At 28.0% G+C, this 72,089-nt stretch overlaps 3 protein-coding genes across 6 annotated transcripts in view; 1 reads left to right on the plus strand and 2 right to left on the minus strand.

The window, feature by feature from the left end:
• Nucleotides 1-2,229: 2,229 nt before the first annotated feature.
• PpV (Protein phosphatase V) lies at nucleotides 2,230-32,003 on the minus strand. 2 transcript variants are annotated; one of them, XM_087153624.1, is made up of 10 exons: nucleotides 31,676-32,003; nucleotides 30,921-31,016; nucleotides 29,958-30,023; nucleotides 27,766-27,833; nucleotides 22,213-22,286; nucleotides 20,878-20,957; nucleotides 13,027-13,144; nucleotides 11,233-11,324; nucleotides 4,529-4,586; nucleotides 2,230-2,510 (listed from the first exon to the last, which is right to left on the minus strand). In XM_087153624.1, the coding sequence occupies exons 1-10, from the start codon at nucleotides 31,742-31,744 to the stop codon at nucleotides 2,320-2,322; spliced, it is 912 nt and encodes a 303-aa protein (XP_087009750.1). In that variant the 5' UTR covers nucleotides 31,745-32,003; the 3' UTR covers nucleotides 2,230-2,319. The 2 variants fall into 2 exon arrangements, with proteins under 2 accessions (XP_087009750.1, XP_071040503.1); XM_071184402.2 differs by lacking the exon at nucleotides 30,921-31,016 and having other exon boundaries at nucleotides 11,233-11,322; nucleotides 13,025-13,144; nucleotides 31,676-31,872.
• A 237-nt stretch (nucleotides 32,004-32,240) lies between these two features.
• On the plus strand, nucleotides 32,241-53,826 carry LOC107449255 (RNA-binding protein Pasilla). 3 transcript variants are annotated; one of them, XM_016064742.5, is made up of 2 exons: nucleotides 32,241-32,379; nucleotides 44,594-53,826. In XM_016064742.5, exon 2 carries the CDS (start codon nucleotides 44,603-44,605, stop codon nucleotides 46,409-46,411), a length of 1,809 nt encoding a protein of 602 aa, XP_015920228.2. In that variant the 5' UTR covers nucleotides 32,241-32,379; nucleotides 44,594-44,602; the 3' UTR covers nucleotides 46,412-53,826. The 3 variants fall into 3 exon arrangements, with proteins under 3 accessions (XP_015920228.2, XP_015920227.2, XP_015920229.2); XM_016064741.5 differs by having other exon boundaries at nucleotides 32,263-32,491; XM_016064743.4 differs by lacking the exon at nucleotides 32,241-32,379 and adding an exon at nucleotides 32,567-32,825.
• Nucleotides 53,827-66,778: 12,952 nt separating this feature from the next.
• LOC107449262 (uncharacterized) overlaps nucleotides 66,779-72,089 on the minus strand; it is an 11,239-nt gene continuing 5,928 nt past the window's right edge. Inside the window, exons 3-5 of the mRNA XM_043052406.3 lie at nucleotides 71,458-71,591; nucleotides 68,135-68,324; nucleotides 66,779-67,085 (exon numbers count right to left, since the gene is read on the minus strand). Coding sequence (XP_042908340.2) covers nucleotides 66,917-67,085; nucleotides 68,135-68,324; nucleotides 71,458-71,591 — 493 coding nt within the window. The 3' untranslated portion in view covers nucleotides 66,779-66,916. The remainder of the gene's footprint in view (nucleotides 67,086-68,134; nucleotides 68,325-71,457; nucleotides 71,592-72,089) is intronic.

Genomic DNA, 72,089 nt, shown 5'->3' on the forward strand with positions numbered 1-72,089 from the left:
AGCTTCCCAATTTTTAAATTTACTATCAATCACGATTTTATCTTTAAATTAATGACTCAAAAAATTTTAGTTAGATAACAGTCATTAAGTAGGTGAAGTTTTCTTATTATTTATTATAAGAAAATATATTTCTTTTTTTCGTATTTACTCCCTCTATAAATATATATATATTTTTTATTTCACAATTTTATTCCGGGTAACAAATTTCAAGTTGTAGAAAATACTGCCAGTGAGAATGTTTTGCATTTTAGTGTAAGTATGCTGGTTAAACAAAAATTAAATATTGAAAAAGGTTGTCATAAACACTGAAGAAATTCCCTGATATTTCCTTAACTGATTTTATCAAATTTCCCTGATTATTGTAATTGATGAGGTTAACTTTATTAATTTTTTACTTCTAACTTATTCATGTACATTAAAAAGCATTTTTACTAAATATTAAAATTGAAAATAGACAATATTTCCAGGGTATCTGCTACATTTTAGATTTTCAAATTCATGACTAATTCCAAGAAGTTTTCATGACTTAACGAAGTTACTACTTTCTCCGTCAAAAACGGAATAATAAATTTAAAAAGCATTATAATAACATTAATTGAAATAATAGGTATAACCAAAATAGTTATACTCTGCATCTTCATATTTATTGATTTTAAATTTAAAAAAACAGAGTAAAGAAAGTGTTGAAGAAATAAAATAGCAGATCAAATATTTTTTTTTCTTTTTTTCTGCAGAATTATATTCTAAAGATACTTTTCTTGTTCATCAGAAAGGAAAGAAATACTCTTGATTTTTCTGGAATTTTAAAAAAATTGCCAATGACTGGTTTGCTTCAGCTAGAATTTTAAATTGAGAAAATTAAAAAAAATAATAATAATAATAGTTCTGAAATCACAGAAGTTTAAAAGATACTTCACTCTAGAAATGATGTTTTTTCTTTCATTTTTTGAAAGAACACCATAATTTTTAAAGAACATGATAAAAACATTTTATATTTTAATAAAATATGACTCAGTGGGAATTTTGTTACAAATTCAGACATTCGGAACAGCATGAAATTGGGTGGGGGAGATTCCATTTTAAAAATAAAAATTTTCAAATCCATGACTTTCCATGATTTTTTTAAGAAAATAGTTAAAATCATGACAAATTTTGTTCAATACCGAAATTCATGACTTTCCAGGTGTGCGGATAACCTGTATTTCTTATAAAAAGTTATTGCGAGAATAAATTAAACAGTTTCCAGTGACTGCCACTAATAAATCACTGAAATATAAAATTAGCCACTTTTTATAATCAAATCTGCAACAACAGAATCATTACAATATCAGAACTTGCTTATGTAAAATCACATTTCAATAAATCAAATTTTGTACAACTTATGTTTTAAATACTTAACAATTCTGCTTTTTCTTGTCAGAATAATTAGAATTTTCTTTTTTGAAAGCATATAAATAACAAATTTCATTCTGCTGTCTACGAAGAAAAATAAAGTACAGCTGTGGAATACACTGTAGGGAAATTGAAGGGTGATAGTTAAAAAATTTGTATATCAAGAAGCAAGAAGAAATTCAAATGAAAACTGTTTTAAAATGATAAGCATTATTTCATGTCAATGATCATTTCTTAATCAATAACATTAATTTTATCTTCAATAGATGTCAGAAAATAGCTTGAAATTTTACTATTTAAAAGGAAATATTGAAAGTAACAATAACTCATATAAACTTTCAAATCAGGTTGAATCTTTAATTTTACTAATCAAACAAATGATTTAATATATTAAATAACTTCTGTAAATTAAAAAAATGTACCTGACGTGTAGTTAGTTATGGCAAATGTAGATTCTGTAAATATAAATGTAGCAATTATGAAATTAAATATTCACAGAAAGGATGTGATTTTAATATTTAATTGCCAGTAGGCACTGTTTGTAAAAATAAAAAAATCAGGTAGATTAGCAAAGCAGTAGAGTTAAAATGTCCAACAAAAATATTTTATTTTATGTTACTGCTATTTATGTAAAATCATCAAAGGTAACTGTATTAGTAACTTTTACTCACTATGGGAAAGTACATTACAAAAAAATTTAATATGCATTTATTTATTTGACCAATATTTTTCTGATTGAATCCATTATTTTGTCAAATAAATAAATTGAAAAAAATATCAGGCTTTGTGATATTGAAAGTCAGCATAATGATTATATCAAAAAACATAGCTAAAACATAACTTTTATATAAAGCTTTATTATTTTCTATATTTACAGTAAATTGCGATTATAACAATTAAAAAAATTCAAAATAAATTAACATATCATTACAAAAAGTATGGCGTGGTGATTCTTGGAGGTATAACACGTTCTGAATCAGGCACGGCACTGAAGAGGAGAGGCGTGCGATTTTCAACATCAGTGAAAGCCAGTACAGCTGCTATATTTCCACAGCGATAGCAATAATTGGGAGCAGACCAAACAGTAACTAATTTCTCATCAAACATGTACTTGTAACCTAAATATATATACATAAAATCAGTTAAGTAAAAAAAAAAAATTCTAGTACTAGGCAGAGGCACATAACTATATTTTGGATAGTGGGCTACAAAAACTAAAGTAATGCAATGATAAGGGCCAACATCAGCATCTTTCGGTCATAGAAATACAGAGTATTTAGATAATATTTGTAATTGATGTTAATGCACTTACAAGATTACAGGGCAAATTATTACAAATTAATAAACATAAAAACAGAAAATTATAATTTTCATTCAATCTAAAAGTTTAACTATTATTTACTATCATTTATTAACTATTATTTACTATAAACTTAACTATTAAACTTTAAACTATTATTTAGAAACCTAAGTTGTTGTATCAAATTAACTTTATGGTTTTCATTTGAACTTATCTTTTTGATTCTTCTGTAGTCTTTTTAATCTACGAATTTGTAAAATATTACATTTCCAAAACTTCATGGCTTTAACAACAAAAAAAGAAACTATCACAAAACTTTAAAATTCATTTTTCTTTCACAATTTTATTAATATTTAAAACAGTTCAGGGGACAAGTTAAAAGATTTTATGGACAACTTTTAGCCTATGCCTATGATCTATAGGTTCTGTATTCATTACTGCATGAAAGCAATTTAACACAAATAAGTAGTTATGGCAAAATAAAAACAAAAAGCCAAATAGTAAAATACAGCATATAGATTTTGGATCATATTAGACTCTCTTGACTTACTGTCAAACATCATTGATTCTGCTAGACTGGAAATTACAGATTTTTAGGGCCCAGAATATTTAAATTTCTGCATTTTTCTGACAAAAAGCGGGTCCTAATTTAAAAAAAAAAAAATAGAACAAATTTTCTATTTATACTCGTCAATACAAACAGTCAGAATCACTGCAGTTGTTTTCAAATTGTCATCACATACTCTATTTCTTAGTAATGTTTTTTTTGTTTATATTTTTTTTCTTTCTAAAAGCAAAAATAGTTAATTGCATACATTCTTCCCTTTAAAGTTTAGTTTTGCATCATTAATCTGCTGATGTTTGCTTTTTTCCCTGTTATGATGAAATCAAAAAGTTATGAAGTGTCCTCGAAGACGCATAACTTTTCTCCCCCTCTCTTCAATGGCTATGTAACATGTTAAGCGGAATCGCTAATTTAAAACTTTACCAAGATTATTTAAGAAACATATCTTTTTAACTTAATCATTTTCTTTAACATAAATATTCTCAGTGGTAGATGGATTATGGATTAGAATCTTCCATCGGGCTAAACGTGAGAGGATTTTGTGGTTTTCCTCTCCATGAATGTAAATGCAGGTTGGTTCCTTTAAAAAGTTCTGTACAAAGACTAGTTTGTCCCAACGATGTTTGATCCAAGAGTTCCCTTGTCTTCTGGGATGAAATTAAAATAACAAAGCTGCGGAGTTGAACATTTTTAGTTCTAAATTCAGAATTGGGTTGGCTGTTCAATGCCGGCTATAAGATAAAATAAAGTAATACAAATTTTAAAATTTTGGAACTAAGAAAAAATTATTCGGTGACACTTACCAAAAGGTAACAGAAGATATGGGAGTAAAACTAAACATATAAAGTTACCCGATTAAAAATAAATTTAAAAAAAAAAACTGGACAGGGGGAAAATTTTAATACTTTTAAATGTGTTATTTTTGCACACATCCTTTTTTCAATAATGTAATAGGCATGAGAAAATTATGCAAAATTTATAAAGTTGAGACATTATAAGAATGTTTACAGACATTTTTGTAGTAAGGTCTGTCATTGCTTGTTTCATTTCATTGCAGCATTTAACAACCAACTTTGGTTCACAACTTAAAAGTAATCATGGACCTCAGTTTCTGTTAACATTTGAATATTAATATCTGAAAATAAATTACCTTAGGATATGATTATTAATGTAAATTATTGAAAATCAAAAAATAAATACCTTCATGAACAAGTTAATGAGGAAATGATGATAGCAAATTAATAAATAAATGAATAGCAAAAGATAAATACCTTCATGGACAAGTTGATGAGCTCTACAAATCAACTTTAAATCATTCAGGTGCATAAACTGAAATGAATAAACAAAATTGAATGAAATTAAACAATATAAACTTTATTAATGCCTTCACTTCTTTCTAATAAATAGATTTGAGCTTAATATAATATTTAGAAAGCAAACAATTGCTAAATAAAAAATACTAATTTCTTTGATAATAAGCCTTCATAGTGGGCCGGAAAAAAAGCAGGACATTTTTTGAAACAGTATACATAAACCCGACAAGTTTTAAAACAGGCAATTTGAAAATTATAATTTACTCTAATTAAGTATTAACAAAAAAAAAATTTTTTCACAAAAGAATAAAAAAAATAAACCATTTTTAATTTTAGAATAACTTTGTTTAAAACAGAAAGTTATAACAGTTTTCAGTGTAAATTTACAACTAAACAGCTCATAATAGTTTAGATGAATATATAGAAAATTTTTACAGAACTGTTGCATTAAAAAAATAACCACTACCAATTAGATAAAAGTCATTCATGCTAATATTTCATTAAAACTTGGTTTTGAGTTTAAGATTTCTTAAATAAAATAACTTTAAAGTAGAATTTTAATAATCTTGAAATGAAAACATAGTTAAACATTTCTGTAAAAAAGTAGTTGGATAATCTCTTTATTATTTAAAAATTCTATGTTATGATCACTGTATTGTTGACTTTAATTAAACATTTTTAAATTCAAAAGAAAGAGACAAATAATTGCACAGCAACAAAATCCCACCTGATAAATTTACTAATACATTTGCTTATTAAAATAATAAATAACTGTATCACCCCTTAACTCACCTATGGCTCTGAGACCTGGAACCTAACTCAAGCTGGTGAAAATAAAATTGCCACTTTTGAGAGAAAAGTTTTGAGGGCCATCCTTGGTGGGATAAAAATAAATAATTCCTGAAGAAGACGATATAATACTGAACTGTATAAAATCTACAGAGAGCCAGATATTGTGAAATTCATTAAAATAAATCGAATGAACTGGGCAGCTTACATTTTCAGAAGGAATGATGACTCAAATTTAAAGAAAATCCTATTACACAAACCCCTAACGAACAGGAAAAAAGGTAGGCTCAGGCTGAGATGGCTGGAAAAAGTTGAGACTGATTTCCTTACTATAAAGGAGAAAAACTGGCGATCAAGTGTCAAAAGTAGAGAGAAGTGGATTCGAATTCAAAGGAAGGCACTGGCCCACCCTGGGCTGTCTGGCCAGATATGATGATGATGATGTATCACCCCTTTAATCATTATTATAAAAATTTGAAAATATAAAATTGCTGATTGAGTTTTATTTTCCAGAAAAGTTCAAAATAATAAATCCTGTGAGCAGGGTTGGCAAGATTTTGCCGCAGGTGGAAAAAACCATGGTAAATACCGGTAAAAACCGTCCTGGCAAAAACAGGTTTTTGCCAAGCAAATTGGCAAAAAGTGGCAAAAACCTATATTTTCCAAGATGAGAGGACAAAAACACATTTTTGATACAAAATTATTCCTAAAATTGAAATATATACTATGAATATAAATAATTACAAAAAAATTAACAAAATTATTATTCCATAATTAAATGATAATGTAATAATATATCATTTTAGTAGTTTAAAACATTATTGATTGGAAAATTTGTGATTATTTTCTTTTTTCCAGTGAAATGAACTTATTTTAAATTAATATAACTATAATTTAAAGCATAAAATATCTATCAACATGTGTAGTTAATTATTGTACAAATAATAATTTTTTATAATAAATAATAATATTATACAAATAATAATATTTATTTATTTGTAAAAAAAACTTTTATTTTAGGATTCTGAAATGAAAAGAGATCAAAAACTTTCAATCTTTTAAAAATTATTACCCTTATATTAATTGTTAATATGTTAAAAATAATTTTTTCATGTAATGTATCAAAATTATTATTCCTTATGATTGATTTAAATTTGTTTCAAGTATTTTGTAATAATATTTAATCAGCAATTTAGATAATTTGGTTTTTGCCACTGTCCTGGCAAAAACCCCTTTTTGCCGGCAAAAACTCCAACCCTGCCTGTGAGTAAGGCTATATGCTTGTCGGCTATATGCTAAGTTAGAATTTTGCAATTTTTTACTAACATTATTAATTAAAATATTAAGATGTTGGGATCAAAATTTTTTGCTTTCTTTTGATTATTTCAAAATTTGTATTCGCATTGGTAGAAAATTAGTTGTTCTGAACATATGCAAAAAATCAAAAATATCAGGACTATAATGAAAAAGATGGTGCAGTTGGTGGTGAAGTTGATCTAATTAGCAGTTAAAGAAAACAGGATTAAAAAAAATTTTTTTTTTCTTTGCAGACCTTGAAGTGCAAAATAAAAGGAATATTACATCAAGTAAACTAATGAATTTTACGTAATATTAATAAGGACAGGCCATAAGAGATAAATCTCCCAGAACCAGCCAAATTAAAAGTTGTATTTAATCCCTGCTTTGATGTACAGGAAATGTCCATTATAGTCACATTATCAAAAAAGGACACTGGCCAATGGAAAAACCAATTCAGCCCACCACACAATATCTCATGTTAATATTTAAACAATTTGGCTGAAGATTTAAAGCCAAATAGTTAGTTGGAAATTAAAGTAAACCTAATAACATATATGTTTAAGTTTAATGTGGTAGTAGAAAGAAAGGTTAAAAAACAGATTTTAATGTTCAGTAGTAGTGACATTAAATACACACATATTATACATTTGTATCGAAATAAAAAGTTAGCCAATATATTTATTGAGAATAGAAATATTTACATTCACTCTCTTAATTAAAAATAATAAAAATTATTTATTTATCCAAAGAGAGATTAGGAATGATTAAACGTATGAAACAAAGGAGATTTTAAAGCGATGTAATATGCATTGCCTTATAGCGGCATCACAATAACAAACAAGGTAATATCAGGATAAATAAGGACAAAGTATTTCTTGTCAGTAAAATCAGGACAACTACATACCCTGCAGTTATGAAAATTTATTGATTAAACAGGCAATGACAGTAATTAAAAGTTAAAGCCAAAATTTTAATGAAAGAAGATACTTAATTCATTCCACAAAAAGAGTACATACTTGTAGATTTCTCAGTATGATATAGTTAAATGTTAACTACTCATTCTAGGGCAGTGGTTCCCAACCTGGGGGCGATAGAGCTTCTCAAGGGGGCGATCAGGGGGCGACGAGTATTCAAAAGATAAAAATTGCTAATAATATTAATATCAAAAGCTATTTGAGATTGAAATTGAAAATATATATGACACTTACGGTTCTGGTGTAGACAAAGAATTATGATAGTTAAAAATTCAAGTGCAAGATCATTTTCTTCATACGTTTTGGTATCGGTGGCAGAAATCTGATAAGTCACTCTATTCCTCTGAGCAATAATACTTTTTCCAGGCGTATTGATGAGATGGCCGTCGACGTTGAATCAAAACTCATCAGATTTTTGAAAGAAGGTAAATTTGCGTTGCAGATTGATGAATCAACTGTGATAGATAACAAAGCTGTTTAAGCTTACGTGAGACTCATAAATGAGAGTAAGGAGATTAACGAGGAAACGTTGTTTCCAAGAACTTTGAACACAGATACAAAAGGATCGCTGATTTTTAAATTGGTCAAAGATTATTTTGAGGAAAAAGAAATTCCCCTTACAAATGTAAGTGCTTGTGCAACAGATGGTGCTCGAACCATGTCTGGTTGTCATACTGGGTTTCTGGGTCACCTTAAAAAAGAAGTACCGAAGTTATCTCACCATTCATTATGTCATTCATCGTCAACTTTTGGCTGCGAAAAATTGGTTATTTCTGGCATCAATAAAATAAAAGCTAATTCTCCTAATAACCGTTTGTTCCGAGAACTTTGCCGTGAAAATGATGAAGCCTTCGAATTCCTGCTCCTACATACAGCTATGAGATGGCTTTCAAAAGGAAACTGAGCCGTTTCTTCGAATTGCTGGATTCGGTTACTAAGTTTCTCGACACCACTGATCCTACTTTAAGTGAGAGTTTGAAGCAACGAAAGTTGGAAACTGCGTACCTCACTGATAGTTTTGAAAAAATGAAGGAAATCAACGTAAAACTTCAAGGAAACAAAATGAACGTTATCAAAGCTAAGGGAATCATATCTTCATTCATTGCCAAGTTTGATATCTACAAGTCAAACATTGGTCGCAAAGAGCGAATGCAATTTCCCACTCTTAGAAAGTGTTCAATGGCAGATATCCAGATTCTCGAAAATAAAATCTTAATTTTTATTGATCACCTTGATTAGTTATGGAATCAAGATTTAAAGATTGGATGAAATTAGAAATTCCGGATTGGATTTTCGATCCTTTCTCTTTTGAAGTTGTGGATAAGCTCGCTTCCGCTTTGTAGACTGAGTTTTTAGATTTGAAGTATGACTGAGGCTAAAGTCGTCTTTAAAAAATACGGTTATGAGTTAGCTTGGGTAAAGCTTATGGACACTTATCCACAATTGTGGAAACAAACTGAGCCAATTCTCATCTCGTTCCCGTCAACATATATAGTGGAGAGAGGATTTAGTTCTGTCTTCCAGCTGCTCACAAAGCAAAGAGATAGGTTGGACATTTGCTTCAAAGGAAACCCGTGTTTAAATCTGACGAGCATAAAACCTGACATTCAAGCTTTAACTTGAAATACATCGAGCACAGGGCAATCATTGAAGTGGTAAAAATGTACTTTCTCACTCTTCATTTTTTTTCTCAAATTTTAGTTGTTAACGTTTTAACTTTTTCTTGATTACATTAAAATATGAGTTTAAAAAAATTTACTTTTGTTTTGATTATTCCGTTTTAAATGTCATTTCTTTTTGAAAAAAAAAAGATGCACAATTTTTTTTAATTTATAAAAATGACAGGATAAATGTGCCTCTTTATTTGCATAACAATTTAAATTAAAATCAAATAACTTAGCATATTTTCAGTGTTTGATTATTCACAAGCAACAATGAATGGTTTTTTGATCAAAAAGAGAAAGGGGCGATATGTGTCAGCCAATCCCAAGAGGGGGAAGATGGTCCACAAAAGGTTGGGAACCACTGTTCTAGTGTGACATCATTTCTCTATACAGGGTATCTGATACATTACAGATTTTAAAATTCATGACTTTTCATGACTTAAAGAAGTTACTATTTTCTCCGAACAAAAACATAATAATAAATTTAAAAAGCATTATAATAGCATTAATTAAAATGATAGGTATAACCAAAATTGTTATACTCTACATCTTCATATTTATTGATTTTAAACTTAAAAAAAAACAGAGTAAATAAAGAGTTGAAGCAATAAAATAGCTGAGTAAATAATTTTTTTTTCTTCTGCAGAATTATATTCTATATATACTTTTCCTGTTCATCAGAAAGGAAAGAAATACTCCTGATTTTTCTGTTCGCATTTCGGAGTTAAAAAAATTTGCCCCTGACTGGCCTGCTTCAGCTAGAATTTTAAATTGATAAAATAAAAATAATAATAATTCTGAATCACAGAAATTTAAGATACTTCATTCTAGAAATTACGTTTTTTCCTTCATTTTTTTTGAAAGAACACCATAGTTTTTAAAGAACATGATAAAAGCTTTTTATATTTTAATAAAATATGACTTTGAGTGTTGATTTTGTTACAAATTCAGATATTCGGAACACCGTAAAATTGGGGAGAGGGAATTAAATTCCATTTTAAAAATTAGATTTTTCAGTGACCTAAATCCATGACTTTTCATGATTTTCTTTTAAAAAAATAGTTAAAATCATGACATTTCATGACAAATTTTGTTCAATAATGAAATTCATGACTTTCCATGATTTTTCATGACTTTCCAGGTGCGCGGATACCCTGTCTATATCAATTCTATCCTAGTTTCTTGAAAGCATTATGGCAGTTTCTTTTTCAAAACACATAAGCTGAAGACGGACTTTAAATAAGGGATAACACAAACTGAATACATGTGACAAAGTTATAATGGAATTTGTTTTAATGAAAAGAAACTGTCAAAAGCAAATATATATATATATATATATATATCCCTGTGAGATGTGATAATTATTTCCAATCTTCCACAAAGGAATAAGTTGCTAATGGACCCACAACCCCACACTCTTGCACATTATCATCCAAATGCAAAAAATGTTAAATTGAACCTTTAACATTGTATTTTAGTGTAATAAAAATCTGTTATAAAAATAAGATATACAATAGAGTGCAGAGAGCGAAAAAATGACTCTGTACAGCTAATGAGCTATTGATCAGATTTTTATAGACCAAGATAGTATTTTATGATTTGAAGACATAATTGAAATATGTCAATTCCCTAGTGCAGGTGATATAACAAAGCTATTCCTATCCTAAAGCTATTCCAAACAAAGCTATTCCTCCTATTTTGTTTGAAACATTTATTTGTCATTTAAAATTATATTATTGATTTTTAAAAAAATGTTTTAAATACATTTTAAAATGTATTAAAAATATCAAATACATTTTCAATGCATCACAAATTTTAAATCCACTTTTTGTGTTTTAATTTAAGCATCATCATTAGAATATACGTAAAAAAATAAAAATATGTAGTTCGTAAATGCACAGTACTGACATATAAGTATAAAAATTTTTGAATGTACCTCATGTGTAACTTTAAATCCAAAAAGCCAGCCTGCACCACGGGGACTCACAGACCAAGTGTCAACATCTTCAGGATCAGACCAAACCAAATGTAATAAATGTTAAGATAAACTAATTAACAAAGTTTCAAGATACACTTTACATGCATCATCATAAGATACGTTACAAATAAAAGATAATAAAGTAAGAAAAAAAGTTTTTTTATCAACAAAGCTATTTAATAGCAGGACTCTGAATTAGAATAAAAAATAAAACTCCTTCAATATTAAAGTTCTATAATTTTTTTCAAATTAATTTTATACATTATTATTTAATAATATGCAAAGAAAGAAAAAAAAATCGTAATAACTAAAGAAAATGATGCAAATTATATAACATTTTTATGATTTATGAACAACTTTAACCTTTACATATGCATTGTGCTGATGTATGTCATGTTACTTTCATAATCAAAACATATTAAGACTATTGAAATCAACAAAATTACATAACTTAACTGAAAAGGAAAAATGATGGTTTTATTTTAAACAGAAAAGGTATTTTTCATTCAATGTTTCAAACATATGTAATGTGTGGCAGAAATGCAGCAACACTATGGCAACTAGAAATAAATAAATCCCAAGCTGCCTAAAATTTTCTGTACACATTTTTTTAGCACTGAAAATATTATATCTGTCTTATGACATTACATAAAATGTTTATGCAAAAAGAAAATTAAAGCTGGAACTCAAAGAAAATTCTCATTACTAAAAGAAAAGCTGGTAAGCATAAAAAAATTAAATAACTAATAATCCATGAAAGATGACACGATCTTCGGAATCAGCACTGAAATATGGCAGATGTAATTGATAATGAACAAACATAATTCTTTAGTTTTTTCATTCTATAAATGGAAAAAACAAAACAATGGAGCAAAAAGTAGAATTTTATTCAAGAAATTTTTGTTAAAAAAAGGAAATTATTTATTATTTTAACAGGAAAGTAAACGGATAAAAGTTTTAGTAAAAAAAAAAGTTTTTTAAGACTCAAAACAATTGTAATGCCAGCATCTTCCACCAAATACATACAACCAAGGTAAGTGAAGCTTTGATGGGTATCTTTAAAAAAAGTTCTAAGCAAATAAAGTTATTATCAATTATTTCTTTGTAACCTATTGCACCTTGCAAAAAAATATTTGATACTCTGCCTGTTTTTTGCTTTTGTTGAATATTTGGGACGAAGATATTCGCAAACATCCTAATTTAACAGTCATTATCTTAGTTGAGAGTATTTAAAATATTTCATATCACTACAAACATGTATTTATTCATTTAAAACAATATAATGATATAATAATTTGATAAATTTTGGTAATTGGTATTTTACAATGCATTTTAAATCCTCTAGAATTGTTTCAATAGCACTGCTGTAAGCTGAGATATTGAAATTGGAAATTAAAATGAGGTGGCAACTTCAGTAAGATGAGATAAAAACTAAAGCTATCAAAATAAAATTTTAAAAAGTCACATTACTTAAAATTTCATAACTCATTGATTCTATTATTAGCCAATTAAAAAATTTATTCCAATTAAAATTAAAATAAAAAAATAAACAATGCTATAAGGTGAAGTAAAGATAAAAAAGCAAAGCAACATTATTGATTTAAATGCAATAATTAATTGATTAATACTTAACCATTAAATGGAAGCAAAAACCTTAAAACAAAATTATCAGTCATACCGGTAGCAGTTTCTATTGTAATTAAAACAAATCATTCCTTTAAGTGAATTAAAACAATAGAAAAGAAAGGATATCACAAAATGCTCCTTTATGAGGTATTTCTTGGTTTCTTTCAATAATCCTAATTTGGTCTAGAGTACGTATCAATGGTGAAAGGCCGCCATGCACACATAAAACCTCACCGTCAATTATCTGCAAAAATAAGTTCACTCAGAAAAGTTGGAGTAAAATACATAGAAAGTTATGCTATGATTGTGTTGCGATAATGAAACAGGAAAAATTTTAATTAGCACCAAAAAAATAACTAAGAGATATACAGTTGCTTTGATGCTATCCACAAGTCAGACTTTTCTGCTGTGATGTCAGACTGAACATTAAAGTCAGACTTTTTACAATTTTAATAATACAATAACAATATCTGAATTTTTACATTATTAATAATACTTGCATATAGTATCCAAACAGCTGTATGTCATCCTCAAGTCAGACTTTTCTGCTGTGTCAGACTGAGACATTAATGTCAGACTTTTTATAATATTAATGATAAAATTACAATATTTTAAATTTTACATTATTGATGATACTTGTATATAGTATCCAAACAGCTGTACATCTCTTAATTAGTTTTATTTGTTAATGTTATTTTTGATTTATTAAATAGTTTACCAGTAAATAAAAGAAAAGCGCTTTCCACAGTGACAAATTTGTATGCCATGGGTTCATTGAGGTTAAGTTTTCATAATATCCAGAATAAGAGTATAATCTTTGTTGGCATCTAGACAAATTTAAACCATTCGTGTAAACTCTTTTACCCACTCATTTGCTTGTTCTTAGATTCTACTGTGAATCAAATTAATATGGTTTATCATAATTACAAATTTATTTGTAATAGTTTCTTTTCTATGGTGAAGCCAGGTGAATTGGTTTCCTCCGTAGAAGCCAGCTTCTATGGTGGAAACCAATTGACTTCGATACATCATATATTCAGGATATATCCACTCAGGATCTAATTTGACAAAAATTAAGGTTAATTAAAGTTGCTATTTCTTAATAAACGCTCATTATTTGTAAAAATTAGCATAATTATAGCACATCCTATTTTATTTAGAATTATGGAATCAAACAATTGTCACAATGAATTGAAGTACAATAAATTGAAAAAAAAATGAGCAATTTTTTATTGAAATACAAATAAACAATTACACTAAATTTTAAAAAAAACTATTATAAGATTTATAAAATACATTTCATTGTTTCATTCATTGCTCATGCACTGTTTCATTCATTTCATTGTTTAATTCATTTCACTTTTCATTGTTCTCCTTGTACTGTGGCCACCCTGATTTAAGAAGTAAAGTAAATTAAACAAACACAAAATTTAAATTTTTCTAAAGGAATTAAAAAATGCAAAAATAATTTCATTAATTTTAAATGCTAACAATTTTTTTTAAAAAAACTATTACATAACCAAATTTGTTTATCAAAGTCCTAAAGGTGACCCAACAAAAATTAATTTCTTCCCCTAATTTTCTGGGTATTTTTGTTACATTTCCCTGATTTTTCCACATTTATCAAATTTACTGTCTTTTTATTGCTCACCCTGTTCTGTGGTCACCTTGATTTAAGAAGCAAAGTAAATTAAACAACAAACACAATATTTAAATTTTATTAAATAATTAAAAAATTGTGAATATAACATCATAAATTCAAAATACAAATTAACAATTTCTTTAAATAAAAAAAAAAAAGATTAAATTTTTTGGAAAAAAATTAGTCTTATAAGTCAATGTTCCCCAACCTCCGGTCCGTGGATCAAATGGTACTGGGCCGCCCACTTCATTGAAACTGAATTTCAATTCCTAGGTTTATACCCCAAATTAAAAATATCTATGTTCCATTAAAATTTTATTTATTTAAAAAAAGGGGGGCCCGGAAGGTAGAATATCCCGAGATTGGCAAAATGCCCCGAGATTGCCACCACAGCACTTAAATCCCTATTGCCATTTCCGACAACCTATCTGTGTAAAGCGGGGTTTTCTGCAGTTACAGCAACCAAAACAAAGCAACGGAATAAACAGGACATAAGCAACACACTTCGGGTGTCATTGTCTCCGATTGCCCCCAGATGGGACCGTCTCATTGCAAAGAAACAAGCTCAGGGTCAGTGGCGTAGCGAGCTTAACTCGCGCCCGGGGCACAATACCCTTTTAGCGCCCCATTCGAAAACCATATAATATTATATGTAAAATATACTAGCAAATTAATAAATAAATAAAGTAAAATAAATAAAGTCATAGATTCAAGCTAGGCTTTAAATTTGAGACAAAAAATGCAGTTGAGAGAACAAGACTAGATTTTAAAATGTAGAATTAGTTCAAAAGATATCTATTATTTATTTTACATATTTATAAAGAAATATTTTAAAAACGCGCAGTTTTAAAACAATAAAAAAGTAAATATTTATTATCTCTAAGGAGATACATATGTTTAATAATCATATGATTATAATACATTAATAAAACTAATTACTATGTCTAAATTTTCTGTGCTTTTGATGAAGCAAATGTATCAATAATATAATATAAATTGATCATCTAAAATTTTTCTCTTTCCACACTTAAAAATGCTAGGTCACTTGGGCGATCTGTCAAAATTAATTTTAATTTGCTGAATGAACGTTCGCAGCTAGCAACTGATACTGAGATAGTCAGGAGTATTTGAAATGCCGCTCTCAGATTTGGAAAAACATCTTCTCCATTCGAGATTGATTATAAAAGTAAGAAATTCTAATGGAGTTTTAGGTTTAATTTCTTTTCTACTGCGGAGTAACATTTTGCTGTCACATATTTTGATAAAAAGTTCGATTACATTGAAATCTGTATTATAAAATTCACCCAGATTTTTAAAATTTTTTTTCAAGGTCGTTATCAACATTATCCTTGTTTAATAAATTTTCAACGTCTAGTAGAAATCCAAATTTGAAATTAAGGCACTTAATCGTGTAAATCGTGTACACATTTCTTGTTGGAGACGATCAAGAGTGCTTTTCATAACGCGAGAAATGTCACTTTCTGCAGAAACACCACCATAGCCAATTCTCCAGGCACGTATTGGTTGTATCCATATCCTATTTTCACAAAGAGACTGCTTTTTCTATTGCCTTACAGAGCTTGTCTGAAATTTCGGCTAGCTCAGTCGCTAATGATTCAAGATCATAGAACACTTCTCTAAAATTCATTCTAGGATCCTGTAATCTGAGCTGCACGCGATCAATCCTTCTTAAGATTTCATACCAGAAATGAACTAAAGTTATAAAACTAAAGGTTAGTATATTTTGCAACAGAATTGTAGCTTCTCTTCTGTTGTCACTTGTAGTGGTAGTGTGCTCTGCTAATTTTTCTATTAGTTCTTTTATATTGTCTAACCCATAGATGATAACGATAACAGCTTGTATTCTGGCGCTCCATCGCGTTTCAGATGAGTGACCTGCCATCACGACAGCATAATCGTAACATAGTGCAGTTTGTTAATGAAATTTCATCGTAATTTAATTTCTCTAAAATTGTATTTTCGATCGAGGCTGCATCTTTAGCATGTATTTCAATAAAACTCGAAAAAGATTCTTTGATGGAAACTTTTTTATTGATGAAATCAGCATCTACATACCTAGCGACTTGGGACATTTGCTCTCGATGAGAGATATCAGGAGTTGAATCAAGCAAAAGTCCATAATATTTATTTCTTTTGATATCGTTTATTAGTTGATTTCGAACTGTGGATGCCAGAAGATGAATGAATTTACTTTGAATCTGTGGTGACAAATATGAGAACAACAAATTTTTCTGTTTAGAAATTTTTTCATACTCTATTCACTTAATAATAGAATCGTCGAGTAGATGTAGTAAGTAATTTTATTTGATTTATTACTTACCAAGAATGCCTTGAACTTGAAAGGTAGTAACATAGTGCAATATACAATATAATTTATGCTGACATTAAACTTATATATAACATTTAATAACATTTCATTTTTATTCTAAGCAGAGCGCAATGACAAGGACGTGAATTAAATATTGAAATATATTTAATTTGAATATGAATTTAATATAATATTTAAAATGAATTAAATATTATGAATAATATATATGAATTAACATTTATTATATTACACTGGCTCTAATTTAAAATATATTTTCCAGAGATCAATTATAATTAAAAAAAAATTATCCAGCAATTTTTTGTTTTGCGGACCATTTGGCGCCCCACTGTGAGTAGCGCCCGGGGCATGATGCCCCCCCTTGCCCACCCCTCACTACGCCACTGCTCAGGGTTGTCATTGATTTAACGTTCTACTAAGCTAAAATGTTAAATCACTTTACATTTATTTTTTGGTGTAACTGTATTTTATTTTGAAGGCATGTTTAAATACAAGTACAATTAATAAACCTAAATAATTTAAAATATAAACAATCAACGTCCCTCCCGGGGTGCGGTAAAATTATCAAATGTTGACAGTTCCGTGATGATAAAAAGGTTGGAGAACACTGTTATAGGTGACCCAAACATAAATTAATACATTTCATTCATTTTGAGCCATAACAGAAATTTTTATTTTTACACTTGATAGAATTATTTTGTCTTCTAAGCACATAAGAAATAGCTTGTATAAATGTGCAGGAGGAAATGAAACCCTTTGTGATGTGGGTAATGTTATTTTGCTGAAGTAATAAATGACTTAGGTTAGTTTTTTCTCTAATATTATCTGGATACACATAAGAAACATTGTAAATTATTTAAAACAGTTATAAAATTTTCAAACAATATTAAACTATTTTGAATTTTAAAAGTGATTTAAATTCAGAAATAATTTTTTTTTTATAGAACACTAAAATTATGACAAGAATATGTGTTACAGAAATTATATTTACAAATCATAAAATATATGGTTTATATTTTTCCACAGAAACACATAGTTATCAAATAAACTAATTTTGATAGAATCTCTCTGAAAAGCATAAGATTTCAAACTGAAAGCCAAACCTGAACTTCTGCTTAAAATACCTTTAATTAAAGCGTGCAGGAAAAGGGGGGGAAACTAGCTTACTAAAGGGATTTAAATAAACTAGTTCTCTCTAAACATCTCTCTAAAAAATATGGTATTCCAAACTGAAAGTCAAACCTATAATTTTTATTAAAATTTTTTAATCGAAGCTTTTTTTGAAAGAAAAAAAACTAGCTTACAAGAAGGATTCAAATAAAATAGTTTTGATATAATCTCTTTGAAAAGTACGGCATTCTAAACCAAAACTCAAAGCTGAAATTTTGTATAAAATAATTTTAACTGAAACTAATTTAAAAAATATTTAAAATAGATACTTAATTTTAAATTTCAGGAAAGAGGAAAAAAACTGTTAACTATAAAGTGATTCAAATAAACTTATTTTGATAAAATCTCTCTGAAAAGTGTGGTATTCCAAACTAAAAGTCAAACCTTAAATTCGCTTAAAATATTTTTAATAGTAATATCCAAGAAAGGAAACAAAAACTAATTTACCGCAAGTATTACAATAAATTTATTTTAGTAGTATCTCTTTGAAAAATTAGGTATTCTCAACTGAAACCCAAATTAAGAATTTTTCTTTATTTTTAATAGAAGCTTTCACTAAAGGAAGAAAAAAAAATTGTTTATCAGAGGGATTCATTACAACCAATTTTTCTTGAAACAATTGTTGCTCTGATTCATCTTGGATTTAGAAATTACCCATTTACACTTTTTAAGCATTAACTAAGTAGTTGTTTATGAATGAAATTAATTTGTTAATGAAGTTAATTTGCAGATCCTCAACAATGAAGTTCTTTACAACATAATTTTGTTCAAAAATTCCTGTTTCAAAGTAGCTAAGGCGAAGCAATTTGGAGCAACTATAAATATCAATTTATTTCTTGAATCATAAATCAATCCACATTAGGAACCATCTAAATTTCATACTCATACTTTGCTACAGATTACTTGACAAAACAATTTAAAGATATGAAATATAAAATATATTTTATATAAAAAAAAGATACTTAAAAATTGAAACTGTGATATAATTAACATCAGCAGAAAAATTGTAAGGGTGGTCCAAGCGAGCCATAATTACCCCCTTTAATCACAATAAATATGATTTATAGTATTACAATGCAATTTATAACATAAATACATATTTGCACTGGCATTGTGTTTCTAGGAATAGAAAGCTTTGCAACAGTCATATTTAAAAAAAAAACAAAAATAACCATAATTGTAAAAATTTTGATTCTTTTTTTAAAAAAATTTATTCATAGTATTGAAAATTCAAAAAATATGGATTTCATTTGAATCTCATTAATAGCATGACTCTCAAATTCAGTGTTCTCCATATTTCCTAAGGACCGCAAAATAGAGAGACATTCCCAGAAATCAAAACCATAGTAATAAATTATAAAATATGTCTAAACATTTTTAGATGATTATTCAAGCAGGGATATAAAATTCCTCACTTCTACCTAAAACTTTGTGCCTTAGAAGACTTAATTGTACAAATTCAAAAATTTAGGTACATAATAATAATCATAGAAAAATCGCTAAGTTAACTATTCTTATTAAAAAAAAAAAATTTAATAAAACTTTATGTCAAAAATTAAGTGAAGATCGAAACGGACATATGGGGATTCACATTTCTTGGTCCCTGCACCAAGGAAAGCAAAACTATGAATGTGACAAATAAGAGATTGAAAGTACAATTGACATAAAAAGAAAGTATCCATTAAAGTTGAAAAATATATCTAAATATTTATAAGATGACTTTTAACTCAAATGAAAAATTCATCAAAAAGAAAAATTCATCATGCAAAGTTTTTTGTTCAAAACCCCCATAAAGTTTAGCAACATTTCTGACTTTCATAGGACTTAATAGACTATAATATCCAACACAGATGACAATATGAAACTATGTAGCATAGCAACATCCTCACATGTTTAAAATATAGATTGTCATTTGTTTCTTACATCATAGTATATAAAACAAACAATAGAATTAGGAGATAAATCTCAGGCAATGCATGTAGAGTTGTACATATTTCTTTACAAAAATTGTTATAAGCCTACTTTGACAATAGAAAAAGAAATATAATTTTTGCATATTCTGTTTCGTAAAAGAAAGGTTGAAACCATTTATTTCTTATCTGAAAATTCTACTAAAAAAGCACATGTAGACAGAAGTAAAAAAATGTCAGCAAAATTACAGTAAACTTTTACAATGAAAATATTTGTCTGCCTTGAAAATAATTAATTTTCTGCTTTTCATGAGGGTTTAAAACCTTAGTTATGTCTCCACAATTAACAGTAATTGTATCTTTATTAAGAAACAAATTAATTAACCTTTCTAGTTTGAATAAAAAATTAACCAAAATTTTAATTGCGAGTTTACTGACCAAAAGAAATCTTTCTCTTAGTTATGTCTCCACAATTAACAGTAATTGTATTTTTATAAGGAATAAATTAATTAACCTTTCAAGTTTGAAATAAAAATTAACCAAAATTTTAATTGCAAGTTTATTGACCAAAAGAATTATTTAAATAAAAGACTTTAACATCTACACCAATAAATTATTTTGATACAAGATCTGTAGTTACATACCTTACACACTTAGACACTAAATGCATAACAAAAATTTACAGATACCAAAAAACCATGAAATAAATATAAGGAAATAACAACTAACTTTTCAAATTATTAATAAAAAGTTTAATTTTATATCTTTGTTAGACATTTCTTTAAAATTTATTTATATTATGAACATTAAGTATGCTATTAACCTAAGTAAAAATTTACATACACCTAACATCAAAATCATGAAAGATTACCAGCCCAATTAAAAAAAATAAAAATATATATAGTTACCGCAGCGATTGTAAGAAGATCAAATACTTTACAGCAATAACGCCAAGCATTGGCATTCCCATATTTAGTTTGACATTCATCTATTGAAAAAAATAATATTTATGAGAAATATTATTCCTTAAAAATACTAATTTACAGAAAAGAACTGAAAAATAATTTATAAATATGCATTCATTGATATATAATATCAATACTTTGAATAGAATAATTAGTAAAAAGAGGTGCACATATAGAAATTAAATAAAAAATAAAATAAAATAAATAATCTATAACATAATTAATACATCAAGATTAAATATTTTATGCAGTGAATTCAGTGCTTAATAGCTGATATGAGATGAAAGAATAAAATTACATTCAATACTATTTTGAATTATTTTTAAATATTAGTGTTACACCATGCTTGTCTATGAACTAGAAAGAAGAAAAAAAACACTATACATATAAACATACACACATATATATAAACAAAGATCAGTGAAAATAACAAATACCATAATGTACTACTAACAAGTACATAAGAACAACTTTATTGAAAATATTAAAAAAAAAAAAACATCTCTTTTTTTGGTGTCAGCAGCTGTACTACTATGAGCATGACAGTCAACTAAGGTGCCACCAAATGCAAAGAATAATAAGTAGTACTTAATTCCTATTGTTACTCTTAACAAAAACTCAATTGTTTGGATTAGCTATAATATAAAACGCCTTTTTGCACTTTCAATAATTTAATGGATTCAAATAATATACAAATTAATTTTTCTTCTTGGAAAACTAAGCTACTTTTTGTAAATCTTTAAAAAAAAAAAAGCAGTAGAGCCATTATTTTCTTTTGTATGGGATTGGAAAATCAATTTTTACAGTTCATTAGTTGTATAATAAAGGACTTATTTCCGAATATAAATATATTTTGTAGTCTCACTGATGAAAATTTCCAAAATATGCTAACGTTTTCTGCCTCTAGATCAGCCTAAAAAAAAAACAATCTTACATTTTTCTGGAAAAAAAAGAAAATATTTGAGTAGTAGTATTCGGTTATTAGTGACTATTAAAAAGTATAAATAAAAAAAATTTGGCAATATATTTAAATGTCTGATTATATGATATGGGGTACTATAAAGACCTGTAGTATCTATAATTCATTAAATAAATCATCAATAATCATCAATTAAGTATGATTATTTTGTAAATGAGGCAAAATTTTAATAATAATTATATTAACAGAAAAAGTTAGGCAAATAAAAGTTTAATAAACTCATTTCTACAATAAATATCAATCTATAATTATGAAATCAGTCAGACAAAGAAATCAATCAAAATCACTAGACTTTATACCATAAAATCCATAAACTTGAGTAATCTGACGACTTTCATGGTTCCCACGCAGCAAAGTTATTTTATCAGGCCACCTACACAAAAAAACATTTAATATTTAAACAGTATTAATAAAATAAAATTTCAGATTATTATAAGTCAATTAGATATAAGCATTCAATAAAATGCAAATACTAAAAAAAAAAGGATATTTTAATGCTATCTTTGGTGTTGCAGTTTTAGAAACTATAACATAATTTGAAGCAGTGATACAAAACTAATTTTCTTACCGTAATTTTCACTTAAAATAATTGTTTTAAATTTTAAAACTTTCAACAACAATTTTGGTGTTGAAAGTTTGAAATTTACAAAGAAGTTGAGTCGACTATGCCTTCTTTTTTTTCTCTTCAAACATAGCTTTTAGCAAATCCCTCACCATAACATATACTCTTTGCCATAATTTTTGAAACATTCGCAAGATTTAAGACACAAGTTCTCACTTATTAGATCAGGCTTTGAAACTTATGATTTTCTCTGGATACACTGAATACTTTGATTTGGAAAAAAGTTGAGTCTCCCCTTTTTAAAGACATTAACTTTTAACAAATCCCTCATTTCAAGAAATTCTAGTGGTTATAGTTATAGTTTCTAAAAAGTTTACACAATTTGAGAAACCGATTCTCTTTTATTAGAGCAGATTTTGAATCCAATAACTTTCTTCATTTCTCAGAATTTTATTTATTATTAGAGAAGAAAGGTTTTGAAAGGTAGAGGATGATTTAACAGAAATATTTTTCTACACTATTTGGTGAAGCATATTCTTCCTCCAGAAACACACAATACACATTAATAATCAGTTTCTTGGAGCCCAGGGCCAGATTAGGCTTTGGCCTGGGGCCCCAAATGATTAGGGGCCCCCTTAAAAAAATTTTCTTGAAAATAAATTTAAAAAAGTTAAGAAAAACAATGCTTTTTTTTAAAAAATATCAATTTCAAATACATATTAAAAAAAATTTATTACTGTTTATTTTTATTTTAAATTTGCTTTCTTAAATGAAAAGATATATTAATACTCTTATATTTGAATAAATAAAAAATATACGAGAAAAAAAAATAGAATCTAAGGGCCCCAAAAATTTGAATGGCCTGGGGCCCCGCTTGCGCTTAATCCTTCCCTGTTGGGGCCTTTAGGCCGAGTCTTATTGTTCCACATTTATTGAACGTAGATTAAATTACCTAACTATTCATCTTACAAAGAGAAAAGCAAAACACTTTTACATCATTAGCCAATGAACACAACACATCACATTAAATTTATTGTTTAGATCAATTGCCTGCAAAAGAGAATAAACGAAAACAGAAGAAAAATTAAATTTATCATTTAAATCAATTATCAAGAAAAGAGAATAAGCAGCTGAAGAAGAAAACTCCCCAATACCAAGCAAATATTAACTATGTGCTAGAGCTGATAATAAATAACTGATAATCTATATTATATAAAACGCTAATACGTACGTATGTATGTATGTATCAATAAAACCGATGGTATTTCTTTTCTCGCGCTGGCAACAGTTTTTATTTTTAATTGATAGGATTCGGCGCGCAAGAGCACGTAGTGAGCAACCAGATAACAATAACCAGAGTGAGCATTATCAGGTTGTTCAATTCAGATTCATGCACTAAAAACATGACAATATTTAATTTAAACTCAATTAGGAATTAATTAATTAATTGAAGTGAGAATGCTTTAAAAGGCCGCTGTTGAATTGATATTTTTCTACTGGGATATTTTTCTACTTCTAAACGTCTAAAAAACGTTTAAGTGTTTGTATTGAATGCATTGAATTTTTTTATATTTCGCGTTTATTTATGCATTGAATTTTCACGCTTTAAAATACAGAATATTAGTGAAGCAATATTTGATAATTTATTTTGCTAATATGTTTCTTATTTAGCTAATGTTTTGATTTTTTCACCATGTACAATCTAAATAGCTAATATACTTTTTTAAAAGCCAATAAGAACATTGGTAGAATTCTTCTACATAAGTACAATACTATGTCTTTGATGATAATATATTATGTCTTTGTGCTAGAACATTGTGTTCATTGGCGAGCGAGCGCAGCGAGCCATGGTTCACGGCGTGAACCACATAGGATTGCGTAGCAATTCTCGGGGGTTGGCGAGCATTAGCGAGCAGGTGGCGGAGCCTCCTAGTAATAAATAAATAACTGCTTTGAGCACCTTGTATAATATTTCTATAAATTGCCATTGGGATAACATTAAAAAAGCTTCAAATTTTGTTCAGTTTTATTTGAATTTTCTTAATAAAAATGACACAAAATAGATTTAACATTAACATCATTATTAAACATAGCACAATTCACATCAATATTATCTGTAACTTTCTAAAAGCAAGTTAAAAATTCACAAATTTTAATTAAATTAACTAATTTTTAAAAAAAGTTTAAACCCAACAAATTGTACATCAAAAAATATATACTGTTGGCTCTTTAAGCCTTCAGTTACACTTTTTGAGTTTATGCTAGAGAAAAAAATTACCAATTATTCGCAACAGAAAAACATACATAAAAATACTGATTTTATGCGCAAGAAATTAAACATTCTGTAACCCAAACAATATTCTGGACTGAGAGTCAAAAGGGTTGAAAGGTTTTATTTAAACCAAATAGGATAAGAAGATAAGTGCTTTAAAGAGAAAATGATTTATATTTAAACATCAACAAATAAAGCTTGTTATTATGTGTCAATTTACTGAAAATAAATGAAAAATAAAGAAAATGATTAATTTATTGTTTCTTAAATATTGATACTTATTTCTTAAAAAAAATTTTTTTAATCTTACAGTAAACTGGAGAAGAAGAAGAAAGAAATATTTTAATTCACACAGTTTAACAAATAAATAGAATGCACAATTTCTTTCGAATGTTATTATAAAACAAGTTTCTCAAAATAAAAAAAATCACAGAATTATGATTATTATGGATAGTTTCTTAACTCAAAAAATGCAAAGGAAAATTGTGATTATACTAACACCTACATGTTAAAAATAAAATAAACAAACTAAAGTGAAATGAGTGAACAGTTTATATACATTTGAAACCTAATACTGAATTTTTTTTAAAGAAATTCACAGAAATTATAATAATTTTTTCAAAATAATAAAACTTAAAATACAACAGTTTGAGGAACACCAAAGGACTGATTCATAAACAAAATTTTATCAAGAAAAAGAAACTAAAAAACTTCAAGAAAATACAAAATAAAATAAAAATAGGAACAAAGAACTAGAAGGGAGGAGGGGTGTCATGTACTTATTAATAACTTGCAAAAATGATTTAAAAATACTTTTTGAACTAAATTACCAGATTACACAACATGAAATTGAAGTGTAAATAAAGGATAAATGGATATGATTTTAAGGGATGTTCATACGGAAACTAACAACCACATTTGATTTGTCTGTTGCCTTGGATTAGCTCGAGACTGGATTTGCATAAGATAATTGCATTATACTGGATAATTCTAAGTTTATAATTAATAAGAGGTCACATTTTAAATACAACATTTTAATTCAATGATTTTTATAGAAATTATTAACATTTATTGAATAATATCAATTATTTAATTGAATATTGGAGCAGGTTTTTGGTTAGTTACAAAATTTTTAGTTATGGATTTGCACATAGCAAATATATGAATCTATGTAATTAAGATTTTTATGTCTATATATTAGTTTATTAATTTTAAAACCAAACTAAATCAATGATTTTTTATGGAATTTTAATGCATTTGTTGTTTTTAATCAAATTTTGGAAAAGATTATCTGTTTGTCTTTTTAAAAATCACTATTGTTTTGGATAAATGAATATCTATAATAACAATATATTTAAATTGTTTTGGATCAATAAATATCACTACAAATTTTTTTTCTATTTATTTGATTACAAACAAAATTTAAATAAATACTTTCAGAAACATTAGAATTTCCTGTAATAATTTATTTATATTTAACTTAAAATCATTCCTTGTATTGTCAATGTCAACAATGCAGATATTTTCCTTTTTTTTTTTTAATATTTATATCCAAAAAATTAATCTTGTCATTATTACGACACAATATTTATTCATCAGGGTAAATAATGTTTAACAAATTCTTGTGGTATAACATCGATTTGAATAAAACAAAAAAAATCCACTATAAAGATAGTAGTTAAAAAGATGTATATTAATTAGAATTTCCCAGTAATCAAATGATAAAGAATTTTTCTATAAGTAATTACTATTAGTAATTACTCAAATAAATTAGAATCTGGAATAATATTAAAGAGAGCTCGGAAATAAAAAATTGCAATATATTTAATTTTGTTTCGTTTAATAAATTAATTATGAATAATAATCTAAAAAGAAAATGTTCTTTAATAATATTTTTAATAATAATATTTAAATTGTTAGAGAAAATAGTGTCAGGTTAAGTTAAAAAAGTATTAGATATGGAAATTGTGCATTATTAAATTTTTAACATCCCACAGAAAGCAAAATTTTTTAATAATAATAAAAACTTCAAAGATTTAAATTCATTGACATTTAAACTTTTTTTTAAAAAAAATCTTGATAGCATGTTAAAAACAAATGCAGTTCAAGAATTAATTGAAAATTAAAAATGTAAGAAATTTATGTACAGTACAGAAATTTATGTACATTAATAAAATAAATTTATCTACAGAGAAAATCTGTTATAATTTAGAGCAATTAAAAAAGAAGACAAATCTTTGCATATATTATTTAAAATCAAATAAATTATGCAGATTCTTGCTCTTTTAATTCTGGGAAAACAACTGATATTTTTTTTGCATTGACGCAGACCTGCATAACATGGGGGGCCCTGCCAGCACTTAGTTTGTGGCCTACAAAATCTTCATATAAATTTTTTAATTTATTTTATTCTTGTTATAACTTTGTTCTTCAGAATGATATTTGCACATGCATTTTTTTTTTAGTAAACTAACACCATTTATTGTTATTTATTTCTTTTTACTTTTTCGCCCGTGACAAATTTAATTGGCATAAAATGGCCATAACTAATCATGCTTTAGGACTTCTTTTAAAAAATTTAAATTCTATGCTAATTAGTTAACAATAAAATATTATAAATAAATTTTTTTCAATTTAGTATACATTTAAATTTTATACTTAAAACAGAAAATTTACAAAAAATAATTTTGTGTATCTTAATTTTATTTCCATATACAGGTTATTTAATTGTCTGTTAAATAATTGAATGAGAACAGTTTGGGCGATTCCACTGTGAAAGAGAGATTAGAAATAATAATCTTACAGAGATTTTTGATGAATATTGACAAAATTATTTTTATGTATTTACACTTGATACTAAGATATTTCAGATATAGATACATACTAACAAAATATTATTTGACAAATATATTAATTAATTTCATGTATTACATACTACAATGGGAAAAAAGTTTTAAATTGCAGCATAATTTATAAATTACCAATGTAATGAATGACTAAATTAAAATTGTTACTTACTTGGCTTTAAGTGTCAACAATCTAGTTAAGGTTTCAAGGCTGTAATAGCCTCTATCCACAAAGTCACCCTAAAAAAATTTTAAATAATGTATTTTTTTACAGTTAGTAACAATATGCAAGGATTCAAATCGAATGTTGCAAAAAGAAAAACCATCACTATTACCACGTAAGCACTTTAGCGTACAGATAACTGCTAATATATTTTTTCTAAGTTTAATTATTGTATGATATCAAGCAGTGAACTTTTTTAAGCTAACGAATGAACTAAAGGACGAAATTGAAGAATTAAACACAAAATTGAAGAATAAAACACAAATATTTCCCAAGATATGTAAGATTAAGCTTTTTGGAGTTTCCACAACTAAACTTGGATAAAAAGCACATTATTCGAATATTGTATTTGAAAACTAGACAAGATAGCTTGTGACATTTTGATATAAAACATAAATTCCATAAAGTATAAATGCTCTTCCATCAATAAAAGTTTTCTTATGTCTAATTAGATTTCTATACTTTTCTTTTTTTACTAATATTATACTAATACTTTTTGATTTCCTATTTTCTATTTAAAGCTATTTTATTACTCTGTAGATAGTACTAAAGTTGACATTAAAATACAACATTTAAATATTGTAGCCGAATTTTCTCTGGTTTTAAGCTACAAATCTCGTTAGCTCTTTATTTCTGTCAGATGCATAGAGCTAGTGAGTTTAATAGTAGCTAGTTGTTTAAATGTAATAAATACAGATGCAAACATTTTATAACAACAGAAGTGCTTTGGGTTGATAAAAAAATAATAAAAAAGTATTTAAACTTTTTTTTTAAATTTTAGTACTTAGGTCTAAATTTTTATATAAAGTAATCTTTTTTACCGAAAAATAACCAGAATAACTTGTTTTTCACCATATTTTAAGCAATATTTGAGCTGGAAAAAAAATGTTTGTTGAAATGATTTATTTATTTATTTATTTTTTTCTTGTTGGCAAGAACTCTGTCACAGAGCACTTAGAATACAACAGTTTAAATACATATTTAATTTTATCATGAATGAATCAACCCCTAACTATATGAATGACTGTAAGTAGAATTGGAAAGGAAAAAATTAATGTATAATTACAAACATACTTGGCTAGCTTATGCAATAATTAATTTTAAGCCAAAATTGAAAAAGAGAAAAAGACAACAAACAGTATCATATTACCATCAAGGGAAGCAGTGTCAAATGCTTAATGCATGAATAGTTTCTAAAACAAGGGTCAGTTTTTAAGAACTGTTTTATAATGAAGAAAGAGAAACTTAATATACGAAAGTAAATCATATCATAAAATAAAATCTGAACATTTATTCACTTTTTGACCTAGTCTCCATTAACAATGAATCATTTATTAAGTCCTAGTACCAGCTCTTAGATCCTATTATCAAAGAGCTCTGCGGTTTGAATGTTAAACCAGTTAGTAACAGTTTCTTTCAACATGGCATTATTTTCCAAGCACTTTCCACCAATAAATGTTCTAAGTTTTGGAAACAGATAAATGTCTGATGGTGCGAAGTCAGGGCTGTTTGGTAGATGACCCACTACTTCTCATTAATGACAATAGGCTATCTAGATCGTTCTTCATCACGAACACTTGTTCTTCCTTCATTATAAAAGACTACACCACTTACGTATATTTCCATCATTTATTACAGCTTCACCATAAACTTTAACAAGCTGATAGTGAATTTCGACAGAATGACCTTTTTTTTTTGCATTTAAAAACTGAATAACTAAACACATTTCACAATCGGCAGGATTACTGATTGACATTGGGAAAACCGAAGCAGTAGTTATAATAAATACCATACAGCAAACACAGCAGAGAGGTGAAACAAAATGGTGGCATAGTGAGAGACTTGACAAGACTTGCATAAACACGGTGCAAAATTGTTTCTTACTTTAAAAATTACCCTTGTAGTTAGTAAGATTAACATATAGCTAAACAAGTGGCAAACAACAAAAAAATGAAATCAGAAATTTTAAAAAAATGCATTAAAAAGTTTATAAAAGGAAAGAATAAGCAACTAAAATAAATTCACTTTTTTGAATCTTATAAAGAATATATAAAGTGTTGCAATTGACCCAGAAAATAATAAAACACTCTTAAGCATCAGCAACCAGCAAAATAAAATATTAATAACATTTTATTACTTACAAGAAAAATGTAATTTGTATTAGGTACTTGTCCCCCAGTTCTGAACAGCTCTTCAAGATCGTAAAACTAAAATATAAGGAATTTATGAATATTATAATAACAAATATATCTTTGAAGCAGGCACCGAAGATAAAATATTTAAAGTTGCGCTCTATTTATATAATTTATTATTTATTTCCTATTGAAAGAAATAAAGAAAGCAAAAAATTTTAAGGTAAAATAATAATAAAAAATTTTATTAAAATAAGTTTTAAAAAAAACTGAAAACAAAATAAAATTTAAATAAGATTGAATGATAATATCAGAAAAATGAAACATTAATGTTTGAAACATAATATTCTCTTCTTAAAATATGTTTGAAATTAACAAAATGAAAACGAAAAATAGCTTTTTGCAACGAATTGTCGAGTAAAAAATGTTTTAAAATTAAAGGTTCAAATTTCCATGTTGGGCTGTGTTTTGCTTTCATTTACTGATGGTATAATTGCTCATCAATGAAATATTTTTTTTTCCTTATAAATTGACTTTACTAAAAATTTCATCATTTTTAGATAATTAATTTTTAATAAGAGATTTTGTTAGTTCTAACTTTCTCTGCTTTCCCCATTTATTTGGTCTCAGCAATTTAATCTTTATCTAGAATTTATTTATTGATATTCCTCACTATTTAACACTTATTATTAAATAAACAATCTTTACTCATTATTGGTAATAAACTGAATTAGTTTTAGAGTGTCATAGATGGCAATAAACAATTTTTGTTGTGTAGCATAACATGAATTATATAATTGTAGTGTTTGATTTTTTTCTCAAGTTTGTCTACCATATTAAATTTTTGAACCACTGAATGAATACCTTGGTGGTCCCATTGGACTGCTAAATTTTCATTGCTGGTATGAACCCTAATTATTCCAGAATAATAACTCAATCTGAAACAAATAATTTATAAGCAAATGTTTTAACCTGTCCATGTATATCACCACAAACTGTCACAGGTGTGAATACTGGTTGAATATTTGATTCTTCTAATAAGAGCTCACATACCAAATCACATAATTTCTGAAAAAAATAATATACATCAGAAAATTTATGGCTGAGATAATGTTTTATAGCTTAAAAGATACTTATTAAATTACTAAAATCCCAATTTTAAGCACTAAATCCCATAGTTAAAAAATAAATAAGAAAAATAAGAATCATTGATTGAAAGTAAAAAGGGTAAAAAGGATTAAGTTGTTCTTAAAGAATTTTAGTTAAAACGAATAATGAAATATTTTTAAAAATAACATATTTCTTGTAATTAAATTTCAAAAGTATTTGCAAAACGCCCCTTATTTCCACTAACTAAAGAGCAAACACTTACAATAAAAAATGATTTTTTACAGCAAATATTAATCATTTTCAAAGACAATATATATTAAAAGGCATAAAGAGCTCAAATTATAACAATAAACGAATTTCTTAACAAAATATTAGAAACATTTCAGGTTCAGTAGCAAGCGTCTTTATTGCAATTTAAACTAACATTTTACTTTTCTTTGACATTACTGTAATCCATAAAAACATATTCATAAGTATAAATTCCATTTAAACGCACAAAGCTAAAAAATTAATTTGAAGGAAGGAAAACACAAAATTTCTAATAAAACAACAAAATTATAGTAGCAAACCGTTAGAAGTGGCGAATTCGAAGATCGGAAATAAAAAGAAAAATTTACCTTCAAATCATTCTCGGGTAAATATTTACACTCTTTAGCGATGTCGACCCATTTGTCAACATCAGACATTATTAACTAATTATGAATACTAGCAAAAACTTAATAAATTTGTTCTCTAACATCAAAACATTTCAACCGTTGTTTATTTTTTTGACATTCATAACAAAGTTAGTTCAGCTCAGTTCGTCTTTTTCCATGATATGAGCGAATGCAAATAATTTACAAAATTTTTTTTTTGTAGATATAGTTCTTTTTTTTTGAATTTGTGTGTTGATAAAAAGTAAATTTGATGTAACATATTTAAAATTTATCATCTGGTTTCTTAATATTTTGGAAATTTTTGAGATATTGCATTACTTCCGCATCAGTGGCGCTAGTTGAATTTTCTATTTTCAGTGAATTTATCATTTTATAACATTATTTGAGGTGCGTAAGTTGAAATTTAATTGTAGTTTGATTATTTTTTAATTAAATGTATGTTTTCCATTGTAATTAATTGCTTTTTTCCAAAAAACTATTTCATTGATAGTGCAAAAGCAGTAGAACCTGCACGAGGCAAGGTTCACATTCCCAGAAAGTTACACGTGACTCACACATCTGTGAACTTCACTGCACGGCATAGCTAAATTTGCATCCGTAACTGCACACAGGATGAAGTGTGCCGACGAAACAAACAAGATTTAGTTTCCTGTTTTCGTAGTGAAGTAATATTTTATGTTTATAATTGTATATTAAATTTAAAAAAAAAATATGTCAGAAATTGACAAATGGGAAGTAATGGGGAAGGATAAATATTTGCCTGAAAAGGACCTGAAGGTATAAAAATCCAGGAACTTTTTTTTTTTTAAAAATATATTATAATTTTTTACTATTTTATTTATTTTTAATTTATTGCAAAATTTTTATGTATTGATCTTTCCTAATTCTATCCATTCGCTCTCTTTGCCCAATATTTCGTAATTCAATCTTTTGGCAGACGACAGTAGTCAATATGTCATAACAGGAATCTCAACCCAGCTCCACCATAATGATAGCTACGAGCTAATAATTTGCTTACGTGGTAAGCATTAAATTATTAAGGGCAGTACAGATTACTACTACTCAAGTCGATTTACTAGGAATTGAAAGATGTTATATATTCCTTCAATGGGTGTGTACTTAAATTTCAAATTGAATATTGATTTACTTTAACAGTCCGTCGAAATATCACTTTATCAATTTCGTGACATTCCGATAGTAAAGTGGGTTTTAACTAATGAGGGACTATTAAACGTTATTAAGTTAAAATTTGATTCATTAGCTTAAACATCGATTGAAAGACATTGTATAATTCATAAATAGTTTGTTAAAGAATCGCGATTACTTAATACACTTTCAATATCGGTCTGTAAAGTAATTTACTATTTTTGTTTTGAAATATTTGTTTTTTTGTTGATTCTCGATTTAAATTAAAACAGAGTTTTGTTTCTTTGAGGATTCATCAAAAAATTTCTATTTTTCATCACAGGAAATTTGTATTTTAACTAAATCCTCTGGTCTAAGTTAAACCAAAGAATAATTGTTCTTAAAGATTTTTTATCTTATATTGTTAAAATTATGCGCTATCTTTAATATATTTGATTTAATTTAATAATACAAGGTGGATTTGTTAATTTTTTCAATAATTGTATTAAGATCTGATAAAATTAACTAATATTTACTATTATAAAAATGCATGTGGTAAAGTGTTTTCAAATTAAATCAGCTCTTTGATATTTAATTTTATGATTTTCCATATGCTTTCCTTTAGTTTTTTTCCATTATTTTAATTTTTTTGTATTTAATTTGTTTAGGAACCAATTATTTAGTTTAATAATGCAAACTTGATATGCTTATTGAGTGAATTTCAGTGAACCTATTAAGTATGCTTGTTAAAACTACTAAGTTCCAATCAACAAAAGTTTCCATTTTTGTTATGTGTTTATAAAATATTTATTACTTTAATTATTTTACACTGTATCAAATTGTTATGCACAAGTCATACAAGTGTCATTAAACTTTTTAATATAATAAATGTAATGCATTTAAGATTTGTTTCTTAAATATTATAAATTACTTTTGTTATTAAAGTATTTCAGATTTTGTCCTCAATTTATGTTTCACATATTATTGCAAATGGGGTTTTTGATTTAAGTAGAATTTGTGATAAAGTTTTCAATTTATTAAATATTTTTGCTTTTTATAATTAGTAAGTGATATAGATGTTAGTTTGCAACATTATTTTGAAAGAAGAGTTATGCAACATTTCTGTAAGAGAATTATTCTGCAATATTATTTTGGTATTTGAATTGTTTTACATTATTTATTGCATAGGTCTGGTGTTTGCTATTTGCAAAAGAAAGGGAAAAAAAGATTCTGAGAATTTTGGGATACTGATATTGATCTTATTTTCTTTTCCTTTTCAGCATTATAATGTATATTGTTGAACTTGAAAATTGTCTTTATATCAGTAGTATCTGCATAAAACAGTGTCCCATAAAATTTATATTATACCTTGCTTTTCTTAATAGTGTGTTATTTCATCTGTAGAAAAATGCTATTTTTAAAATAATGGAAATTTTAGATTAGTCTAACTAATATTTTCTTAATTTCAAACTAAAATATGTTAATTTTTTTTAAACAAAAATAAAAGTTTTCTTTTAAGATGTCTTTTTAACAGAACCCAAGAACACATTTCAGTTTAAGTTTTCTGAGTCTTACTTAAAGAATTAAATTAATTGCTTGTAATCAACTCCTATATTTGGATATTTTTTAATATTTGTTACTGTGTTTAATATTTTTTTAAAAATTAGCTGTAATACTGATTGTAAATTAAAAAGCATATGTAGATCTGTTACAAATTCATTAAATTGGTAGAAATGTTTATTGAATAAATAACATAGGTACTTTATTTTAACATAGGTACTTAACACCTAACCAACTTATTGGGCTGTTACTTCCAAATGTCTACACCTGATATTGTTCATCAGTATGTGCCAGGGCAAAAGTTATGAAAGTTTATATTATGTCATTTGAAAATTTACACAAAAAGACTTGAAATTTTTATACTGATTAGTCTATCTTCTATGTTATCTAGTTACTCTAAATATAGTTACTCTATAGTTTAGTGTCAAACTAATATATCATAGAAATGATGTTTTAACTTTATTATTTTAAACAGTTTTTGTTTATTTAAGAGAAGATAATTTCTAAAGTTGATGGTGGGATGAATAGGTAACATTTAATGAATTTCAAATTAGAGTATCAAGAAAAAAAGATTCCTAATCAGTTAAAGTGCATTTTTAACAGGAGCTAAATATATATTTTAGAATGAGTTTTGTCTTATTTATTTTTAAAATATTAAGTGCTTATTAAATGTCATTCTTGTAACTTACTTTGATATCAGTTACTACATACTTTGTTATTTTGAAAACATTGTAATAATTTAAATTAAAGTACAAATTTAGATGTGTTTGTTATAAGCATTATATTTTTTGATGAGCTATAAACATAAGCCCCACCCAACTAAATTCATGGTTAATTTTTAATATCAACCTCTGGAATAGTCTGCACTATATGCAAGTTATCACCAAAGCTTTTACATTATGTCATTTGAAAATTTCCACACAAAGATCTTTGATTTTTGACATTGACCTATCTATCTTAGTGTTGTCTGTTTACTTAATATAGTTTCTTCATGAAGCAATACCTCATAAAACTGGTATTTTCACTTTATTTTTCTTTAATATTTTTGTTGTTTCATCTTTAGAAGAAGTAATGTGAGAGCAATAAAGTGATGGACATTTTAGATTCAACTGAGTGACATTTTATGTGTTTCAAATAAAAATAAGTAATAGTTTCAAAAGAAGAAAAAAAAGGATTCCTTATCAGTTACTGTGTGCTTTTTTTAGATTAGTTAACTATACATTTCAGTTTAAGTTTAAACTCATTGATTATTTGTGAAAGATTAAGTGCTTTATAAACTGATTTTCATTCTTGGAAACTACTTTAATATCAGTTACTACAAATTTAATTGGTTTTTAAAAATGCAAATTGAAATGTTTGTTTAGATACATAATTAATGAATTGGGATAGTTAAAAAAATATTTTAGAATCAAAAGTAACTTTAACACCACTCAACCAAATCCATAATTAACTTTACTTTTACCTTGCAATTATCTAAAAGTATAAAATAGGAACCAAAGCTTATAAAAAATAGTCACCAAAGTTCCTTATGAAATTTTTCTGAGAAGAGAAAAGATTGGGAATTTTGACATTAACTTGTCCTACCTGTGTATCTTAAATAATTCCTATTTACTTTAGTTTCAGCATAAAACTAATATTCTCTCTTTATTTATTTTTTATTCCATCTTTAGAAGGAAGTCCTTTTCAAATTAATGGGTATTTTGGGTATGGCTATGTGGCATTTTTTGAGTTTCAAACTTAAGCATGTTAAAGTTTCAAAACTTACTTTATCAAATTATATTTTAAGGTTAGGCTTATAGGTTCTTTTTCATAAACTGTTACAACATTCAATGTATTCTACTTTCTTTTTTAAAACCTACTTTAATATCCAATACTACACATGTAATGATTTTTTTAATTAACTTTGAAATACTTTATTTAAATTGAAATGCATATTTATATCTATTATGAATTTATGAAACGAAAAAAAAATGCTCTGTAATTAAATAATGTACTTTAACCTGACCCAATAAATTTCATAATTGGGTGCTTTTAAATGTCAGTCAGAGGAATCTTTTATATTGTGTCGTTTGAAAATTTGTACTTCACTTATCTGTAGTTATCTATTGGTGTCTATTTTTAGTATAACAATTTAAAAACTTTCTTCTCTGCGAAAAGCCTTTATTTAACTTAATGTTCATTATTTTTTGTAAGTCAAAATGATAATAAATTAAAAAAAATCGAGTTAAAAGAATGTCAATAATTGTTTTATATTGTATAGTTTAAAATTTTGTATAAAAAAGGTAACGAATATTTGTTACTACAATGTCTTAATTGGAGTGTATATTTAAAAGTAAACTGTCAAAGCTTTTAAATTCAGTTGCTTGCAGATTTATACTAGCTTTATTATCAGAAATATTGAACGATATCCCATTTGAAATAATGTCAACTATTTTCTAAATTTAAATTAGTGACACACCTTTTTGTTCAAATTGTACGATCTGTTTTGGAAAAATTTAAATAATTTCAAGCTGGAAAAAAAAAAAATTTTTTTTTAATTTTTGAGTAATCAAGATTATGACACAATAAAAGAACTTGATACTTACAACTACATTTTATGATTAAAAAATTTACTTTACACAAAATACTGGTATGTTTTATCTGCTGCATTTTTTGGTGACTATTTAATAATTTTCACAAATTAGCTTTACTCTTGTCTTGGTTAGGAGAATCGAAATGAATAAACACTCAATTTGAAAAATTCTGAGCCACCTCATAATAGCATTGAAAATAAATTTACACGACTATTTGAAAGTTCTTTAAAATATGCATGTTGGCTATTAAATTTTCAAAGCTAAAGTTATTGCTTTTATGGTATCAACAGTCACTGAAGTTTCTGTTTTCTAAAGCCCTATCCTTTACAGTCCTTGAATTTGTAATCAATGGTCAGTCAAAGTCATTTTGTAAGGAACACAACTCTCCTAATATTTCTTGAATATGGGTTCAATGGCTGATTGATATAGATATATATATTTATGTATGTTAATGCTCAAATATTCCTTAAAAATAAAATCAATACTCAATTTTTGTAATTTTCCAACATTTACCCCTCACCACTGCTAAAATGTGAAATCAATGGTCAATTAAGGTCTTTTCTAAAGCACTGCTTTTGTGTTAACATCTTGTAAGAGGAAAGTTTTCGTTATTTTTTAACCATAAACAACCAACCAAACTCTGAGTTTACAACTATCATTGTATCACTGTAGTCTTGTAATTTTTAACTCAACCAAGAAGACAAGAGAACTCCTGGATCAAGCTTTGAGAGAAATTAGCCACCCACACTTGCGATACATTGAGAGGAAAACCACAAGAATCTCCCACTCTTAACTCTACCGCAAGAGGATTCTAACCTATGATCCGTGGAGATATTTTATGACAGCACTGTGATTGGTGCAAGCCAGGTGCAGGATTCATATTAAACAGCCATTGCTGGGATTCGAATCTGGGACACCTGATTGGCGGGTGAGCTCTCTATCCCTTTAGCCACCAGAGCTATGGGATAAGTTGTCAAAACTGGGTCCTTAAATTTTCTATATCATGTACCCATTTCTGTATAGTTGAGGCAGTGTGCGCAACCTATTTGAGATTTTGACCTGCTGCTTAGCTTTTTGCATTACCTGGTTATATCCGACTGACAAGGTCTCAATTTTATAACTACTAACTACTATTTTAAAGAAAAGAAGACTTTGTCTATATTAACTTTTATTATTCTAACACTTTTTAATAATTCAAAATGGCTGTTAATCAGATGCTGAACTTAATTTAAAATAAATCAAGTCATCAAAATAAAATCAGTGGGATAAAAATCAAAATTTTTCAAATAATTTTTCTAAAACAGTGTCGCTGAAATACAAAAGCTTGTACTAGAGATGGCAAACCTTTTTCTATTAATGTGCCAAATAAAGTACAGGTGTATACTGAACACATTTTCATGTGTTCAGTATACACCGTATACTGAACCACTGAACCGTATGCCACTGTAAGAAACTGGTTTAATTTCAAACTATAAAACTGCTTGTACAAATGTAATTTCTGTTTAGTTATTAACTCATTTCAAATGGAAATCAAATAGTAGTTTAAATATCGATATTAAGGTAAGGTAAAATGTCTCAAAGCAGGCATCTATTATTGAAAGTAATAAAATTAAATGAAGGTTGGGTGTTTTAATTTTTTATAATAATAAAAATGTGATATATCAATAAATATATTAAAATTGCCTATTTTTTGGGGTTAAAAAATGGTGTCCTATTAAAAACTGACTAAATAAGCTTTCTACTTTTTAAAATACACTTATTTTACTTAGTAAACATTTTAGACAGTATTATATTTAAAAAATACACACATCAAATTCTATTTAGTGCGATACCTGTTGCCTGTTGATTTAGTGTGATACCTGTTCAGGGTGTCATTTATATTGAGTTGCAACTCGTAGCCTTTAGACAAGTAAAGTTTTTTTACGGTAATTTTTATATTTAATAACTCCTGATCACAACATTGAGCAAATTTCTTCATAGTTTGTAATCTAGTTTGGGTTCTTTCGAAATCACACTCATATATACTTCTCCAAAAAAAGTCATATGACACTAACTTCTATAGTGGGTGAAACACTAGTCAACCTTACATGCTAGAAAATGTCCTACTGAAACCCAAAATTGTTCATGTTTCTAAATCAGCCTTAATGGCCTTGAGTTTAGGATTTTTTTTTTTTTTTTAAATGTTTAAGGTTTTAGTAGATGAAAGTAGTTCAATATATACTTCAGTGTACCACAGAAACACCTGTCATGTGCCACCTAATGGCACATGTGCCTTAAGTTTACCAACTCTGTCCTATACTGAGTGTCACTCATCTCCAAACAACTTGGCGACTATCTGCAACTAATTTTATAAGATTTCTGATGTGTGGCAGCAGTGATCTTGTCATATAATCTTTTTATTATACAACCTTGACATTGCAGAATAAAATATATTTTTAGAAATTCCCTCCACACCTGCTTAGTACATTTCCTTAAATTTTTTTAAATAGATGCATTTTTGTAATTACTTTGTTTTATTGAAATAATTATTTGCCACACTTTTCTTTTTCTGCTAACACATTTGAATATGTAAAGTTAAGTAAGGAAGCCTTGGCAATAATTGATGGGGAAAAAAGCTGAATACATGGATTCCTTAACTGTCCTTGGTGAAAATTAAAGTAACATCTACAGATTGCTTACATTTTTAATTTCATAATGGTAGGAGGTGTCCTGTGTAACTTACCCTTGCAGTCACACTCTCTGGCACAATTTTTGATATTCATCAAGTGTGCATTAGATGGAACTCTAACAAGAATAAGAGTTTTTGTTATTTATCAAATATGATTCCTCATTAAAACAGTTAATGAATTTAAATAATATTTGCTTGCCTTCCTCACTCTGGAGAATTAAATTATTAACAATTTGATAATGATTAAGATGTCAGTTGATTTTTTTTTCAACTGTGATGACGATGTCAGAAAAATTTATGTGAATGTTGTAGTACTTGAAAATTTAATCTTAGGCAAAGTTAGTTAAAACAAAACAGCAAATTAATCTCTAACCACTTTTGTATACAGATGCAACTTCAATTGCTATTGATGATTTACAACAATATATTATCTCATCCAATATTGAAACTTGCTCCTTTAAATATGCTTGAAGAAATATTTAAAACAGGATTGCAATCAGCACTTTTTGAGTTTAAAAATTTATTTTATTATTGTACAATTTTACTTTGCTCTTACTATTTTATTCTTGTATTTAATGTGTGATTTAAAAATAAAAAATAAAAAGCATTTTTAAACACGCCAGTATATTACGAAATATATTGTCAGTCCTAAGTCTGCAAAAGTGTGAAGGAAAATGTTTTACAAGTGTCATTTTTCCACTAATTTTAAGTATTGTCTCTACTTAAAAGTTATTTTTAACTGTCTCTGAATAGTTAAACTGCAAGCATATGTCATAAGCTTAAAATATTTTCTGTATTTTAAGACTAAAAATATTGTAAATTGTTACTGTATTTCTTTAGTTGAATATCAATTCTCAGTATTTTAACAATTTCTATTCTTTTAAGTTATTTCATATAATAACTTAAATCGTGAAGTGATATCAATGATTAAGGCAATTATATTCTGAAGATGGTGTGTGAAGTGTTTTAAGAATTTTAGACAGGAGAGCAAATTTGTTTGACAGTGAAAAAATAGTCTCCAAAGAAATGTTTCTTTTTACCAAAGCTTAAGAAATTCTTACCCAAGTGTAAAAGATTGAACTAGCTCAAGTGTGAAAATTTTGATTTAACTAAGAAAAATCAAATACAAATGATTTTTTTCATCTAGTTTAAATAATTGTAAAATTTCAGAAATAGGTTTCTTCTAGAAGAAATGCCAAGCCCAATTTTAGAGAATCTCAGGAATAAATAAGTGCTGCAAAGAGTTAAAATAAAAATGAAGTTGCAAACTTCTTTCAAAGCTTATAAATTGTGCTAATTTCTTTTGTTTGAAATAATCCAATTTAAAATTGTGTACTTATTTGTATAGTATTTTGTGGTTTTATCATGAAGTCTCAATGATAATCTATATATGTTGATAAATGAAGTGCATTTTCAACAGCTTTTTTAATCTCAAGCTATCTGCTTCCTAGTATTGCAAAATATTGAACATTAATGACTTTTAGCATTAAAACATATGAACTTTTGAACATATGAAGAATTGAAACTCTTTTAAAACATATGAACTGTACTAATTTTTTTAATGTTGATGGTAATGCAATTAAAGTTTTGTACTTGTTAAAACAGTCTGTAAAATATTTTCCTATTGGTTTAACAATTTTAGAAAATTTGTATTTACATACTTATGAACACTTTATTTAATAGTGACAGAAAAATGAGCTTTTGTGAACCCCTCCTTCTCAAAAACATAATTTTTTCAAAAATTCTATTTTATGTCCTTTAATCACGATTTCTCAAAAACCAATCTAATGAAACTTTTGCACTCTTTTTCTATATTTGAGGCTAAATAAATCAGTAGTGGGATTCAACAGATATGCACACAACAGTTTTAAAATTTCTAATGTACTGCATCCTGGTGCTGAAAACTTCCCGATGCTGTTGATTTAAAACATTAAATTTCGACAGGAGTTTGTAGGAATAAGTATATTGTTGATTTTACTATTTTGGAGCATTTAATGTATCTCAATTATTCTAATAATTATTTTAGACTTGGTTTAAAAATGAAGAGACAAATAAGTTTAGGGGACTATTTTTCTAAGAAATCTGAAACACATTTTGAACTAGATGAAGAAACAACAGAACATGAAACGATAAACCACAACAATACATAAGAAATATTAAGGATAATGAAATTAAACTTCCTAAATGCTAGATTTAAGAAGGGTTTCAATGTTTTTTCCGAAAGATATGGAAGATTCAGTGGTGATTGCTAAGTGGTGCCATCGGGAAATGTAAAAAAAAAATCAAGCATCTTCAGGGGGAGGGAATTGAAAATCCTTCAATTCTAAGTATCACAACTTATGTCAGGATAACTTTAAACAGTCAAAATTTAATAGGATATGCAAAGTTGGGAAAAAATTAATGAAAAGTGCAGAGTCCACATGTAAAATGTTTAATACTGTGTACTGTTTGACAAAACATTGTTGTAAATTCTTAGACATTGAAGCTGAAATTGAGCTTCAAATAAAAAAGTGGACTGAGTTTGGAGTTTGGTCTCAATTCAAGGAAAACAGCAACGAAAACTGCAGACTTTATTACCAACAATAAAACGAAATGAAACACTTGTAAAATAAAAATAGATGTATTTAAAAAGTGTGTTATTATTGATGAGGTTTCAACTGCCTCAGCAAGCCAGTTTTAGTGATTTTTATTAAAATGGAAGATCCAGAAATCGCACCCTTCATCCTTGTCAGATTAGTTGGATTGCAAAAGCAACATTCTACATCAATTTTCAAAATTACGAATTTAAACAGCTTAGGATTTGGCAACAATTATTTAAAACAAAATCTAGCTGCATTTTGATCTAATAGAGCCAAGGTAATGGGGGAATGTCTGGAGTCAGTGCTCAAATTTTGAGTTGTTTTCCAAATAGCACTGTTTAAATCATCACTTTTAGCTTGTTTTAATTCACTCTAATAAGTTGATCTTTTAAAAAATTTTAGTGATAAAATTCACGAAATTTTTCATCTATTAAGCAAAAATCAGATTGAACTTATCGAGCTCTCAGAGCATCTTAGAAAGGAAATTATTAAAATTGGATGTGTCCTAAGCAACATGCAGTTTAACATCAACAGCTGCAGTTCGTCGTTCTGATCCATAATTAAATGAAAAATTCTTCAATGCCATAAGAGCAAAAACTTTCTAAAAGATCTGGCCCTCATGGTAGAAATCTCTATGTCGTCCAAAGCATTACCAGGAAGAAATTTGGATTTAATTATAGAAGGAAATTTGAATTAAAGTGCAATTAACGCTTTTGAAATGCTCAAGACTTTTAGTTCCAAAAAATTTGTATTAATTTTTGTGAGATCACAAAATCAAGTGTTTGCCACAGGAAATGTTGATAGATAGCATAATTCGAAATCTTAAAATGAGATTATTAAATACCTATACTTTATTTACGTCATGCAATAACAAGTCTGGTCAGAATCTTCTAAGTTTCATAAACTATTTGGAACTGAAATACAGGGAAAACAAAGATGACGTTTTTCCTTGAAGAGAAGCGGAAGATCATCTACCTCTGTAGTTTTTTTTGCATTTTTAAGTATTGGATAGACATTAGTAGCTCTAGGGATTATATTAAAAATGTTTTCAGAAGCATGAACAATCACATAATCCTTTAGAGTATTAAGAAAACAAAGAATATTACGAGAACTGTGACTCTAACCTGATGAGTAACCATTTTTCAGCACAAAAGAAACAGATTGACTATGAAAAAACATTTCAAATGTAATGTTTATTTCCCGGGATACTCAAGTGAGAAACAAGAAGTAGAGGAAGCTAGTGAAAAGCAATTTGGAAATATTTGAAAAATAATTCATTTAAAACTAAAATAGATACTTTTGTATACCTCCCAGTTTGTTTCTATTATGTTCTATATTATAACTTTTTCTTTCAGTACTGAAAATATTTTAAGAGTACCGGCTCTTAAAGGATTTGAATCCCTTCACTAAAATGTTTTTCTTAATCACAGTATATTTTATAAGGCAATACATGGCCTAAATCAAGTATATCATCAAATAATTTTAGGTGTGGTCTAGCTACATGTGAAACTTTCTGAGTTTCAGAAAAAAGCTAATCTTCTTTACTATTTTATATTTCAATTTTCACTCATTGCTATCTGAAGAAAAAAATTTTTAAATAATTTATTTCAGTAATTTTTAGTTTGAAAAAAATGTAACAGTTCAGTTTTTGACTTACTGTGTTAGGTATGTGATGTAAACTGCTATCTTCTGGTTGCGAATTGATCCAAATTTTGTTATTCCAATTACAGTAAGGATTCTTTTTTCTAAGGAGTTTCTAAAAACCAGTTCTCGGATACTTAGTTTTCAAAATTTTTATCTTATTATATTCCATTTCATATTGCTCAGGTTTTTTCAGAAAATTTTGTATTCAATTTTTTTCTTTTTTCCTTTACCGAACCACTCTTAATATATATTGTATATAGCCTTCCTGGGTGTTGTATGTAGAAATTGTTTCAGTTCATTTGTATGTGTTATTCCTAAAAATTTAATACATTTTTTCCCTCTCAAGATTACTTCCTAGGCTTGTTTTCAATTTATAATTAAGTCATAAATGATTTTACTGAGATTGCTTTTAGTTTTAGCAAACTATCAAAATTGAAAACAGCTCTTGTAACATTATCACAATATATTTATTAAGCTTAATTCATTTGTATGCTTTGAATTTTTTATAAAAATGTAAGATTTTCTTTCATTTCTTTTACATTTCAGAATAATTTTTAAAAAAATCTGCTTTGAAATTGAGTCAAAAATTTTTTTTAAATTAATGAACATATCAACTTTTTCTATAGAATTGCAATTAAATTTAGATACAAGCTCCTGGTCTTAGTACATTATAATGTTTGATTGGTAGGTAGGCAAATTATGCTTATTTCTGTTCTTTTTATGGTTACAGCTTTTGAAAATGGTCACTGCTCTTGAAGAAATTGATGACGAATCTGGATCTGATTTAAGTGAATCTAATAAAAGACAAATGGAGATCGACTCAGATAACGATGCAATAAAGCGATCCCACCAAAGCCTTTCAAATGGTACGTATCATTTTAAAATATTAGTACCGTCTATAGCTGCTGGAGCTATCATTGGCAAAGGTGGGGAAACCATTGCTCAGTTGCAGAAAGAAGCGGGTGCCAGAGTCAAGATGTCTAAGGCAACAGACTTTTATCCTGGTACAACAGAACGTGTTTGCTTGATTACCGGCAGCATCGAAGGAATCCTGCATATTCATGAATTCATAATGGGAAAAATCAAAGAAAAACCAGATCCTAATGCTAAAATGGCAATAGATTTTGATCACAAGCAACCAGCCGAACGAGAGAAACAGGTCAAAATATTGGTTCCTAATAGTACGGCAGGGATGATTATGGGTAAAGGGGGTAGTTACATTAAACAAATTAAGGAAGAAAGTGGTGCTTATGTACAAATATCTCAAAAGTCCAAAGACTATGCCTTAGCTGAACGCTGTATTACTGTTATTGGTGAAATGGATAGCAACATAATTGCCTGTCAAATGATCCTAGCTAAAATAGTAGAAGACCCCCAGAGTGGCAGTTGTTTAAATGTTAGTTATGCAGATGTCACTGGCCCTGTGCCAAATTTCAATCCAACAGGTTCTCCATATGCTAATCCTGATAGTGTTCCTAATGGTACAAACAAAAGTAATAACACAAGTTATAATTCAAATAGTAGTTTAAACAGTCTCAGTCCTACAGCAAATAGCAGTTTTCAAACCCCTCAAACCAGTGCTGCTTCTGCCCATGCAGCTGGAACTGTTACGTTTCCTGACATGCGTATGAGTGGCCCATCTATTCCTCCTGGTAGTATTGCTCAGATGATTGAAAATTTAAAACAAATGCTGAGAGGAAACTGCTTTTCGGAACAAGCAATTTCAGAGATTAGTGCAGCTATGATTACACTCGCTAATTACGGAATCAATGGACTAAATTTAAATCTTAATTGTTTTAGTGGAGTAGGTGAAGCTCCTGTTGATAGTAATCTTGGAATGGGGATGCCAAGTTCAGCAGCAGCTAGTTGTGCTATGACTTCTGGAGGAGTCACCAACATGGGCTTATATGCACCTGCCACCAGTATGTTGGGCATGGAAGCTGCTTCTAGCTCAGTCTCAGCATCAGGTCACATTGGAACGGCTTCGAATGTCTTTAGTCCCATAGGAAATTTTAATAGTGGAATGCCTGGATTAGGCATGGGTGCCATGGGACCAAGCTTTTCTACTCCAACCTCATCCCGCTCTAATGACCGTTTCCTCATGCAAGAAGCACCTCCTGTCTTTGAACCTTTTCGTAGAACCTCACCTACCCTTGCTTCACCGAGTGCAGCTGCCTTACCTGTAAATAATAATTCTTTTGGATTGGGGACTGGATTGAGCTCTGGGTCGTCTAGTTTAAGAAAAAGTCCAGGGCCTGGAGATAGGCAAATGATTGATGTCACAAAGACTGAGATTGAAGTAGGAGAAAATATAGTTGGTGCAATATTGGGTCCTTGTGGAAAAGCATTAGTGGAAATTCAGAAGTATAGTGGAGCTAATATTCAGATCTCTAAAAAGGGCACCTATGCTCCTGGCACACGAAATCGTATAGTCACCATTACTGGTCTGCCAGGTTCAGTCACTGCTGCTCAGTATCTCATTGAATCGCAAATTGCTGAAGAAGAAATCAAAAGAGCTCATCAGAATAACATGGGTGTTATGCATTAACAAGAACTTCATATAGCTTCTTCCTATTATACCTTCACATGGCTTATCCATATTTCCTCCGAGTTCAAAAAGAAAATTATGTGTGATGCAAAGCTGTTGGTGATTTGAATCCAAGCACCTATTTTTTTTTTTCTGTGGTTTTGAGAGAATAAATTTCCTGCTAAATCAAATCATCTTAGCATTATTATATTCAACAAGGCTTATTTCATTTGAAATGAACTGAAGTAATTCAATTTACATTCAATGTTTGATGGCAGAGTGCAGCAGATTGTGTATTCAGGCGTATCTGAAGTCCCATTTAAGATTATTCCAAGGACTGATTGTTATTGTTATTTAAGTCACGTTAGCTATTTGATGCACTTCTGCTACGAACTTCATAAACTATCTTATTAGTATTGCATTATTTAATTCTTTTGTACCTTTGTGGGAAATCTTGTTCTCTGACTTAACAGATTATATTAATATCTTTTATAAACAAAAATTGTTTTTTTGCTAAGTCATTTTGTGTAATTTGCTTCTTTTTTTTTTTTTCCTTTTGTTAAAAGTTGATGTGTTTCTTAAGAGAATGCATGCTATAGAAACAGGGATGCCAACTATCACAATTTTCCGTAATTTCTATGAGTTTTAGTTCCAATTACGGAATTACAGAATGCCTTAAAAGCCTAAAAAATAGCATTTATTGATACTTCCTTATTTCTTAATTTAAAACAGTCTCTTATATTTCGTTTCGTTAATGTGAATCTTTCTTTTTTTATTTACAATTGAACTTATTTTTTTATTCTGTTGTAGATGTGAAGTATTTGTAATCCTTTTGAAACTATTAAGACTCAGAGGTGTCAATTTTTTAAAATTAAATACATTGAAATGCATTTTACTGTATCAAATGTTTAGTTTTAAATTATAATATTAGGTACTAATTATAGAGAATAACCTCCTTTACTACAGAAGAAACGTTACTGCAAGTTAGCATCCCTGCATATTATAGGAATTACATTTTTATCATAAACATTCTTTGTATAACATTGTAATTTAGAGTGTGATGAAATATTTATTTTTTAGGATTATTAAATTTTACAAATCTTTTATTTATGCTTACATGATCTTGTCTAGTTATTTGAGAATATCAAATTCCTTACTGTTTTTAAGTATATAAAAGAATCAAATTCTTACTAAATCAACTGAGAGATTTTTATTCGCAAATGTATGGTCTGGACTCTATTTAAGTTGAAAAATATATGGCTATAAGAACTATAGAAAAAAATTGCATGTATTTGTCTTGTCCTTTACTAAAAAGATATTATTTAGCTTTATATTTTAATCATTAATTTTATCAAATGATTCAAATATAATTCTGGTTGTAAGTAAATATATTTGTGTTATTAAATGAATATTATTGTTATTAATAGATATAAAGTCATATATTATAAACATCTTATAAGTTATTGAGTTCATTCAAAATATTTTTATTTTTGAATATTTTGTTATGAAAAAATTATTTGTTTTTGTTATTTTGTGTGTTGTTATTTTTCTTATTTGTCGACTCAATTTTATGCATGTAATTAGGTTTACTGTTTGTTTTAATTTTTCAATCTTCTAAAAGCATATCAGAATTCTATCTTTTTTTTTTTAATAAAAAAATATCTTAATAAAAAAGAACTTCAGTTTTTAATCTATTATTTTTTATGCAGTGGTAAGAAATTTAAAAAAAAAAAAAATTATAGTTTTTAAATTTTCATGTTTATGTGCTTACATATCTCATATTTAAGTGCCTTTTGTCTAGCTCTGATAATTTACATTACTTTATTTACATTACCTTATACTTCTGTAAATTGTGTAAGCTATTAACAATAATAGCTCAGATAATTTTAGTGACTAATTGCAGGATGAAATATTTTGAGGAAGTGAATTCATAGTTAAAATGATAATTCAGACTTATGATCAATTTGATTAATTAAAAAATACTTACATTTAATCAGCTTTCAAATAATTTTCCATGTAGAATGTATATATTCATACCATAGTATAAATTACCATAATTTAATTTGTACTAGTGATAAAAATGACATGCAATACATCCAGTCACTATGTATTGATCCATTACTGAGAAAGTGCATATTACCCATTTGCATACATGTAAATAAAACATAAAAAGCCACAGCATTTACATCATTTCCATTATTTAGTTTACAGATTACACGTGTCTGAGCATATCTAATTTATTTAATTTTTTATTACTTATGTACTGTGCAATAAAATTTTGAGTGTAAAAAAAAATGTGCAATGTGTGTCACATAGAAATAAAGCACTTTGGCTATATTTTTGTCTTTTTTATGTGTCACATAAAAATATAGCACTTAGACTAATCTCTGGTTTGGTTTTCATGTGACTCATAAAAATATAGCACTTTAGCTATATTAAGGCTTTGTTTTATGTGACACATTAAAATGCAGCACTTAGACTATATTTCAGACTTTTTTTTTCATGTGACACATAGAAAAATGTAGCACTTGGGCTATATTTCTGTTTTATTTTATGTGATACATTCTGCATAAAAAGATGCTATGCATTGAAAAGTTTATGATAAACTTGTGGTGTATTATCCAAACATTAATTCTTCTATCTTCAGATTTTTTTTTTATTGTGTAATCTCTGTAAGAAAACTATTTCTGTTAAACTGTTTCAGAAATTTATTGATATCATGTTATTTAATACATACTTTTTCTCGCCAATTCCGCATATTAGTATTGCTATATGCTTTAGAAAAGCAATGTTATCACCTGTCACATAATCACATTCATCTTTATTTGCAACTTCATGATTAATATTATCGTGGCCAATGATATTTCATTTCTTTTTTGATGACATATAGTCTGCTGTAAATTTTAGAACAGGTTTTTCTTTATTGGCAACATTCTTTAATGCAGACAGAATTATCTCCTCTTTGTATTAAAGAATGGTGCATTGTTATGATTTCTGTAATTTAAAAAACTATGAAATATATCACTAATCTGCCTCATTTGTTTTGTGTCATAAGTCATCATACATATTTCAAAATATTATTATAATACATATTAATGCTTAAATTAACTGAAATTCACATAAAAAGATTGACATACTTAAAATATTTTATAGAAATTCCTTGTGTTTTATTCCTCATTAGAATTATTAAATGAGATAAACTTTTGAAGTTTTCTTATTTGCTTGATGATTTGCATAAAAATATTCATTACGTTTTGAAAAATTGTTCGAATCATGTGCAATTTTAAATAATAAGAACAGTTCATAAATTAGTGAATATTAATTTTAACTCTTAGTACTCGGAGCGCTTATCTCAATGAGAATCGCTCCGGTAAGTTTGAATGCTGTTTAATTATTTTTATTTATTTAGTTTTTTTAATAGTTTATGCTTTTTAAAAAAGATTGTATTTTTAATATTTTCAAGTTGATGAAAACTAATGTGTAGAAATGTTTTTTTTTTTTTTTCTCCTTTCTATTTTGTGCTTGCATTGAGAGAACTTAGGGAAACTTTAAATCTAATTTATAACTGCAGTAGAGCCTTAATTACCTAAAGCATAATGGACTGGAAATTTTTCTGATATTTTAAGTTGGACCTCTAGTGAGATAGCTTCTCTAAACTACTGTATTGCACCAATTTGCTACAAAATTTAAATTCTTGTTCCAAAAGTTGCTCTAAAAGACTTGTTTTAAAGGACTTGTTTTAAAAATATGCTCAGAAATATATTCTTCAAAATTTATATTAACTAGTTCTGAAAAAATGCACCAAAATATACTTTTTTCTCCAATTTTTATTAGACTTGCTCTAAATATATGCTCCAAAATAGCATTAGATTCGTTCTAAATTTTTTTTGTTAGATTATAGGAAAAGTTGTAATTTTGTACTTTATTATTTATTCTGCATTAAAACAACAAAAGAAAAATATCTATCTTAAAACAGCAATAAGTAGAGTAAAATTGCTTTCATTCAGAAGTATGAATTTTGAAATTTTATAGATTATTTCAATTGCAAAATTCAGAAATATGAAACTACTGCTTCAACTCATTACAAAATACCTTATCACAACGACAAGTTTATCTGATAGAAAAATTAAATTTCAATATTGTTTAGAATACAAAAACAGTTGTAAGATTTTATCACCAATTATTGTAAAGCAAAAAAAAAAAATCCTAACCTAAAGTAAATCTTTCAAAAATATTTTTTATATTGAGCTACTAAAAGAAAGCTAGCGACACTGAATCTGCCTAAGTTATTGTAATTTGATTAATCCTGATTGCAAGAATAATTTAATTTAAATTCTATGGATAAGTGATGTCTGGTTAATCAAAATATGTAAATATCTGAAGTCTGGTTGATTGAAGCTCTACTGTATACTATCCCGATATATGTTTAAGTAATAAAGAAAAAAAGCTGTTTGGAATGTTAGGTAAATTTTTTTTTTGTGTAGTATTAAAAGACTAACTAATATGGAGTAGGAATTTTCTACTCCGCACACATGAATAATTTATCGTGAGAAGAGAATTACCTCTATAATTATTCATAATCATTTGTATAATATATTAAAGAGGCTTATTTGCATACTTATTATTTACTTGTATTTATTTATGGTGGATTTATTCAAAAAAAAAAAAAATAAAGAAAATCTACTGTACTAATGGTCTCTGTATTCCTAATGAACGCAGAGGTATCCTACAGATAGATCATTCTGGATGATTTAATAATTAGTGTTCTAATTAGTGAAAGATTAGAACACTGAGGTGAAATACTGTGTGTGAGTTTCAAATGTGGATTGTATGTGAACATGTTCATTCGCACGATGAGTGTGATTGGCCTCTAATTTTAATGTATCTAGAAATTAATCACAAAATATTCTTAAAGTGAATGCTTATATTATTTATTTGTTTGTTTTGTTTGATGTTAAACTAATTTATTAGGGATATTTATACATATTTTCAATGGTCTGTCGGCTTTTTCTGTTGCTATATAATTAATTCAGTGATTGGTGTTTCTCCCCTCCCCCTCCTAATTGATTATTGATAATATTTTTCCTGTTGATTTGATATTTTGCTTGAATCATCTAATTGCAATTATCAGGATAATTATTGTTAACTACTAAAAGTGCTATTATCACTTTATTATAAGTGCTATTATCAAATTATTAAAAATTAATGTTATTAGTCTTATAAAATGGAGATTTTTTAGAATAACCAATTATAAGTTCTTGTAACTGGGCTTAAAAAAAAAAAATTCTGATCGCTCGTGTCTCGACTCGCATTAAATCCTGATAACAAAACTATTGAATGTAAAAAAAACTCTTTTTGCATAGGAATTCATTGTATAATATATATTAGTGAATTCTAATTGTTATTTATGATTGTACAAAAGGGCTGGATATCCCTTTATTTCAGATACATTTCTAAATTTCGTAATCATGATCATATTTTTTTATGCATACTTAATTTCTATGTTAAATTTATTGAGTAGAAAGATTATCTTGTCCCTTTAAATTTATTTTCTTTATTAGAATTTTTATTTAAATGCAGTTGAGTGAACTATGTATAGGTTTATCCCATGTCTAATGGACCATCATTCAGCCCGGCATCACAGTTTCCAATTTTGATTAAATGTAGTTAAAAAATGTCTAGACCTGTCAAGCTAAGTTTTGCAATGACTAAGCTTAACACTAAGCAGTAAATAATATGGGACGAATAAACTAACTAATAACTAAACTGATATGGAAGTTATGTTTAACCTTAGACGTTTGGCCCTTAGATTTTATATAGAATTGATGACAAGGTCACCTAGCCCTATAAATTTGGTCAAATTGAACTTGTAATATTTGAGCAAGAAGAACCTTAAATAAGACTATGATATGTAAAAGTTTAGCTTAACTTTTAGTCTGAAAAATCTAGGTTTTAACTTTGGATTTGTTAATTTGTAGATGATGTAAAACTGAATTCTACAATGTTACAAAGAGAGCAACATATTAAGATGGAAAAAGAACCTTAAATGGAATTATAATATGAATAAGTTAGGCTTAACATTTTAAATATATAGAATTTGTCCACAGATTTCACGTAAATTTGTGGACATCAGCGATAACTTGACATATCAAACTATGTTCTGCAATATTTAAAAATAAGCTAAGCAATTGAAACTGCACAAGGAAAGTCTAAATTAAAACTAAATACGAAAAAGTTAAGCGTTACTTTACATTTTAAAAATATATAAATTTTATTTCCAGATTTCGACTTGATTTGTTCATACTCATTAAGGAATGCTATTGTACTTCTAAAAAATATAAATTTTTCAAATTATTGCAACAAAGATAATATAGAAAGTGTTAGTTATTTTTAAAGTTTCACATTTCTTGTTTGAATGGTTTTATTTTAACTAGCATTAGAAACAGTAAATTGTAATTTTATTACAATGCTTAGTTAATTTATTTACCTTTTAGGATTTGCATTTTAATTATTAAATTTAGCCTGATCCTGATGAAAAATGATCCCTCTAAAATTTGTTAAATAATAATTCTCTGTTTATGATGTATATTACGAAAACTGAAATAGAGACATTCAAACGGAGTATGGGAAAATTTAAACTTTCTGGGAAACATAAAATGAAATTGAAATAGACATTCTAACTTGATTAGTAATAATTCTCTGTTTATAATATTAATGAAAAAATTGAAATAGACATTCGAATAGAGTACGAGATAGTCAGTGTTTTAAAAAAAAATCCTAAAGATTATTATTTAAATTACTATTTTCGAAAATTTTTCTGCTCAACCAGCTTATGCCGATTTTCAAAATCACAAATCTTTTACCTGCTTAAAATTTAAGCTGCAGTATTTAATTTGACAGAGAAAGGTATCAAAATTAGAAACGGTGACGCCACCCCTGGTCCAGATGAATTGAAATGTCCTTAATTTATTTTCAAATTCTAGTTATTTGTTTTATATTTTCTATTTAAATGAACTTGAAGGGAAAAAAAACTTAGGAAAAACTGACCACTTGCATTGTTGATTAAAAAAAAAAAATTTAAACTTATAATTATTTGTAACTGTATTTTTAACTATGTTTAATATCTTTGATTGTGTTTACATCTTGATAGTCTGTGATATTGTTGGTAATGGATGAGACATCATCAATTTTATACATTCACTACAAAGCAGGAGCTTTGAATGGCTTTCTGTGTAAGATTCAACGTTTCAATGAGTTTTCTACATTTTGTAAAATGAAATGAGGTTTTGTTTTTATTTAAACATAAAAATTATTTTTTGTTTTCTCATCTTACTAAATTTGGTGTCAAATTTAAGTCTACTAATACTCTATGTTAATATTTGACTGCTTTGTAAAGAACATTATCTTTTGAAAAATAAACACATATGAATCAGGAATCTAGTTGTTATATTTACATGTTGTGAACACACATTAAAAGTTCTTATGAATGAGGAATCCAATTATTATATATTATGGAATATATATTAATCTGGAATTAATTATTAAATTTATTATAAGTTAGAAAATTAGCTATTATATTTATATGTTAAGAACATATATTAATCTTATAATGAGGGAAACAGGTGTGGTTGAAATTGTATTCTATAATTGAAGATTGTGATGAAAACTGGATCATAATTAATAAAACTTTTTTTTAGTAGTATTTGCAGAGCTCGAGATACAAATTATAATTTTATCCATAAGACCTAAGTTAAATAAATTTTGTAAAATAATATTAATAAGGACAGGCCATGGTAGATAAATCCCCTATGCCTAAATAAAAGCCAAATTGAAAAGTGATTGAATTGTTCTCAACAGACAGTTAGGAGCATAGAAAGAGAACCAAGGTTGGTAATTTATTGAAAGATAACATAGCCAAAAACAAAGCCAACCCCCCATAATCAATATTAATTTGAAAATAATTTGGCGAAAGAAAATCGCCAGAAAGATTGAGAATTAGTATAACCATGTAAGTGAAGACAGTGAATTTAGGAGTGTACATTAGTATTTAAAAAAAGTTAGCCGTTGCATTGGTCGATAAGAAAAGAATAAAATATTTTATATTCGCTCTTTATAAAATGGAATAAAAATTAAATAATTGATTTAATTTAATTAAAATTCGATTAAGAATGATTAAAAAAATAAGTTTAAGAAATTATAAAGGCCAAGGAAGTATGTAATGCCTATAGTGGCATCACAAATCTTATTTTATGTTATTAACGCATATTAATCTGGAACAAGTTCTTAAATTTGTTATTAACTTATATGAATCGGGAACTAAGTTGTTAAATTTATTATGAACACCTTTGAATCAGGAACTTGGTTGTTGAATTTTATGAACAACAAATTCTTGATAAATCTGAAAATTTTTTATCCCATTTGTTGGAATAAGCTGAACACCGTTATGTGATCACTGTTCCCAACAAACTTTCTGCACAAAATTGCTTCATATTTGTCCCGCTTTTACCCTGATTCATCCTCGTAGTCAGTTTTGGGATTCAAATCATTTGAGAACAAACTTTCTGCACGAAATTGATTTATACTTGTCCCACTTTTACTGTGATTCATCCTAGTAGTCAGTTTTGGGATTCAAATCATTTGAGAACAAACTTTTCAGAATTCGAAGTCAATATTCTGTATTACAACATGGCTCTATATCTCCCCTTAATATTGACCCATAATATTCAAATTGAACCATGTATTATATTACCAGATACTAGTATACCCTACCAGAGGAAATAATGTGGCCCTATAGGTTAATTTGTATGTATATATATAATAGTTTGTTGAATAGCGTTAAAATGTCCCACTTTCACTCTGATTCATCTTAGTAGTCAGTTTTGAGATTGAAATCATTTGAGAACTCAATTTTCAGTTAATGTACCAGATCTTTTTTTATTTTTTCCTTTTTGTCAACTCTTTTGCAATATAGATTAGTTTGCAATTGCCTAAAACTGTCCTTATATATCTCTCATTTGAATCTCTCAATATTTTCTTTGAAAATTATTGAAAGTCCTTTTTGATTGGATTGAATGTCTGGTATTCTGTCCAGGGTAGCAGCTTGAAAGCCACCCAACGGTTTAATAATTACTACGTATACAGTGTTTATTAGAGTAGAGTTCTTAATTTATAAAACCTGCTTTTCTAAAGTCTTTAAAAAATGCTTATTTCTCTATTTTTGGTTCCAAAAAAAAAAAAAATTTCCCCTTAAGACTTGCCAGTTTTTAAAATTTCCTGTTTCTTCAAATTTTCAATAAGGCCTTAATTTTAACGTGCTGAAGAAGAAAAAAAAAAGCGTTGCAAAAGAAATGTCCTTAATTTTGACATACTACATAGGAAATATCCTTAGTTTTGACGTGCTGCAAAAGAACTTCAGTGATATTTTTATTATAGATGTTCATCAAAATGCACGTTTAAAAAAATGATATAGCTTGGAATTTGCATTAAAAAGTATCCTTAACTCAAAATGCATTAATGAGAAGAAAAATATTTTTTTTTCTTCTTTTTTTGGGAAACTGGTATGATTGGGATATTGACGATCTTGTTGAAATTTTATGATAATGTTTTTTTAATGTAAAACAGGGGGCGAAGCGTTTTTAAAAAGTGCTCAAAGGTGCTTTTTTAATTTACGTTTTTTAAAAGCCCTTAAAGGTGCTTTTTTATTCAGGGTTTGTAAAAAGTATTTCAGACTCAGGGTTTGTAAATTAATTTTCTATCTTTAAAAAAGAGATTTTTTTTTCTTCTTTGCCGTGTCGATTGTCGTTCTAAATTACAAAAAATGCATGATTTTCACAATTTTCTCTACTATATTTATCAGAAACTAGTGAATTTATCATGATTATGTAAAGTTTTTGAATTTTATTGATTTTATGTTTGTAAATTAAGAACTTTAAACAATCGGAAAAAAATATTTTTTTATTACTGCTCAGATACTAATTATGAATTTTTTTTTTTTTTTTGAAAGTGATTAAAAATATTTTTTGAGTGTTTAAAAAGTGCTTATTTTTTGTTGAAAATCTGGCTACGCACCCTATTTAATTTACAGGAACCATTTGTTTTATTTTAATAAAAGTTTGTAAGGGGATCAGAACTGAATATGATCTATTATTTTAAAACAAACATAGATTAACTTTTATATTATGCACTTATTTTATATTATTATGTGCCACAACTCCAAAATGGGGCAAACAAACGATAACGAACCCTTCAAAGCATTATACTACGATTTACCATTGTCTTTTATTTGAATACCTTCAAATTAATAATTTAAAATAGTTATTTTTTTTCCTTTTAAAGCAACAGTAAGTACAAAATGCCTTATCTTTTGAAATCGTCCTAAATCTAAAGAGCATGTTATCTTTCTAAAAATATCAAAAATAATCTTTAACCTTGATAGTTAGTTGGGGAAATAAGCCTTTTAAATGTTATCTTTTTTCTTAGGATATGAGTTGCTATTTGCTTTCGATCAATTCTTCAAAATTTTAAGTACATAGTATTTAAATGTTATTAAATATATGCATTGTAAAAAGAATTAAAAGCGATAAAATGAGTATAGCAATATTGCATCAATTTTGCGATGATTTGATAGGAAAAAAAATTCGAAGCAATGCATTATTAAACTGTCCTGTTGAATTGTTTATGCTATTTTGACTTAAATAATACAAAAAAAAAAAAAAAATGAAGCTGAATAAATATTTGAATTTATTTTGTTATGTTAATGCCATGACGTTCTAAATTCCAATATCAGTCTCAGAAGAACTTTTTTTTTTCAACGAACATAGCAACGTCTCGTTTTCAAGTGACTCTTATTTTTTCTGTCATTTGCTTTTAAACAAATATTTTTTTTTAAAAGTAAACTTCATTTAGCGGTTGCTTAGTTTCATAAGTAAGGATCTTTATTTTATTTCCAATTCGGTGGCTTTAATTTTTTTATTATTATTATTAATATTTTTGTTCATTCATTAAAAAAATGTTCGAAAACAACCTGCGTTTAAAATAAAATTTATATACACACTACAAGTTAAGTAAAAGCTGTATTCTGTGTCGAATTTGAAACTAATTTAAAATTTGGACGATGTGTTATTTATGAGAAAAATAGAGAAGATGCAATAGTTTTATTTCCGATATCTTAGTAATTATCGGTGTAATTAGCCTAATTAACAGTACGCTAAATAACACTTCTACAAAGATCATACCTGCCAACCCAGAATATTTAAAGTAGTACTTATATAGTAGTACTAAAGTAGTACATATATACTATATAGCAGTATATATATAGCACAATAATAAACTCTTTTAATAGTGACAAATTTAATGTAAATTTTCTTTATAATATATTGAAAAGATTTTGTTTTCTCCCTTAAGGATAATGATAATATATAAGCTTCAAGAACTTATTGTCTTTTCTTTTATTAATTTACACTTCAAAAATTTATATAATTTATCTTTCGCTATTAACTTTCAAAAACCCTATTTTCGATGAGTTTAATTTCATAATATTTTTGTTACAGATATTATAAATATATATATTTTTCTTTCCAGAGGTAAAAATCATTTGCAGATATTTACACCAAAACACAAATTTTTTCGCCAAATTTACGATTTTATCGCATCGGGTGAAGTGACGAATCCTTAGAGCAGGCATTATATATATATATATATATATATATATATATATATATTATATATATATATATATAAACTGCTGTTTGTAGAAAATGCAACACCATGAAAGAATCATCAGAATCAAATGAAATTTAATGCAGAAACGACTTGTACTGATACAAATAAATGATGAAATTTTCAAAACAAAAGAAACAAATTAAGCGTCCGAAATCAGTATTTGGTGCAGCCACCACGCGCTGCAATAAGAGCTGCTATACGACATGGCATGGAGTCAAACAGATGTTGAATATCTGCTTGAGGAAGAGAATTCCATATCGCTTGTATGCGCAACCAAAGTTCGTCTTTGGAAACTGCAGGACGCGGATCACGAGTGAGACGCCGACCAACCATATCCCACACGTGCTCAATAGGCGACATATCCGGCGAATAAGCAGGCCAAGGAAGAAGTTGCATGCGTTGTGCTGAACAGAAGTCTCTAACAGTCCGCGCAACATGTGGGCGTGCATTATCCTGCTGAAAGATAGCTCCAGGGATGCCTTGAAGGAAAGGAACGACTTCGGGCTGTAGCACTTCACGGACGTATCTGTTGCTATTGAGATTACCCTCAATTCGTATCAAATTGGATCGTCCATGATACGAAATCGCACCCCAGACCATAACTCCGGGTGTTCGACCACTATGTCGTTCAATAATACACTCAGGAAGGCAGCGTTGACCGGCATAACGTCTAACACGAACACGGCCATCATGGGTCCACAAATTGAAGCGTGATTCATCTGAAAAGACAACTTGGTGCCAATCAGCTCGCCAGTCTCTGTGCTCAAGAGCCCACTGCCGACGCAGCCGTCGATGATCCGCCGTGAGGGGAATCCTGTATAATGGCACCCTTGCACGCAATCCACGGCGCAGCAGACGACGACGAATTGACGAAGCCGACAATTGTACACCTGTAGCAGTAGAGCAATGTACTGCTAGCTGCCTGGAGGAAGCTGTGCGATCATTCACCGCCATGCGGAGCAGGTGTCGATCATCGCGCTCTGACGTCACCTTCTGTCGTCCAGTGCCTGTTTTTCGAGTTGTTCGGTGCTCGTCGGTCCACTGCTTCCAAACACGCATCACTGTGGAACTGTTCCGCTGCATACGAGCTGCTATTGCGCGATAGGAAAATCCTCCTTCTCGAAGGCCGATTATCCTCCCTCGTTCAAACTCCGTAAGTTGCTTGAATTTCTTATTCTTCCGTCGTGGAGGCATACTCAGGTCTCACTAAACGTTTGCCACTAACAAATAATCATAGACTATTTTCAACGTCCCGCTACAGCACTTTATTTATACGCTTTCAGCATCAATTCAGAGGGCGCTGCGCGCGCCACGCACGCGCGATGGCTCTGAAACTTTATTAATTTGCATAATATCCTATAATTGACATTTGCTGCGAATTTCATTTGATTCTGATGATTCCTTCATGGTGTTGCATTTTCTACAAACAGCAGTTTATATATATATATATATATATATATATATATATATATATATATATATATATATATATATATATATATATATATATATATATATATATATATATATATATATATATATATATATATATATATATATATACCTCAACTATAAAAGTTACAATTCAATATTTTGTAATTATTGAAGATGAAGTAATTACCTTTAAATGACAATAATGCTAAAAATTACAAGTCAAGTTTCAACATAAAAATCTCCAATTTCGGCGATGTGTCATCGTGTTTCATGAAAAATTAAAAACCCGAATAATGTTGAATTCAATTTTCAATATATAAATTTAACTTTCCACTTTCTTTAGCCACGAAGAATATTTATTAGGAAGTGTTAAGAAAATTATATCCATCAACAGTTACCTATACAAAAAGTATATATAAAGAATAACCAGCTTATCTCCGCGGCTAGTAGGTTTATAAAGCTATAAAAAAAAATAATAGAAGGAATTAAAGAGACTCAATCCAGCGAGAAATATAATCTATCTTCAATTGAGAAATGTTAAATGCAAGAGCCGGTTCTTTCTCGTATTACAGGATATGGCAGAAAGGTATATATTTTGTAAATTTTCAGCATTCTCCTTTCCTCTTCATCCATGCACAATCATTTTCCTGCTTTTTTTTTTTTTTTTTTTTAACTTGTTCATCAAGTTCTTTTCATAAATAGTTTATTGTTCTACTTTAATAAACGTTCTCTGCGATTATTTTGATACTTATTGGTCGATTCTAAGGATTGTGTGATGACGACTGCTTTTCACAAAATTGAGAAAAAGTTTTTAAAATTTATTTGATAATGATGTTTTGTAAACTGCACATGACCTATAAAGCACATAGAACACTAAATCTATAATAATCCCACGTAAAAAAAAAAAAATTATATCTCAAAAAAATTTTATAATAATTAATAAAAGATGCTTTAAAAAAGAGTTAAATTAACCATAAAAAGGTATGACCTCCTCAACTCACATGGTTATACAGTACAGAACCCGTTATCCGGAAATCAGAAAACCAAAAAACCGGAACGAAATTCGATAAATTTTTGAGCCATTTTTTTTCCTCATAAGATTTTAGGATTTTTTTTTTCTTTTCTGAAAGATGTTTACCTTACCATCATTTTGGAAATAATTATTAGTGTATTCCTTCATCGTTTATTCTTCTTTTTAAGATTATTTCCAAAAAAACATTTTTTTAGTTGTGTTTAACAATAAACAAACGGCTTTTTGTAGTGATTCAGAAAACCGGAAAAATCAGTTATCCGGAATAGCAATGGTCCCGATCGTTCCGGATAATCGGTTCCCTACTGTATCAGCAAAAAAGGCACTTTATATAATATTGTATCAGTATCACTATCACCAAATATATATATATAACACAGAAAAGGTAAAAAAATTAAAAAAAAGAGAGATAAACAAAGAAAAATGTAGAGATAACAGAAAAAGATATTAAATTTTTTTTTAACCATTTTATAACCTTAAAAGCGAGAAAACAAGAAAAGAAAAAAACATAATCTCGTCATCAGCTCACACGATTATATCAACAAAAAAAAGTGCTTTCTAATATTGTATTATTATAGACAAAGCAAAATATATCAATGCAATATTTTTTTTTAAAAAGTCTACATCTTTTCTTGATATTTTTTATTTATAATGATGAAATTTAAATGACCAAAATTAAAAAAAAAATAATAATAACGAAAAGAAATTTAATACTTGGAAATTTTTTTGTTTACTTGGCATTTTTTTTTTAAAAATTTTATTTGAGATTTTCCCTTTTCTTTGACTCACAGTTTTTGACATTTTTTTTTAAAAATTTCTCAATGAATACTCGAAGGATTATTTCTTAACTTTAGTGGTGTTGAGTTCATGCGATTTTTCATACTTAGCAATAAGATGTAAAGCTTTCAGTGGTTTGAGGGACCAATAATAAATTACTATAAAAGCAAAACAAGTATTTTGAAACACCCTACGCCAGAAAATCAAGCAATAAGCTCGTAACTTTTATCGATTACTTTGGTTGTTATTTGCAATAACTGCATAAAATTTTGTAATCCTAGCTTAAATATTTATGCTTAATATTTATTATGCCTAGCTTAATTATATATGTAAAGCAAAATTTTTGGGAGCTAATTTAAAACTAATTACTGAATTATTGCTTTAAAATTTGAAAAACATTCGTTAAAAATCTGAGTATTTAAAGCAGTTCTTTTATACTGCGCATGCGCTGAGAAAATTTTCTTTCATGATTTTTCATTGAATAGTATTTGGAAATTAATGGGAAAAAAAAGCCTGATTTGAATTTCTTAAAAATTTAAAAATTTTCAAACAATTTTTAAAGTTCTTTTTGCACTTTTTAAAAGAAGCTCAAAACGATGAGGGTTTGTCCGCTGATTTCATTTCGTGTTATGAAACAAGATTTATTAAAAATGACACTACCAAGGAGGCCGGATCTGATAACATCAAAACCTGTTTGTTTGCCGGCTAGAACAGATATTAGTTGAGGCAGTCAGAGCCGGATTATACCTTTCGTAGGCCCTAGGCACAGAGCCGGATTATACCTTTCGTGGGCCCCAGGCATAGCCGTTTTTAGGCCCTCCTCTCCTTCCCCCACTCCTCCCCTCTTTTCAAAATATATGCTAAAATTTTCTTGCATATTTTTTTTTTTTTTTTTACATTTTTATTAATATGGATTTTAATTTACAAATTTGTTTATCGAACTTTATCTGCAATACCGACATACTGCCGATATTGCAGTCGATATCGATAATACCATTATGATTAGTTCGATCGATAACTATCTTAAAGATAAACTAGTGAATACTTTTCCTAACGTTCATATTGCATTAAGAATATATTTGTCGATTCTTGGATCAAATGCAGAAGGAGAAAGATCTTTCTCCAGATTAAAATTGATAAAAAATTATTTGCGTTCAACAATGAATCAAGATCGTTTGGCATCGCTCGCACTTATGTCTATTGAATACGACATTTTGCGTAGTTTGGATTTTGACAGCATAATACAAAATTTCGTTGAATCCAAAAATCGCAAAAAAGTAATATATTAGATCATAAGATTCTGCAAAATAATTTATTACCGAAAAATATTATATTTTTATTTGTATCTTCATAATTTTGTGCAAAATACACTTGTTGTTTTTAAAGCTAAATTATCTTTGTCAACAAATTTTTTTCTCCCAAGTTTTTCGTAGGCCCCTGAATTTCGTAGGCCCTATGCATGTGCCTAGTGTGCCTATAGGTTAATCCGGCATTGGAGGCAGTTATTAGAGACACCTCCATGTTTCATTAAACAATCAAACTGGCTCTCTTGGGTTCGCGTTTTACTATACCACTTTCCTCACTAACGATTCCGATAGCGTTTTGTTTTTTCCCCGTTTAACTATTTATTTACTATCCTTAGCGTATATACTTTTTTTCACTTCATTTTTGAAAAGGGTTCTAAAAAAATATATTAAGGTCATTACGAACGCTCTGTAATACAAAATCTTTATTACGATATGAGCCCGTGACAGGGCTGGATTACCCATTAGGCCATGGCCTGGGGCCCCCAATGATTAGGGGCCCCCTTAAAATGGATTTCTTGAAAATGAATTTAAAAAAATTAAGAAAAACAATGATTTCTGTAAAAAGGTAATAAATTTCAAATTTTTTCCAAATGTTATGATTATTTTTTAGTTCTAATTTAACAAAATAGAGTAAAATTAAAATTTAATTTATTATTATTCATTTTATTTTAAATATGCTTTCTTAAATGAAAAGACATATAAATACATTTATATTTTAATAAATAAAAAATATACAAGAAAAAAATTTAATTAGGTCTTGAGACCTAAAGCAGATCTGCTTTAGGTTGTGGAAATAAATTGATTTTAACTAAAGCATAATTCATTTAAAAGAAATAAGTTAAGAGTTCGCGCAATTTTTTTTAATATGTATTGATTAAATGGACATTTTAGAACAATTTTAAGAGTTTTTTAGTTTCACCATGCGTATTACACAAATAATACTACTATATGCAATTCTTTTTAATGTAGTTAATCACTTTATACGTAATATGTTTCGAGGGTATGTTTCGTAATATGTTTCGAGGGTAATGGCAGAGATATTAGTAAAAAAATTCTAATTACTTTTATTAAACTTGCAAGTGCTCCAGAAAATAAATAAAAAATTTCTTTTGTAAAATAAATGCACTATAACTGAAAAACAATTCAACAGTATAATTTAGTTAAATTTTGTTAGTACAGATGTCACTACTATACTAAAACAGATAAAAATATTGTGTTCAATAGTTGCTCATTTTTGAAAAAGAAAAAAACTAAGCTATGTAAATTTCACCGATATCATGCTAGCTTAACTTTTCTCATTATAATAGAGCAAAGATTTCAGCTTAAATAGTATTTCTTCATTCAAATATCATACAATTTCAAAGAAAAATTCTTTGCGATCGATGATAAATTTTAAGCAAAATTTAAAATTTAGTGTACTTTGAAATTGATAGATGTCGTCACTATATTGATGGAGCACGTACGAAATGTTGTTATATATTTGTATGCTAAGTTTGGGAAAAAAATATTAGTGTTATAGTAAGAAAAATCATGGTTTTGATATAATTTATCTGAATAACAGCCTTTAAAATCAAAATTAGGCATAAACATAAATCTATAGGGAAAATACAAGAAGAAAATTAGCTAAAAAATAACATTGAAAAATTGGTGCCGTTTTTTCTATAAGAAAATCATCGTTTTCAGAAAGGGTAGAGGAAAATATTTCATAAAGAGAAGCTAAAAACTTTTCCTTCTACATAAAACTTTTCTTCTACATAGAAAAAACTTTTCTTCTACTTAAACTAGCTTTGAGTTTGAGAAACAATCAGCAGATGGCGGCACTAAAGCAGAATTTCCATAATTTTTTCTTGTTTTCTATTATTTAACTAAGAGATCTCGGACGTACCTTCAAAAACTATTATTTTAAGCGTTTTTTTTCATGAATGTCTACAAAATTATTTTTGCTTGAAGTACATATTTACTTAAGATTTTTTTTCTTTTTAATAAATATATCCTTGAACGAGTCGCATGGGATAAGCCTTAGAATATCTTCATGGCTTATTGGGTAATTATATTTTAGATTTACGATTGAAAGAGTAACGATTGTAAAAATAATCCCGCGAAACTGAAGCTGTCACTTTAGTAAAAACTTCATTCGCTTCTAAAATATACTCAAAACAAACTGGTATTGTCAAAAATATTGGTAATAACAGTAGACATGTTTCAAGCGCTGTAACGTTGCCAACGTAAATGGAAAAATAAAGGCAAGAAACAAAAAGAGAAAACTAAAACCACAGTTGTCGAGAGAAAAAATGATGAAAAATGGAAAACCACAATGGCAAATGAGGGTAAAATTAATTACCACGTGATATGGGAGTGGGATATAGTAAGAACTTATGTCGTCAACAAGGGACGCAGCATTCATATGTATATAACAAGATTCCAGGGCATCAAGATAAGCTGAGACGAGAGGGTGAAAATAATTTTCACTATGTCGAAATGCCAGAGATTCCAATAATGTGCAGCAATTAATGATTTCTTGTATTCTTGATAAAGGACATATCTATCGTGTTCCTTTAATTAAATTTAGACTTGTGGAACAATTAATACTGATTTGAAATATTTTCGTTGGAAATAATTACATTTGCTTTAAAAAATTTTAATTTTATTTTTAAAAAAATAAATTTTTCCTTAAAGACATCATAGATTTATATATACAGTGAACTCTCGCTACAACGATATCCGATACAACAGTGACTCCCTCTATTACAATAACGTAATTAATGTCATCCATCTCTCAATAGTACGATATTCTCTAAAGCAATAAACCCCTGTAAAAAGTTTTTTTTCCAAGTTTCAACCTTATTTCTCCACTTATTATTGGTATTCAAATAATGTCAAAAAATCTTATTTTATAATATTTTGCCTTTTTTTTTTCCCTCGGTCTTTTCTGTTAAGAGAAGTATTACTGCTAATTGTGTATTTATCTTATTTCTTTTCACCACAGTGAATGGCTTTTGTATTCAGATTTCAATACCCTATCCTTGATGTACATGGGCCACCCCAAAACCTTCCATTCTTAGAACTGCCTCCCTTATCTCTTAAGAAGTCACAGAAGTCACAGATGAGTCTTAAGAAGTCACAGTAACATTCCTATCTGATTTCATATTTAACCATAATTGCCACTGGGAAAATTAAATTTTTATAAAATATATAAATAGATTTATAGTTAATAGATATATAACATTAAAATTTAAAGAAACCTTATTGTGCCACCGATATAATAATATATCTCTCTACAGCAATATATCTATCGTTGTAGCAAGGTTTCACTGCATATATATATATATATATATATATATATATATATATATATATATATATATATATATATAAGTTCAAAATGAAGAATAAAACAAAGAAAAATTATAGACATATAAAAAAAAGGGGGTGGGAAATAATAAGTAAAAAATAACAAACAACATTTTATATAAAAAATTTAAAAAAAAGAAATGTTAATTAAAAAACCGGAAAAAAAGGATATAATCTTTTCTTCAGCCCACATGATTATATCCGCAAAACAGAGTGCTTTCTGATATTGTATCAATAAAGCCAAAGCAAAATATGTTAATACAATAGTGTGAGGAGCACTCAAAAAAAATTTATATATATATATATATATATATATATATATATATATATATATATATATATGCTTCTGAAGCTTGGACAATGGCAAAACTGGAGGAAAATTGTATCGCAATATTTGAGAGAAAGATTTTGCTGAGTATACTTGGTGTTGTAAATGAAAACAATAATTGGAGGACATTTAACTTTGACCTGTACAAGATTTATAAACAACCTGATATTATTAAATACATAAAAATAAATAGAATTGGATCACCCAAGTGATTCGAATGAGCGATGACAACACAATAAAAAAGATACTGCTTTTTAGACCTACTGGAAAAAGAAAGCGGGAAAGGCCACGGTTGAGATGGGCTAACTCAGTGGAGTCTGATTTTCTCGCAATTAATGAAAAGAATTGTAGATCGGTCGATCGGATCGATCGGCAGATAAATCGTATATGTATATATATATATATATGTATATTGTACTGGGAAAAAAAACACAGGAACAGCAAATCAAAAATTGTTTTATACAAAACTTAACAAAGTATATAGTACATTAATCAAATATATATATATATATATTTTTTTTTTGAACTACAAATTTCGGCACATTCTTTTACACAATTTACACATGATATATTTAGCATCACAACTCAGTTCCAAGCACAGCATCAAGTAAGCAGGCCTTGTAGAAAGGAGCAAAGTTTGTTGTTCTCTTTATCTCACTAAGTACCATTGGCCAGAACGCTTCTCCCCCACCGCCGCACACCTTTCTTGAAGTAGACATTATAGTCTTTAAATATTTTCTCATTGCTCTGCAAAAAGAGATAATGTCATGTAGTAATCGTAGTATATTATTCACTTGAGCTGCATAATGAGCTATTGGTGACAGTCTATCCCTGAAGATGACGCGAAGACCTGCTATCAGTATTTTATTCTCGGAACAGAGGGTTCGTTTTGGTAGACTGACGTCTTGCACGTGAAGTCAAGCACTTTATGGTAGAACAGTTTAACGAAGACCGATACCGGTTCCTTTGCAGGCTGATTAAAGTGGTCACCCACCCGCTCACTGACAGTGATACCAGTGATCGACAGGGAATCGTATCTACTATCACTGCGGAAAAAGCAGTGTATTTGATATGATATATCTTAAAAGATATTTCATAAATACTGCCTTTAATAAAAGCCCTATTAGAGTCGAAGGCAAAGTAAACACAATATATAAGACAGAGAATAAAAATAAACACGTCATTAAAGACTAATCGCAAAAAGAAATCAAGGTACAGACATCAAAGTATGCGGGGCTGTCCCCACCAGATTTGTGGAGGCTAGACATTCTGGCTAATTACTGTTTGCCTTAGATAGGTACTCTTCCAGACATTCGTCTGGAGCTGTGGCGGTGACTATGGTAACGATTGTTTCAAGTAGGGGTCTGGGGTCCCTCTTTGAAATGCTTTGGTGAGAGAAAAAAGAGCTTTTCATCGAAGCTACCCTCCCTAAACTGCCCTCTTCTTGTTTCCACAGCACCAGACTGCCGCAGACTTCGTGCAACACCTCTTAGAAAAGAGCAGGCCTCGGCACGGGTTACCATAAATATCCTTTAGTAGTCCAAACGTAATGACATATTTCGTATTTTCTACCACTGCGCAGCTTAGTACCCCGAACGCAATGACATCTTTCTTATTTTTCATCTACTGCGCAGTTAACTTCGTCACATCGGACTACTAAATTGATCCGTGCTGAGGCCTTCCTTCTTCTAGGAGGTGTTGCTTTGGGGCGGGAAGAGTACCTATCTTAAACAAACAGTAGCAGGAGTTTAGCGTTTTGATTAAGGGACAAGATGATGAAATACATTCTAACTTACCCGCACATTATACTATTAGGAGTTGCATAATTTAGTTCCGTTTTAGCAAACATAAAACTTCCTAAATAATCAAATAATTCCAAAACAATGTCTCCTATGCTTTGAAATAACATTTTGGCATTCTCAGGTTTCAAAAAACATTGCAGAAAAGCCATTAAACTGCCTTTCGGATAAGTATCTTCATCTTCTTCTGAAAATAAAAAAATAGGAACCAAATGAAATATAATATGAGAAAATAATACAGGCAGAGAATATATAGTAGCACTAGCGGTTAATACTTGTATTAAGACAAAAAAGTAGTATGTTTAAAAATTGATTTCCCAAGAACTACAGTTAACAAAGAAGGTTGCTAAGAAGAAAAAATATAATGAATGTGATTTTAGCTTTAACAAATAAAATAATTGGTAAAAAATATATAATGCAAATTACATTTCAGTGCTGCCATCTATGAAAAAAACACTTCAGCAATAATAATGATTGGAAAATTTAGGCAACAAAACTTTTAACAGGTAGAGAAGTTAATAAAAAACAATAAAAAAAAGTATTTAGATTGTAATATATATATATATATATATATATATATATATATATATATATATATATATATATATATATATATATATATATATATATATATATATATATATATATAACGTCGTTGCCGAGTGGAAGGATTAAAACAGGTCTTAGGCCGGGATGGAGGGGTACAAAATTTATTTATTAATTATTATTTATTTATTAATTATCATCGGTTATATGTTAGGGAAAATCTTGCAAAGTAAATCCGTAAAATGTTTCAATTTAGGGAAAGAGGGCAATCTTAGGAAATGTAATTGGTTTATCAAATAGGTTGAGCGTTTCCCACAGAGAGCAAAGGGGAAAATGTCCTGCTTTTAATTAAATGCATGCTTGAGCCAAAAATAGATTCAAGAACAGGATGTGGCTTTTAAAAGTGCGAGAAAGTATCTTGATTCGAATAATTAATTAGGATAACATAAAAGAAGCTTTTTATGTTATATATATATATATATATATATGGGTCATTCTCACGAAAACTGTCATTTTTCAGTTCATAAAATCCCAAAAAAGTAAAGTGAATAAAAAGCTCTGAAACTTTCTATATTAATAGAAATATGTAATGGCATTATAAAGAAAGTATATATCCTATAAATTATACTTAATATTTAAATTAATTAATTTTTTAAATAATTAATTTATAATTATTAATTTATAATAATTAATAATTAATTAATTAATTTAATAAATAAATTAATTAGTTTAATAAATCAATTTATTAATTTTTTAATTTATTTTTCAAATTAATTAATAAGTAAATTAATTATTTTCACTATTTAAAAAGTGAGGGACTGACACTAATAGTGAGGGAATGATATTTTATTTTAATACATGTTTTTATCTAAGTTACATCTACCTAAAGTTTGAAAATGATTACATACTAAGTATATCTAATATTAATTATAATTTAGCCTTATATATTTAATAGTTTTTACAGGTTTGGGAAATAAAATTGGCTGGCACGATTGAACAAAAAAAAATTTAATAATATACTCATCTTGAATCATTCCCTCACTTTATACACTAGTGAGGGAATGACGAATTCAATAAAATTTAAAAATAACAGTTAGGCTTTATTAATTTCTGAAGTCAATCGCATACAATTATATTCATACAAGAAAGCAACATATAATTATCCACTTTCTCGATGAAGTTGTATTTTATTTTACTCTAAAAAACGACATGAGGGAATGACAAATGTAAACAATTTTACCTGGTTTGATTCATTCATATTTATTCCACAGCAAAGCTTTTTTAAGTTGAAGATGGAAACATACTGCAATTTTGTTCTATGATGCCAGTTGTTAACTTCTGAAGTTTTTATTAAAATATTTTTATTCTAAGATGATTGCAGGTGATAAGAACATTGTTGTGAGGGAATGACGCGAAACACTGGGGACAAAGTTTAAAATAGTGCTGTGTTAATATTTTTATCAGAAATTAAATTTAAAATTTATTTTCTGAATTCTATATTTCAATATTCTCAAATAAAAAACACAAATTTGTAAAAAAAAAATTTTTATTTCTGAAACAATTTTTTTCTTTTTTTAAATCAGCAGTGGGGACAAGTGAGGGAATGACATATTGGTATATTTTTATTACCTAAAATTAATAAAAGATAAAAGTTGATAATTTTATTTTTATTCTTTTGTTAGCTTGCATTCTGAAGGACACTTTCCCTGAAAATTCTTTTTTCGTAAGTTGTGAAACAAACATAAAATATACTGGGGACATGAAAATGACTGTTTTTGTGAGAATGACCCATATATATATATATATATATATATATATATATATACAGGGTTATTCTAAAAAGATGGGCAAAATGTTAGGAAGTGATAATACACACCCAAGCAAACAATTTTTATCAAAGACTGCATGGTCGAAAACAAAACGCAAAGGTGCTGGCGAATATGGAAAGTTGTTTCATGCAAAAGTGAAAGCTCCATTCCTGTTGCGAATTACCGCTCTGCGAGTTGTTATTTGCATGATATGGGAAGAAGAAGAGCTCGTATACAAATTTTCACCACGATTCATACATAAAAAAGTTGCTGATTCGAGAGTGCATTGTCAATCGCTGTAGTAACGCATCTGAAGATGCTGCCCTTCTCTAATAAGGAAAAAGCCGATATGCATTTTGTCTATGTATTTAGTTCCAACAGAACGCAGCACCATCTCATTATGTTGGAGAAGTGCGAAGCTATCTGGACGTAACCTTTCCAAACCAATGGATTGGGCGAGGTGGTCCTATAGCTTGGCCACCGTGCTCGCCAGATCTTTCATGTATCGATTTCTTTTTATGGGGACAGCAGAATGCTCTTATGTAGGAGACTCACATTGAATCTGCAGAAGAACTTGTCGCCGAGCTTTCGGCCGCTGCAGGGGAAGTTCGCGATATGACTGGTGTGTTTCAGAATGTTCGCCAATCTTTTCTTTGTTGTTGTACTGCATGCATAGCCGATGCTGGCCGTTGTTTTGAACACTTATTGTAATCACATGTTATTAAATTTACTTTTATAACTTAATTTCATCGTTCTTTGTGTGTTTTTGCCTCATATAAGAATGTAACTTTTGACGACCTATAACGGTTTTGTGTTTTGTTCTCGACTATGCATTCTTTGATAAAAATTGTTTGCTTGGGTGTGTACTATCACTTCCTAAAATTTTGCCCATCTTTTTAGAATCACCCTGTATATATATATAAAAATCATAATCATTGTAAATTATATTACCAAGAGTAATCTTACCATCACCATCATCGTAACAATCTTCATCATCACCACAGAAATCTTTCTGTTGTTGCGATCTGTTTGTTTTAGTGGGAAACACTTTTTTCATACATGATATTAGCCCTGACAGACAATTGTCGAACTCCTTTTTTCTGTATAAGAAAAAAAAAGCAAATCAACTACCAAAACATTAATACTTTTTTTTGAAATCCTGTTAGAAAAAACACAAAACTATGTTTTTAAAACCTACAGTGCACAAAATAAAAAAGAAACCACCCTAAATAACCTTTGATCTAATGATCGGATCTTCACGTTCTCAATCTTTATGGTTCAAACGGGGTGACCTCAAATATACTAAATAATTAGTGCGGATGATATTTCAAGTTATGTAATTAGACACAAAATCGTACTTTCTCTAAATAAACATACCCTTTTTTCAACATATTCAGATTTTTGAGTCCCAAACTATAGGCGGTAGCAGCATTTCTTATTGAATTGAAAAATTTCAGATTTAAGCGTTCTTGACATTTTTTTGTACTTAACAAACTTTTGACAATATAGTAAAATCCAACACATTATTTTTTGAAACAAGTGGGAAATGAAAGAGTTACTTTATTACATTAGAACAGATAGAGCTTCATAATGTTTAG

This window comes from Parasteatoda tepidariorum, chromosome 10 (assembly GCF_982258835.1).
Source record: "Parasteatoda tepidariorum strain Cologne lab strain chromosome 10, Ptep-v5.0, whole genome shotgun sequence".
Lineage (NCBI taxonomy): Eukaryota > Metazoa > Arthropoda > Arachnida > Araneae > Theridiidae > Parasteatoda > Parasteatoda tepidariorum.

Excerpts from the sequence above, each read along its gene's own strand:
- PpV (XM_087153624.1), bottom strand. The coding sequence starts at position 31,744 with ATGTCTGATGTTGACAAATGGGTCGACATCGCTAAAGAGTGTAAATAT. Across the intron at positions 30,024-30,920 it reads GTGGTGATATACATGGACAG|TTTTACGATCTTGAAGAGCT; the intron begins GTTAAAACATTT and ends CTTATATTTTAG. Across the intron at positions 13,145-20,877 it reads ATCTTCTTACAATCGCTGCG|ATAATTGACGGTGAGGTTTT; the intron begins GTAACTATATAT and ends TTATTTTTGCAG.
- LOC107449255 (XM_016064741.5), top strand. The coding sequence starts at position 32,426 with ATGTCAGAAATTGACAAATGGGAAGTAATGGGGAAGGATAAATATTTG. Across the intron at positions 32,492-44,593 it reads TGCCTGAAAAGGACCTGAAG|CTTTTGAAAATGGTCACTGC; the intron begins GTATAAAAATCC and ends TTATGGTTACAG.